The sequence below is a fragment of the Pelodiscus sinensis genome, chromosome 4 (genome assembly GCF_052426305.1).
Source record: "Pelodiscus sinensis isolate ZL-2025 chromosome 4, ASM5242630v1, whole genome shotgun sequence".
NCBI lineage: Eukaryota > Metazoa > Chordata > Testudines > Trionychidae > Pelodiscus > Pelodiscus sinensis.
This window is the reverse complement of record NC_143055.1, coordinates 10,602,661-10,674,749: the sequence shown is the minus strand read 5'-3', so window position 1 is coordinate 10,674,749 and position 72,089 is coordinate 10,602,661.

The window sequence follows — 72,089 nt, the reverse complement described above, 5'->3', positions numbered from 1 at the left end:
TTTGACCACCCTGACAGTTAGGAATTTTTTCCTAATGTCCAGTCTAAACCTCCCCTGCTGCACTTTAAGCCCATTACTCCTTGTCCTGTCCTCAGAAACCAAGAGGAACAAATTTTCGCCTTCCTCCTTGTGACACCCTTTTAGATATTTGAAAACCGCTCTCATGTCCCCCCTTAATCTTCTTTTTTCCAAACTAAACAAGCCCAGTTCATGAAGCCTGGCTTCATAGGTCATGTTCTCTAAACCTTTAATCATTCTTGTCGCTCTTCTCTGTACCCTTTCCAATTTCTCCACATCTTTCTTGAAATGTGGTGCCCAGAACTGGACACAGTACTCCAGCTGAGGCCTAACTAGTGCAGAGTAGAGCGGCAGAATGACTTCACGAGTTTTGCTTACAACACACCTGTTGATACAACCTAGAATCATATTTGCTTTTTTTGCAACAGCATCACACTGTTGACTCATATTCAACTTGTGGTCCACTATGACCCCTAGATCCCTTTCCGCCATGCTCCTTCCTAGACAGTATGCCTTGAGGAGGTTTTCCACCAACAACCTATAGTTGTCTGCCTTGTTGTTTCTGAGAAAATTTATTGCCACTAACTGGAAGGCTCTCCATGCCGTCTTTTCCTTGCCACGCAGTGCATGGTCAAATGCTTCATCTCGAAGAAGTTCACGAATCTGAGGACCAACAAAGACACCTTCCTTTATCTTAGCTTCACTTAACCTTGGAAATTTTCCACGGAGGAACTTGAAAGCTGCTTGTGTTTTGTCCATGGCCTTGACAAAGTTCTTCATCAGACCCAGCTTGATGTGTAAGGGTGGTAACAAAATCTTCCTTGATTCAACAAGTGGTGGATGCTGAACACTTTTCCTCCCAGGCTCCAATGACTGTCGGAGTGGCCAATCTATCTTGATGTAGTGGGAATCTCTTGCACAACTATCCCAGTCACAGAGAAAACAGCAGTACTTTGTGTATCCAGTCTGCAGACCAAGCAAGAGAGCAACAACCTTCAAATCGCCACAAAGCTGCCACTGATGTTGGTCATAATTTATGCACCTCAAAAGTTGTTTCATGTTGTCATAGATTTCCTTCATATGGACTGCATGACCAACTGGATTGATGGCAAAACATTGCCATTATGCAGCAAAACATCCATGACTTCTAGGAATAACATGATGCAATTCATATCATGTATGGCGCAATACCAGCTTCAGATTGCATCATTCATTGTTTTGCCTAAAAAGCAAGTACTGTCCAAACCCAGTCATAGATTTATTTATAGATCCAGTCAAAGATATATTTTAGTCATTTCTGGTTTAAATTGAGATCCCTTCCGTTTATGAGGGTATGTCTACACTACCCCCCTAGTTCGAACTAGGGGGGTAATGTATGCATACCGAACTTGCTAATGAAGCCCGGGATTTGAATTTCCCGTGCTTCATTAGCATAAAGCCGGCGCCGCCATTTTTAAAAGCCGGCTAGTGCGAACCCCGTGCCGCGCGGCTACACGCGGCACGGACTAGATAGTTCGGATTAGGAAGCCTAATCCAAACTATCTAGTCCGTGCCGCGTGTAGCCGCGCGGCACGGGGTTCGCACTAGCCGGCTTTTAAAAATGGCGGTGCCGGCTTTATGCTAATGAAGCCCGGGAAATTCAAATCCCGGGCTTCATTAGCAAGTTCGGTATGCATACATTACCCCCCTAGTTCGAACTAGGGGGGTAGTGTAGACATACCCTAACTCACTTATCCTCCACCATTCGCAAGTCACGGGTCGTATATACTGACCCAATAGCATAGTGACCCAATAGGGGGACGGATAGCTCAGTGGTTTGAGCATTGGCTAGCTAAAACCAGGCTTGTGAGTTCAATCCTTGTGGAGGCCATTTAAGGATTTTGGGCAAAAATTTGTCAGGGATGGTACTTGATCCTGCTGTGAAGGCAGGCGACTGGACTCAATGACCTTTCAAGGTCCCTTCCAGTTCTAGGAGATAGGCAATCTCCATTAATTTATTTTAAGTTAATTTATATCTTGAAAACTAGAGCCAATCAACAATTTTAAGCATCCTTTTCATTCTCAGTGACCCAGAATTAGTAAGGTTTGACTACATTTATTTCAGAAGCATTTTGGCTGTAGAGCAGTGATATTTAAAAGAGGCGGATAAGAACCATTACTTTGCACTAGGAAAGAAAGAGTACCAACACCAGATTCTACACAGACATCAAGAACCATTGGTACCTTCATTGGCACTCCCTCTGCAATGTATATTGGTCAAACTAGACAGTCTATATGACAAAAAAATAAATGGACACAAATCAGACCAGAAATAGTAACATACATAAACCTGTAGGGGAACATTTTAACCAGTCTGGCCACTTAATCATGGATTTAAAAGTAATCATCCTTCTACAAAGGAATTTCACTAACCAATTACAGAGAGAGATTCTGCTGAACTAGAATTTATCTATAGATTTGACACCCTTGCCCTGGGCTTAATCAAAAACATTAACTGGTCGGTGCATTATAAACCTTATTTCTTCTGCTATTAACATATGTATTGCCACATCAAAAGCTATGCATGAGATGCCTCCAGCCGACTTAATGAGCTTCATTAACACTGGTCCTACAATTGACAGGTATTTCTTCTGCAGTAATGTATATCAGGACTGCTCTTTTTTTAAAGATTAAAAAAAAGAAAAAATACAGAACAAAGCCAGGGCCAAGAAAGGTGTCAGAATATTGGAAAAACTGGGAGAAGGTGGGAATAATGTGAACAAGACAAGGAGGGTTTTAAGAAAAAGACCTGAAGGAAGAAAGAGATGGGAATTGATGGAGAAGAGTGGGGAGACTGTTCCAAGAATCAAAGGATGGCTGAGTTTGAAATATCTGACCTGGAGTTTGCTCCCTGTTTTCTGCAGTCTGACTCCCTATGTCATTTGCGTTGATGTTTTGGAGTGAAGGCTTATTGACTACCACTGCCAGTCTGTTCCATTGTCCCCATTGCTTTCCCTTCTCAACATTTTCTTCTAGTATGCAGCCTATATGTTTCCCTTCTTAGCTTCAGACCATTGCTTCCTGTCCTGCCATAACTGAATATTTCCCTTTGTCCATATGTATTTGTTCCTTGGTGATACTTATAGAATATAATCATGTCCACACGGAATATTTGCCTCTCTAGACATGTTCAGTGTAGCTTTCTTATTCTCTTCCTAGGGTACATCTACACTGCAAGCTTATTTCGGAAAAAGCTATTCCAGAAGATATCTTCCAGAATATCTTATTTCAAAATAGAGCGTCCACACTACAGGGAACCCTCCAAATTGGCCTGAGGCCAGCTTCCCAAATGTGGACACGCTATCTCGACTTAGAGTCCCAGGAGGCACTGGGGAGGAATAACTTTGGAATGGCCCTGCTGAGGAGTTATTTCAACATAACAGCAGCGAAATGTCCACACAACCTCTTCTGAAAGAGCTTTCTTGGAAGAGGCGTTATTTCTCGTGGAATGAGGTTTACTAACGTTGGAAAAAGCCCACCATTATTTTGATTTTCTTTCAAAATAACACAATTGCTGTGTGGATGCTAGTGGTGGTTTTTCAGGAATAACAGCTGTTATTCCAGAATAACAGTGCAGTGTAGATGTACCTTTACATGTTATGCTGTTCCACTTTCTATATCATATTTGTTTATTTAATTATTTCCTTACATTTCTTGTATCCTCCCTCAAACAGTAGAAAGCTAACTTTACAAACTATTGGTATTGCCACTAGTACCACCTTGGTTTTACATATGTTCCTTCCATATTATAATGATAGATTATGAATTATTATTAATGCTATTTCTAAAGTTTCCCTTGCCGTGTTCAAGTTGCTTAAAGTACTCTATAGTCATACAAGAACTTAAGGCAGTGCAAGAAAGAATTTAGATTAAGTTTGGGCCAGAACCCCATTTTCAAATAAATGTCCTCCATCCACTGCAATTAGCCTCAGACTTTGTAAAAAAAAAAAGGTTGGATTTTCTACGTTGTAACATTTTCTGGTTAAGCCAGATGCTTTTCTCTATAGATATGCTTTAGCCAAACACAAGGAATGCTCTCAATACTATACTATATACAATTCTTCTACTTCTGTTACAAGGTGGCCAATTGATCTATTTGGTATAGTTGATCAAGTAGTCCCTTGAGGCCTTAAAATCTATGAATGGTCCTAACTTCCATTTGTAAACATTCCCAAAGCACCTGAAGTTTGTAGCATTGGCTCATCTCTGATAATATTCAGAAGGCTTTGATCTTCCAAGTCTAACCCACAAGATTTTCTTCCACTGTGTGGCTGTGTCTAAATTACATTAGATATGTTGTCTGATGTAGGAATTTTGTCTTGCAGCCTTCCCCAAATATAAACGGTTTGTTTATTTGGAAACTAAGTGTCTCACAATCTGGTATGTAAATCTACAGCCCTCTAGCCTATCATGCACTAAGTAGCTATGTGGACCCTAGCACTGAAGCAGCAGTACATCAACATTTTGTGGTAACTCCCTTGTGTTTTCCCTTCCATATGCATGAATACCCAGCCCAGACATTAATGGGAACAATATGACCCAAGCATAAAGGAGTATGAAGCCTTAATAGTCTGGTTTGATAAGTACAGTGGCAACAGGATTAAACCAGTCAATTATTTACAGGATTTCGTTTTATTTATAAGGTAAATAGTGACAAATGGCCTGTCAGTTTTATAAAGTTACTCCAATAACTTTTTTATTGCCCATAAGCTAATTCTGCAGTTTGGAATATGATTGAAAACTTCTGTGATTTACATGAATACGGGAATAGCTCCCTGTGACGGGGGCCTATCTACCCCTCACTGAAGGACAGAGGGTTGCCCTGGCCTAGTTGGCTGAAAAGGCCTCACCCCTACAGCCCTGCTGGGCATGCTCCCAGGAGAGGCAGGGTATAAAAGCTCAGGGAGCCGCTCAGTTGGGGCTGACCGCCAGAGGGGAAGGAGCTAGGGCCAAAGCTCCTGAGTTAGCCCACCAGCAGCCGCAGCCGCCACCGCAACAACCCCAAAGACAGCCCCGACTAAGGGGGCTGCCTAAAGGAGTCCAATGGACTGAACAACCCACAGAGAGTGGTAGGAAGTAGCCCCGGGCAGAGGATTAGCCTGCGGGGAGGTTGGCGTGTATCAGCAGGAATCCCCACCGAGCAGGCAGCAACACTTGCCTCTGCCTACAGGGCCCTGGGCTGGGACCCAGTGCAGGAGGAGGGCCTGGGTCCTTCAACCCTTCCCCCACTCTCCCCAACCATGCAGCTGCCTAGCCTTTGGAGGACTTACCCTGGTGACTAAGCCTCAAAGCTGTAAATACCCTGATAGATGGACCTGTAGTTATGACTGGGACATAAATACCCTCATAGAGGGACCTGTGCTTTTGACTGGGCCGTAATTACCCTGATAGAGGGACACATACTCTTGGCTAGGCCTTAGAGAAGCATATACCCTGTGAGAGGGGCACCAGTTAAAACTGAAGCTGCAGGTTGTGTTGGCCCTAGGGAAAGGGAACTTACAACAGATGTTGGGGACTTTCCGTACCATCGGGTTGTGTACCCCTTGACACTCCCCTTCACACAGCTAAACATCTGCAAGAGAGGGACGTGAAAAAGTACATAACAGAAAGTGGAGAAATGCTTTGTGGACTGGAACTCCACAGAGTGGTGGCTATCCTGTTTATTGCACCCAATGTAGCATGTATGATTACCTACCCCATGGGTTGGTGGTATATGTGTGCATTTGGTGAAAGGAGCTCCTGGCCCTCAGAGACCACATACAGGCTTTGGAGGCCAGGGTGGCTAAATTGGAGAAGCTAAGGGAGGCCAAGAGGTATGTAGATGAGGCTTTCCAGTACACTGTAGCCCCTGTGCTGTTAAGGAGGATGAAAGGCTTGGGGAAGGAGAACAGCCAAATGGAGCAGAGGGAAATGATCCCATAGTCGGGACCCTCCTTCCAGAGGATGCTGTGGTATCCTCTCACGCTGAGGACATTTCAGAACTTGTAACTGTGGTTTGTAACCTACCATTTAAATCAGCTTCTATAATGACTGGAAGATAGCTAATGTGATGCCAATATTCAAAAAAGGCTCTAAAGGTGATCCTGGCAATTATAGACTAGTAAGTCTGTCAGTATCGGGCAAATTTGTTGAAATTATAGTAAAGAATAAAATTATCAGATGCATGGCTAAACATAATTGGTTGGGGGAAAGTCAGCATGGTTTCTGTAAAGGGAAATCATGCCTTACTAATCTGCTAGAGTTCTTTGAGGGGATCAACAAACATGTGGACAAGGGGGATATAGATATACTTAGATTTCCAGAAAGCCTTTGACAAGGTCCCCCACCAAAGGCTCTTAAGTAAAGTAAGTTATCATGGGATAAGAGGGAAGGTCCTTTCATGAATTGATAACTGGTTCAAAGGTGGGAAACAAAGGGTAGGAATAAATGGTAAATTTTCCAAGTGGAGAGAGGTAACTAGTGGGGTCCCCAAGGGCCTGTCCTGCGATCAATCCTATTCAACTTATTTATAAATGATTTAGAGAAAGGGGTAAACAGTGGGGTGGCAAAATTTGCCGATGATACCAAACTGCTCAATATAGTTGAAGCCAAAACTGACTGTGAAAGGCTTCAAAAAGATCTCACCAAACTAAATGATTGGGCAACAAAATGGCTTGGGGAAAAGCCGGAAAAAAGCGTCTAGACTAGCGCGATCCTCCGGAATAAAGCCCTTTTCCGGAGGATCTCTTATTCCTACTTATTCCAAGCCGGAAAAAAAGCGGCGGACATGTTTATTTAAATCCCGCGGGGGATATTTAAATCCCCCGCGGATTTCCCTATTCTGACTTACCTGCTTTGCATGACTATTCTGGAGAAGGGGCCAGTCTAGACGTAGCCCCTAGGATGTGTAGGAATGGTGTCTCTATCCTCTGTTTCTCTAGAAGTAGGTGACAGGGGAGGGATCACGTGAGGATTACCTGTTGTGTTCCCTCCCTCTGAGGCATCTGGTATTGTCCACTGTCAGCCGACAGGATACTGGTCTGGATGGACCATTGGTCTGACCAGTATGGCCGTTCTTATGTTCTAACTCAGAAGATATAGTTTCAGTTTCCAGCCCTGACACAAACTTCTTGTGTGACCTTTGCCAAGTTGATTAATCTCTCTGTGCGTCAGTTCCCCATTTGTGAAGTGTGGGTAGTAATAATAATTCCTCCCAGTTCTACTTTCTTGCCCATGTAGGGGTATGTCTATACTAGCTCGTTAATTCAAGCTAGGTAGGCAAATCAGGGAACCGAGGTTGCAAATGAAGCCTGGGATTTAAATATTCCGGGCTTTATTTGCATGTTCCTGTCTGGCCGCCATTTTTAAATTCCCCTTAGTCTGAACGAACTGCCCGCGGTTACACTGTGTGTAGCCACGGGCAGTTCGTTTGGACTAAGGGGGATTTAAAAATGGTGGCCACATGGGACCATGCAAAGAAAGCCCAGGATATTTAAATCCCGGGCTTCATTTGCAACCCCGGTTCCCTGATGTGCCTACCTAACTCGAATTAACGAGCTAGTGTAGACATACCCTTGATGATCAAGTCTTCATGGCATGAAGATTCTCTTAAATATGTTTGTACAGCACTCAGTAAAACAAGCCATTTATCTTGGCTGAGTCCTGTAAGTACTATCATGCTATGAACAAGAACTAGTAATAATGAACTCACTACCTCTGTCTGCCGGAGATTATAGTGATGGTATTTTTCCAGCAAATTTGCTGCTTTAATAAGAGTAAGAAGTATAATCAAGTACATTAACAGGAAAGGAGAGAGAAAATACAAAGACAATTTAATACAAGACATTCCAAATGATAAGTACTGTTACGTTATAAAAAATAACTGTATTTAGCTTCTTTAAAAACATATTTTTCTTTTTTTCAGGAAGAGAATTTTAATGTTACTTTGTTTTTCTCCTCTTATTTGATAGTGCTTAATCTTGGGAATTTATTTGCCATGTTGATTACAAGGAAGGAATTTTTGTTCATCAGTGGTATTTGTAAGTGTCGTCCCCACCCCACTCGCAACATCTGAATGAAAGCTGGTCTCTGTGGCTATGTCTACAATATTTTGAAATTAGTAAATTCAACTTAACAAATACAAAGTAGCATGTCCACACCATAGGGAAGCCTTGAAATTAATCTGAGACAGGCTCCGTTAATGTGGACATGCTACCTTGTACTTAGAGCCCCAGGAAGCTCTGGGGAGTAATTAGTTTGAGTTACTCTGGAAAGTAGTTTTTTCAAAATAGCAGCACCAGAGGGTCTGCGCTACTGTTATTTTGAAATAAGTATTTTGGAATTAGTGTTACTCCTGATGAAAAGCAGAAATACAGATTTTGAATTTTATGGCCCGTTATTTCAAAATAATGGGCTTGGTAGAGTGAATGTTCTGCTTATAAATCTCACCTTGGGGGAGTTATTTCGAAATAAATTCCCAGTGTAAACCAGGGCTCAGATGTCTGTTCTGCTATGAATTGAAATAACCAAGAGAGAGGGAGTGCCTAGAAATGAACAAATTAACAACCTCCTGGTATAAATGCAATGCATTACAACATCATTTCAATATCAATTCTGTTATTACCCAAATGGTGCTCATTTTTCATCCCATGCCTGCTAAGTTGGTAATAACACTGGTTTACTATTTCTTTCAGGTCCTCTTTTGAGGATATCCTTATTGCTATGTCGTTTACGTATAGCAGTAACTTTTTCCAATTGGGATACTCCAGCTGACCCAATCCATCAATATGATAAAAAGTTAGTGGTCGTAGGGAAAACCACTGGTGCAATCCAAATGCCACTTAATACATTCCAACTTTCACTTTCACATTTCAAAACATGTTTAGATCATTGGTTTAGGTGATCTGTGTAGAGAGCATTCACCATGTTTAATAAATCCATAGACACTTCATATTTCCTCAGAACAAGCATGAGCATTCTTTTTCCATTTCTTCATATCATATACCTAGACTTTAGTAAGGCATTTGATACGGTCTCGCATGATATTCTTATTGATAAACTAGGAAAATATAACTTAGGGCCACGATAAGGTGGGTGCATAATTGGCTGGATAACCATAGAGAGTTGTTGTTAACGGTTCTAAATCCTGCTGGAAAGGGATAACAAGTGGAGTTCCTCAAGGGTCTGTTTTGGGACCCGTACTGTTTAATATCTTCATCAATGATGTAGATATTGGGATAGAGAGTACGCTTATTAAGTTTGCAGATGATACCAAACTGGGTGGGGTTGCAACTTCTTTGGAGGATAGGGACATAATTCAAAATGACCTTAGAAAGTTAGAGAAATGGTCAGAGGTAAACAGGATGAGGTTTAATAAAGAGAAATGCAAAGTGCTCCACTTAGAAAGGAACAATCAGTTCCATACATACAAGATGGGAAGCGACTGTCTAGGAAGGAGCATGGCGGAAAGGGATCTAGGGGTCATAGTGGACCACAAGTTGAATATGAGTCAACAGTGTGATGCTGTTGCAAAAAAAGCAAATATGATTCTAGGTTGTATCAACAGGTGCGTTGTAAGCAAAACTCATGAAGTCATTCTGCCGCTCTACTCTGCACTAGTTAGGCCTCAGCTGGAGTACTGTGTCCAGTTCTGGGCGCCACATTTCAAGAAAGATGTGGAGAAATTGGAAAGGGTACAGAGAAGAGCGACAAGAATGATTAAAGGTTTAGAGAACATGACCTATGAAGCCAGGCTTCATGAACTGGGCTTGTTTAGTTTGGAAAAAAGAAGATTAAGGGGGGACATGAGAGCGGTTTTCAAATATCTAAAAGGGTGTCACAAGGAGGAAGGCGAAAATTTGTTCCTCTTGGTTTCTGAGGACAGGACAAGGAGTAATGGGCTTAAAGTGCAGCAGGGGAGGTTTAGATTGGACATTAGGAAAAAACTTCCTAACTGTCAGGGTGGTCAAATATTGGAATAAATTGCCAAGGGAGGTGGTGGAATCTCCCTCTCTGGAGAAATTCTAGCTCCCTGCGAGGAACAATCAGTCATAGAATAAAGACATTTGGCAATAGGTTTTGAGTTCACTCTCCTTGTGCCTCCTCCTGATCATGCTGGGGATTAGGTCCAGAGATCAGTGCCACCTTCTGTGGCTTGCACGCTGTCGTTCTGTATCTCTCAAAGTTTGGCAGTTCTTCTCTTTTCTCAGTAACCACAGCATCTTCTTCATGACAGACTACATCCACACTGCAGCTACTGGAGGTATCCCAGAAAAGCTATGCTGCGTCCAAGGAATGCTTCTGCTTTTCCGGAAAAAAAAATTGGAAAAGCGGATGCGTTCTTTCGCCATTTCTGTAAACCTCATTGTACGAGGAAGAAGGGATGTGCCGAAAGAGGAGGTTTTTCCAAAATTTGACACCCTGTAGATGAGCCAAATTTCGGAAAAGCATCTTCTGAAAGAAAAGCGGAAAAAGATGCGTAAATTACAGTTCACAATTTGCATATCTTTTTCTGACTTTTCTTTGTAGTGTAGACATCGCCTCAGTGTCTCCTTCTGAGATAGCAATGTCCCTTCTCTCTCATGGTCCTAGGCAGTCTTCCCTCTCAGTGCCCCGTGGTTCTACTCCCTCAGTGGCTGGTAGGGGAAACCAGGCCCAATGTCTAGTTGGGGTTCCATCCAGGGATCCTCACCTTAGCACTTCTGGGTCTTCCTCTCTCTGCTCTCGCTGCTCCTTCCCTACCCTGCTTCTTACCACGCCTGGTTCCCTTCTATCACTGGGTGTACTCACTCCAAAACCTCCCGCTTCTCAGAACATGACTGCTGCCTGCCTTCCTGCAGTCTGTGAAGTTAATTGGCCTGCAGGACCATCTTAGCCCTTTTCAGTGACCCCATCACAGAGGGATAAAGTGATTCTTTTTAAATCAAATAGTGCAAAAGTTAGTGTGAGTGACACTGAATAATTCTAATTAATTTATAGCCACATCACCAGTGACACGCACTGCTGTTTTCTCACCTAGGGCTTAGAAAAATAATTGCAATTACACAAGTTCCTTCTCGCCTTCAAATCAGATTGAACAAATCCTGTAAATTAGCAGCAAGCAGTGAGATGAGTTGATTCTTAGGAGCAAAAAAGACACCTCATGTTAGGCTTTTTCTTATTGGTACATGAAGGTACTATCCTGCAGGGAGTGGCAGCTGTGTTCACTGCCTTGCTAAGGGCCCCATTAGAGCACTTAGGGCTTCTCTTCACTATGGGGAAGATCCACACTGCTGCAATCAATCTTCCTGAGTTTGATTTAGTGGGTCTAATAAAGACCCACTAAATCTAACTCAGAGGGTGCCTGCATTGGCAGCCAGTACTTCTGCTCCTGCAAGGAGTAAGGAAAGCAGATGAGTGTTTGTTCCCATTGACTTCTCACTGTGGGGAGGGTGGGGAAACTCAAAGTAAGGTATGTCAACTACAGCTAGGTAATTAACATGGCTGGACTTGTGTATATTAATTCAACCTTCCCCTGTAGTGTAGATCTGGGCTTAGACCTTATTGCCACTCAGTAAAACCTAATCACCAGCAGGAGTACAGAGAGCTGGAGTGCTGCGGATGGAAACCTGAAGATAGAATTCTTTGTTTTGTTTTATACTAAAACTAAAATAAAAAAGTGCCCATCCCAGGCATTGGATAGTGTGAATATAATAATAGAACCATCGAACACTAGAACTGGAAGGGACCTCAAGAGGCCATCCGGTCGAGTCCCCTGGCCTTGCAGCAGTACAAAGCACCATCTAGATCATTCCTGACAGATGTCTATCCAACCTGCTCTTAAATAGCTCCAGTAATGGAGATTCCACAAACTCCCTAGGCAATTTATTCCAGTTTTTAACCTCCCTGACAGTTAGGAAGTTTTTCCTAATGTCCAACTTTGCTGCAATTTAAACCCATGTCATCTTGTCCCATCATCAGAGGCCAAGGAAAACAATTCTCTCCCTCCTCCTTGTAACACCCTTTAGGTACTTAAAAACTGCTATCATGTCTCCTCTTAGTCTCCCCTTTTCCAAACTAAACAAACCCAGTTCCTTCAGTCTTCCCACATAGGTCACGTTTTCTAGACCTTTAATCATTTTTGTTTCTCTTCCCGAGACCTTCTCCAATTTCTCCACATCTTTCTTGAAATGTGGTGCCCAGGCCTGGACACAATATTCTAATTGAGGCCCTAATTAGTGCAGAGTAGAGCAGAAGAAAGACTTCTCATGTCTTGCTCACAACACTCCTGTTAATGAATCCCTGAATCATGTTTGCTTTTTTTTGCAACAGCATCACACTTACTCATATTTAGCTTGTGGTCCACTCTGACCCCCCGATCCCTTTCTGCCGTACTCCTTCCTAGACAGTTGCTTCCTATTCTGTGTGTGTGAAACTGATTGTTCTTCCTAAGTGGAGCACTTTGCATTTGTCCTTATTAAACTTCATCCTATTTACCTCAGATCATTTATTCAGTTTGTCCAGATCATTTTGAATTATGACCCTATCCTCCAAAACAGTTGCAACCCTCCTCAGCTTGGTATCATTTGCAAACTTAAAAAGCATATTTTTTATGCCAATATCTAAATTGTTGATGAAGATATTGAACAGAACTGGCCCCAAAACAGACCCCTGTGGAACCCCACTTGTTATGCCCTTCCAGCATGATTGTGAACCATTAATAACTATTCTCTGAGAATGGTTATCCATCCAGTTATGCACTGATCTTATAGTAGTCCCATCTAAGTTGTATTTGCCTAGTTTATTGATAAGAATCTCATGCAAGACCATATCAAATACTTTACCAAACTCTAGGTATACTCTGTAGAAATGTCACAGAAATGAACCAACTCTTCAGTCTATAGGTAGGGTACTGGCATGGTACTCAGACCTGGGATTCTATTCCTGGATCTGATAGTGATATGTTGTTGGTCTGGGACAATCATTTCGTCTCTCTGTTGCCTGTGTAAAACATGGCTAATAGTGATTCTTTTCTCCCACCCTTTGTTTTGTCCATTTGATTTGTAAACTTTTTAGGGAAGGGACAATTTCTTACTCTGCCTTTATATGGCATCTAGCACAATGGGTGCTGATCTAGCTTGTAGGTAACTGAGGAACACTTGGATTGTAACCAACACTTAAAACCTCCAAACATAAATCTCCAATAGTGCTGTCCACTTCCCAGCCTCGCCAGCCAGTCTCCTAACAAACTAAAGTTGCAGAGCTAAAGAGAGAGAAATCACTGAGGTGTATAGGCCATTATGGAAAAAACCTTGACTGATCAAAAGCAGAAATTGCATTTTTCTTACTATTTTATTACTACAGGTTGAATTTCTCTGGTGATGTCTAGACTGCAGGCTTCTTTCGGAAGAAACTTTTTTCGGAAGAGATCTTCCAAAAAACTTCTTCTGAAAAAGTGTCCACACTGCAAAAGTGCATCGAAAAAGTGATTTGCTTTTACGAAAGATAGCATCGACGCTGAATGGACTCTGTCTTGCATGTAAGCTGTGATTGCTATGGATGGAATGGCCACCAGGGCACCCGTGCTTTTTCCTTTTCTGAAAGAACTCCCTCTTCCCTGTCGACACACACAGAGCTCTTCACAGCTTTCTCATGGAGAACCATGAATAGGGTGGCTACATAAGGTCTTCTAAAACTTGGTTCCCAATTAAACCCACAGAATGGGGGCATAAGTAGGACATGTGTTACAGTCCTTTTGTAGGAGCTCTATACCCTGTACATTTCAGCACAGTCTCTGGGTAACTACTGTAATTCCTGTCATCTATGCAGAGTCCCCATGAGGTTACCTTCAGAAAAGGAATGTTGGACTGAATGGATAATTATTCTGTTCTCCTCTGGCATTTTCCATGAGAGTTCTACTGACTGCAGAAAGTGCATGAGATGGAAATGTGTATTGAGGCAGCTTGTTATTGAGTTAACTTGGTTGTTAATTCAGTTGTGGGAGCACTGTAGATTGCTGTGCTGTGCAATAATCAAATGAAATATGCTTGGAATTATGGCTTGACATCTTTCATGCAGCCTCAACCCTGATGATGTTTTTATTTACCTGTAGTTAAGTGGAGGTGTGACTTTGCAGTCAATGTAGCTTGTGATATCACAGTGAACTGCAAAATTAAATCAATGCTTAACGTGCCTTGTCATAACTCTTTTAGAAACCTCTAACCGCTTGTTTTCTACCTTACCACGTGCTTTTTCTGAGCTTTTCTTATGGTCTGTTGCTGTGCTGCTCATAATGGTCTTGTGTATCCAGTTCATAAACTGGGATAAGTTGGCAAAGCTCTATTGACTTCTGTTACACCAATAGTCCATTTGGAGTAGTAATAATACCTAGTGGTTACTTGGTCTTTACAAACTGGGCCATTGCTATTATCCCTATTTTACTAATGGAGAGACTGAGGGTCATAAAGGAGAAGTGAATTGCCCAAGGTCACCCAGTGGACAACTGGCCAAAGCCAGGAACAGATGCCATATCAGCTGAATCTTGTTCCCATTCTCTGTCCTCTAGGTCATATTGCCTCTATTACCGTATTAAAATCACTATTATCCCATGGTATGTACTGTGACAGGGTCAGGCCAGAAGGATACAAGAGTGATGGACGGGAGGTATATATTTGCCTCAGATTGAGTAAATCTCTGTTCCCAAAATAAACTGGTAGGGGCTAGTCCAGAACCAGCAAGAACTTGCCAGAGTCAATCATGGAGTCTTTGGAGCTAATTAAGTGAGCTTGAGGAGTCAGGTGAACCAAGGCTAGTTGGAACACTTGGAGACAATTAAAGAATCGATTGAAAATAGTTAAAAAGGAGCTTCTCTGAAGTTAGCACATGGGGACCTGAGAGGACAGAGGGAGTGCTGCAGAAGGTCTAGGAGGAGCAAGCACCAACAGATACGAGGAGGCAGAGCCCGAGAGAAGGAAGGTGCTGAAGAAGGTATGGGGAAGTAGCTCAAAACGCTCAGTATATATGTGCCATTGCTCTACAGTCTCCTCAAAAGGTCCCAGTGGCCCTGTAACCGTAGCCATGGCTGCTGCACTTCCCTTCCTTCCCTTCTCTCTCTCTCTCTCTCTTTTTCTCCCAGCCTCTGGGCTTCATTCTGTCAGAACAAAGCAGACCCTGGTTTTAGTTTCACTTTGCACTGTCAGTGTAACAGTCAGTTCTCACCCCCACCTTCCAGAACAGCAAAAAGGTTTGTTTTCTTACATTGATGTCTACTTCTGTTGCTGGAGGCAGCACAGGTATTCCATCCTCCGTGCCACTTTGTTGCATCATTTGAAGCTACAGAAGCTTCTTCTTTAGGAAGAAATAGCGTGAAACACAGAGAGCTGTAGGTGCTTCACGTTGCCATTTTATTCCATGGGGCTGGGCTGATCCCTAATGACCTAACTCAATTACTATAACAACCAGATCTATATCTACAACAACCCAATTCACAACACTACTGTGAGCCTCTGAGGCAAGCAATCTACCTAAAAGCACAGGACCCACTAGTTTGAGTAGGAGCTTTGTCACAATACATTTTCCATTCTGTACTCAGACATTCTATGTAGTAGAGTATTCTACTATGCTCACAGGAGTCATTTCTAATCTATCACTCCCTTACTTGTGTATGTTAACTGTATACCCATATACCGGGAAACTATACTGCTGGAAGACCATTATGAACAATTTTCAGACTGTAATGATTCAGTGGCTTCCTTTCCCATTACAATCTTTAGCCAAAATATTGGACGAATGTTTCCCATGCCCTTCCCAGTCCAATCTTTGTAATGGCATGATTACTTAAGAGAAATACTTTAGCTTCTACTCTGACAATATAGCACACTTCATTCAGCTTTATATGTAGAGTGTGTTTTAGATTGTCAGTTCCATACAGTTCTTCCCATGAGTAAAAGTTTGCTGGATTTCAACTTTAGAAACTTCCAGGGGAAACAATATTCGAAACACCATTGAAGCATATGCCCTAAGCAGTGGGACCTGTGCACCAGTAGTCTTAAAGCGCTTTTGGCAATCTCTCCTGCAGTCAGGATCATCAAGGTAGCTAAACTTAATCTAACCTCAACTTCTTTTCCTTCTCTAGACAAAACCATCCATGAAACAGGAATACACATCTCACCATGATTTGAAGGACCTAACTTCTGTCTCTAAATCATCCTATGGCAGGGATAAATCATACATCATGTAAACATGCATTTCCTTACACTTGGTTGGAATTTGTTACCTACCAGATTAATGGAATGTATCTTCTCTTCTGCCTTGTGAATATTCATTTTCTCTCTCTCTCTCTCTTATCTTGGACTCTCTTTTGTTTCCAAAGGGTTTGTTGTTGTTGTTGTTGTTGTTGTTTTTGCTCAACAAGTTTGGTCACTTTTTTTTTTTTTCTTCTCAACCAATTTTTTTCCCTGCCATGTTCAGGATATTTTGTGAAAGTATCTGGCAACCCTACATATTGAGAAGACAATTGAAATAATTTCACTCTTCTGGTGAATGATGTATGTTGTTATGAAGGTCATTTGAACTCCTTCATATCCAGGGCATCTCTTTTGTTCACCTATTGTCTGTAGCATCACTTACTATGTAGGGTTGTTCATCCCCACAAAATGTGTCTATTTCATTACAGTTAGTGGATCTGTTTCTATCTTCTTAGCATGACTAACAGAAATGACTCTTGACATATTCTCTGGGGGTATGTCTACACAGCAACATTATTTCAAAATAACTAGCGTTATTTTGAAATAATTTAGTCCATGTAAATAACCCATTTTGAAATAAGATATGCAAGGGTATGTCTACACTACAAAGTTAATTCGAACTAACGGACGTTAGTTCGAATTAACTTTGATAGGCGCTACACTAGCGCTCCGCTAGTTCGAACTTAATTCGAACTAGCGGAGCGCTTAGTTCGAACTAGGTAAACCTCATTCCACGAGGAATAAGCCTAGTTCGAACTTACTAGTTCAAATTAAAGGGTGTTTAGCCCCTTAATTCGAACTAGTGGGAGGCTAGCCCTCCCCAGCTTTCCCTGGTGTCCACTCTGGCCAACACCAGGGAAACTCTATTGCCCCCCTCCCGGCCCCGGACCCCTTAAAGGGGCACGGGCTGGCTACGATGCCCATGCCAGGTGCAAACCTGCCAGCACCCAGCCAGCAGACCCTGCACCTGCACAGTTCGAGCCAGCCATCCCATACCCCCCAGCCTTCCCCCTCTTCCCAGGACCAGGCTGGCAGCTCCCGGGAGCTTGCCCAGGACCGCAAGAGGTGGGCATCCGCCTGGTCCAGTGCAGACATCGTGGACCTCGTCCACCACCTCCGCACTAGGCACAGGAAAGCGGCCGTCTAGGGCAGGAGAGCTGCAAGCCTGGCCACCCAGGAGCAGGTTTGCATGAAAATCAAGGTGGTACACTGAGTCACTGCTAGGACACAAGGTCCCTCTACAGCAGGCAGCCTAGAGAAGGCTGACGGATGCCCCAAGGGTCTGTCCCGTGGAGGTGGCAGAGCCCAAATGCCCAGCTCTCACTGCGTCTGCCCCTATGACCGGCTGGAGTTCTTTTGATTCTGTCTGGTTCTGTTACAGCAACAAGAGGAGTCAGATTAAAGCTTAAACAGTTACAGATTTATTAAAGAGGTTTCTAAAGCATGTGGTTACAATGGCTATTGTTGTACTTAACTGCTAGCAAATACAGATCTTAAAATGGTTGCAAAGGAAAAGGAAGATAGAAAATAATGGTACCAAGTGACAGCTTAATCTTTAAAGAGCTCTATTCTATGCATGCACTAAAACAAAAGGACACATACAGGTAAAATGTTTACCCCCTTCTGCGTCTCTCGATTCCAGCGTGTCAGGCCAGGATCGGTCCCTCAATTCCCCAGGACAGATGAATACGAGTCTGGGTGTCCCCATGTGGACCTTGGGAGGCAATCACCTAACCCGACCAGCAGGTAGATGGTAGATTGACGCTCAAATAAGCATGCTGCTGGACCCATCTTTATACCTGTGGGGTCACGTATTCTCTTATCTGTGGTGCCAAATTGTGCTGGTTTGTCTTTGTGACACCAGCTCTCACAAGGGAGTTGTGAACTTAATTTACACTTGTAAGAGAGATAACTAAATTGGGAGTACTGAGCATTCTTTTCTCAGAGGGTAATTCCCCCCTTCCCCTCCCCGAGGACGGTCGTGTGATCGTATCAATATAGGTGCCAGCCAAGGGCAATTCTCGCAGCCTCTTGCAGGTCAACAATTGGCGTATCTCTGTTTACAGCCATTCAGGGTCACAGCAGCCAGCATATCTGGGCCTTCTGTCAAGGCTTCAAAGACTATGCTGATTTTATTGCTCTCTGTGCCCTGTGCGCTCCGAGGCACCTAAAAGGGGGCAAGCAAGATGGATGTTGCAGGGGCGGGGTTCCTTTCTGGCTACAGGAGTACAGCTGCTACTGCTCCAGATGGAGAGGAGCTGGTTGAGGTAGTTCAAGCACCTGATAAAGATGTCCCCTGGGAGGCTGCCTTTGGAACTGTACCAGACACGTCCCACTGAGAAGAGGCCAACCCGGGACATGCTGCAGAGATTATATCTACCAGCTGGCCTGGGAGTGCTGGGGAATGCCCCAGAAGGAGCTGCAGCCTGTTGTGAAGGAAAAGGAAGCCTGTTCCTCCCTACTTGCCATGCTGCTGCCACAACCCTAGCAAGGAAAAATGGCATAAAGGAAAAAGAAAAGGATGTGGGCAGGTTTAAGGTTCCTGAACAGAACAGTGCTGCTTTCCCAGGGGTATTCTTTACAGACTGGGTGGCAGCTGTAGTATATGGAAGGGTCTTCATAACACCCCCACGAGCAGCCCTGTTCACACCTTCTCTCCATCCAACAACTCTTTATTTTGGGGGCAGTGCTAACCCTATCCATTCTCCTTTCCCTGCACTGGAACAATCAAGGTTGCAGCTGATTTCCTTTTCATAAGACTTTCTGGTTTGGGACCCTCTACCAGCAACCAAAGTGACAGATCGTAACAGGGTTGACCTCCTGCCACAGCACCTCCTGCTGCCCACACTGGAAATTAGCTCTGTCTGCTGGAGTGCCTCACCTTCTGGCCATCTATCATCTCACCCATCATCACTCTCTTCCACTGTCTCCACCTCTTCTCTGCAGACCCACGTCACCCCCTGGACTACAGTGTCCTCTTCCAGAGACTGCTCTCCAGCAGTGCCACCACTCCGTTCTCATCCCCTTCTGGGAGTATCAGCAGTCCTCAATTGATGCATCTGCCTCCATGGCCAACTGAAGCCATAACTCTAACCCCTTTCACCAGGGGCCACCAGCAGTCTCTAAAGGCCAAAGTCCTTGGGGGAGAAGGAGGGACCCAGACCTGCCCAATACTCTAGGTTCTGGCCTAGGGACCCCTTAGCAGCATCCTTTTCCTGCTCTCCTTCATTCCCCCTTAACTACCCCTCACTGCTTCACCCAAAGCACTTCTTCCTGGGAACTGGTCCTTCACCCTCACTGGTCAGGACCCAACTACCCTCTGCTCTGCTGAGTAGCTCCTTATGTCAGGGCTATCCCAGCAAACCACCCTTTGATTGGCTCCCTATAACCCTCACTATGATTGGAAGGATTTGCTCAGTCTCCCACCAGCCTGCTTTTAACAAATCCGTGGCCAAAGTGGGGCAGCCGCCCCGCCACACAGCTGTATTAGAAATGCATGTAGAGATGAGTAAATGGGAAGCAAAGAGGGAGTTCCTCTTGTCCTTCATAGAGAGAATGCCAGCAATAATCAAGTACTACACTGTTGTACTTTCAATATAACATTATTGAGTAGGGATCAAAGAAGCTAATGATCCATCATTGTATCTTCCATTTAATTTCTCTTGTCACATTGCTAATGACAGAAATAGCCATTTTGGGATGCCAACTTGTTCATGTGGTGACAAAGTTCAGGAGAATACACTCTAGCACAATGCTAATCAACCAGCTGGTCACAGCAAAGTGATGGGCCATCGGCAAAGCTCAGGTGTGCCATGGAATCCCATTTCAGTAAGTGAAATATGCTAAATAACTGTACCTTATCCAAGGCTGCATGATCCCAGAGCTTCACCCTAGACTGAAGCAGTACACTGGACAAAGTCCTACCTGTGAAATTCTCCCTCCCCAAGCTATAACTTAACTTCGGACGTATGGTAGGATGAATATTAAATAGTTCACAGAGAATACTTGTTTGTAGCTGTAATTCTTTTTAATCACCTGCATTTTTTTGTTTTTATTTTATTTTATTTTTTTAAGTCTTTGTCTGCAGAAGAGAAAGAGTGAGGGGGGATTTGATAGCAGCCTTCAACTTCCTGAAGGGAGGTTCCAAAGAGGATGGAGAGAGGCTGTTCTCAGTAGTGACGGATGGCAGAACAAGGAGCAATGGTCTCAAGTTACAGTGGGGAAGAACTAGCTTGGATATTAGGGAAAACTCTTTCACTAGCAGGGTGGTGAAGCACTGGAATGGGTTACCTGGGAGATGGTGGAATCTCCATTCTTAGAGGTTTTTAAGTCTCAGATTGACAAAGCCCTGGCTGGGATGATTGAGTTGAGGTTGGTCCTGCTTTGGGCAGGGGGCTGGACTCAATGACCTCCTGAAGTTTCTTTCAGCCCTATGATTCTATAATTAAGACTCTGGAGAGGGTTTTCTATCTTGTTAAATTCTCTTCAGGCCAGCAACTGTTTCTTATTATGTTACAAAATCAGAATCGAGTCTTGATCTTACTTGGAGCCCACAGTGCAAATGATAACCACTTAGAAAGTCTTGCCTTGTCTATGAAAAACGGCTGTTTTTCAAAGAAAACTTTGTGTGTCATATTTGCAATCTGAAATTCAGCAATCTGAAATTTCTATTTCTGTTTTTGCTTTGCGAGTGACATCTCTTCCAGGACTATGTAAAGACTCGGAAAATGGCACATTTGTCCTTTTAGATCTACCTGGTTTACTGAGGTTTTTTAGTGTTTGATTACAGTGCAGACATGGATTCCCTTGTAGTGTATCTGTCTGGTTCATTCTACTGTGGAAAATATATTTTTCTCCTGATTCTTATTTGTTTGGCAGAAAAACAAAGGAATAAAACCAGAGACAGTGGAGGTTAGGGAGACTCAGGGCTGGAAACAGATAAGGCACCTGGACTAGGTAGGAGGGTTCGGCTCCGGGGCCCCCAGAAGAGGCTGACCCTAACCTTTTTGAACAGATTATTCTCAATAACATTGAATGGCCCAAGTTTTAAACAAGCAGCTGGAGGTTATGTCTACATGGCAGTGATATTTCGGAATAACATAGTTCGCATCTACACACAAGCAGTTATTTCAACATAATGTCAAAATAATGTCGAGCTGGAGGACTGCTTACTCCAACTCTTGTAACCCTCATTGTACGAGGAGTAAGGAAAGTTGGGAGAAGAGTGATCTATCTCAAAATAACTGCTGTGTAGACGGCACCGAAAGTCAAAATAAGCTACTTCAACTTAATCTACATAATTAGCATAGCTCAAGTTGCGTAGCTTATTTTGAGTTTAGCCCTGCTATGCAGACATGCCCTTAGATTTCTGTATTCAAACCTGTCCACTAAAATATAGAGTTATTAACTTAAGGGGAAATGCTGATTTGGAGCTATTAGGAGTCTATATATAGCTGAGACATTCAATGAATTCCATTCATTTATTGGACTGCTGGCAAAATTACTTTGGAAATCTGGACTTTCATATAAACCACCTCACAGGCTGCCACTAAATGCAAAATGTGATGAAAATTAAAAATAAAGTGATTTCCTACAAGACTGTAATATTAAACAATGCACATTACAATACGTAAATCTATATGACTCCAGCAGTGCCCACAACTCATTTTATGGATATTTTGACACTCCCTTGGTGGGAATCAGGCAATGAGATACATTAGTATTTCCAATTTAATTGATATCCAGGCACCAGAAAGACTTTGGGGGGATAGTCTCTGGAAGGCACAATCCATGTAGTTAAAACAAAACAATTCCAGAATCTTATTACTGTGTAGAATTGGAGAGTGGGGAGGATTAATGATAACATTATTAGAGTGGATGAATGAGGGAAAGTCTGTTCAGGCTTATTAACAGGAAAAGATGATACAGTATGTAAGCAGAACAACTTCTAATTTCTTAATGCAAGAGTTTATGATAACGGTATGATAGAGTCTATATATTGGAGTCTGGTCACTTCAGTCACAGTCATGAGATGTTTATGTAGCTAATGCTTAAACAGGAGAAAATGTGTTAATCTCAACAAAGTGTGCTCCTTTGATTGTGTTCTTTTGCAATTTACACCTTTTTTATATCCATGTAACTTTGTTGGTTCCAAAGCGTTGATTCCTGTTCTACCGTGGCATAAATTAGAGAACAGGAACTTTTGTCTCCTGCATAACAAGCTCTGCATGAATCCTGCTGTTTAAAGAATACCTTTTGATAGTGGAGAGGAAGAATATGTATACAGTTTTACTGTCTGTGTGTCTGTGTGTGTGTACGCACATGAGAAAAACGGAAGCAAAGATAATCTGTCGTTTGCATTGGCAGGTTTGCTCAGTTTCATCTATCATCAAAATGAAGGTTTTGCTAGTCGTGATAACTGCAGGTCATAGAATAGATTCCACTTGTCTGCAATATGGTTTAGTAAGTAAAATGGGGAGCTGAGAGTCAAGCTTCTAATAGGGAATGTCTATTCTCACCTACAATACAAACAAAATTCACTTACTATCACTATGTCACAGCTTATCTATCTACAACTTGAACACAAAGTAACCCAGCTCAGAGGGTTAGCTGCGTTAGTCTACACAGGGTATGTCTACACAGCAGCATTATTTTGGCATAACTGAAGGACTTCTTACTTACATGGTAACCCTTATTTCATGAAGAATGAGGGAAGTCAGAGGAAGAGTGTTCCTCCTTCAACTTCTTGCTGTGTAGATAGTGCCAAAAGTCGAATTGAGCTATTTTACTTGTTATGCAACTTCAGCTACATCAGTCGTGTAGCTTAATTCGACTTTAGCCCTGCTGTGTAGACGTACCCTAACTTTTAAAACAGTGAGCTGTCCCGTGGCACCATAGGGCATGTCTACACTAGGAAATTATTCTGAAATAACTTATTTCAAAATAATAACTCATGAAATAACTATTTCAAAATAAACTTATTCGCCCCCGCCTCCCTCCCCGCCCCCCCCCCCCCCCCCCCCGCTCCAGAATGTAGGGCTGTGTCCAGACTCAGGGGTTTTTTCGAAAAAAGTAGCCTTTTTTCGAAAAAACCTCACCTGCGTCTAGACTGCAGCCGCGTTCTTTTGAAATTAAATCGAAAGAACGCGGCTTTTCTTTCGATGGCGGTAAACCTCAATTTACGAGGAAGAACGCCTTCTTTCGAAAGTTCCTCTTTCGAAAGAAGGTGTTCTTGAATGTAAATAGGGCTTCTTCGAAAGAAAGCATCCAGACTCACTGGATGCTTTCTTTCGAAAAAGCAAGCCGCTTTTTTGAAAGTTCAACGTGCAGTCTAGACGCTCTCTTTCGAAAGAGGCTCTTTCGAAAGTATCTTTTGAAAGAGCCTCTTTCGAAAGAGGCTTGCAGTCTAGACATAGCCTAGGTGTACAGATTGTGAAATAACCAGCCTCTTATTTCGAAATAATTCCCTAATGTAGACCAGGGTTTAGAGACTAACCAAAATATATACAGTATCATGAGCTTTTGAGGCAAAACCCACTTCATCAGATGAATTGGAGTGGAAATAACAGAAAATAAGTCAGTCATATAGCTATAGATATAAACAGAAGAAGAAATATCTGTCAATTGTAGGACCTGTGTTAATGAGGCTAATTAAGTGGGCTGGATATGTCCCATTCATAGCTTTTGATGTGAAAATGTGGATGTTAAAGTCAGGAGAAATTGGCTTGTAATTCATCTACAAGTTAATGTCTTTAGCTAAGCTCAGGGTAATGGTGTCAAATCTGTAGATGAGTTCCAGTTCTGCAGACTTTCTCTGTAATTGGTTAGTGAAATTCTTTTGTAGAAGAAATGGCTACCTTTAAATTCATGACTGAGTTACCTGGCAGGTCAAAATATTCCCCTACAGGTTTATGTGTGTTACCATTTCTGATATCTGATTTGTGTCCATGTATCCTTTGTCATAGAGACTGGCCAGTTTGGCCAATCTACATGGCAAAGGGGTATTACTGGCACTTGATGACATAGATCACTTTGGACTAGAGGAGGTGCAGTTGTATGAGCCCTTGAAGTTGTGGCTTATTTGGTTGGGTCTTGTGATGGTATCACTTGTATAGATGTGTGGATAGAGTTGGCAATGGGGTTTGTTGCACAGGTAGGTTCCTGGGTGAGTGTATCTGAGGGGTGATGTGTGGCTGCTGGCAAGGATTTGCTTCAGGTTGGGGGGTTGTCTGTAGTCGAGGATTGGCCTGTCTCCCAATCCAATCCAATAGTGTAACCTGTATGCCTAACTTGAAGCTATTCCTTTAAGAGACCTAGTGATGAGAAGTGTGTGGGCAGTGGAGGGAGGAATGAGTTGTCTGTGGGTCATTGATGCTCTGCAGGCCCAATTAGCATTCCAATCCCCGACATTTCTGATCTTGGGAGTGATTTAGTATATGCTCAGCAGGCTCTCTGCAGCTGAATTAATGGATTCCATGGAAGTCAAGTGGTCACGACAGCTGCTTTATAAAAGTACTAGAAGATTTACCCAGCATTGCTTGGGTCCTTAACTTGATACATATTTGGCTTTGTTCTTTGAGTTTTTTTGTGTGTTTTATTTTATTTTCTTTTTGTTTGTTTGTTTTGGAAAATGAAATTAAAATGTTCACGCTCCATTAAAATCCCTGCTCTGGGGCTGGGGAGGAGGGGTTCAGTGTGCAGGCTGCCCTGGGGACAGAGGACTACCCCAGCCCTCTCTCACTGTAGCAGTTTGAGGCCATCTCTCCATGGCCACTGCATCTCTAGTGGACACAGCTGGAGGAGGGGTGCATGTCCCCCAGCTGGGGCAAGCCCAGGTTCATCTGCCCCCTGTGCTCTCCAGCCAGAATGAAGAATGCAGCAAACTGTGCAAATTCCCTTCTCTCCCTGATGAAGAGGAACAGCCAGCAATGTTCCTGTATGAATCGGGGAGAAGGGCTGTTGACTTTTTCTTCAAAGCCTGAACACAAGGGCACAATTTGAGAGGCTGTGGAGGTTAGTAGCCCCCCCCCCCCCCCCCCCCAAGTGTGAATCCCTGGATTTCATACATGAGATCTGCTTAAATCACATACCCTAGCTCCAGAGGCAGTTCTTAATTGCAACCTTCCAGCATTGCCTTTGGGGCCAGGCATTTCTATATAAACAGAGAGAGGCAGGGCAATTAAGATAACAAAAGGCTTGTCATTCAAGTAATTGAAGGATCCTTAAATTATCACGAAAACATTGTCTAGTCTTCCACTGAAAAGACAGAAGAAAAAAGTGTAGGAATAAAAGTGGTATGTGCCAGGGATCTGCATTTGGACCACTGCTGTTAAACTCAGAAATTTTCTTGAAAAGGGGGTAAACAGTGAGGTGGCAACAGTTACAGGTCATACAAAATTACTCAAAATAATTAAGTCCAAAGCTGACTGCAAACAGTTACAAAGGGCTGTCTCAAAACTGGGTGACTGAGAAACACAAGGGCACACAGAATTTAGTGCTGATAAATGCAAAGTAATGCATATGGAAAAATATAATCCAAACTATACATACAAAAATAATGGAATCTAAAATAACACTGAAGAAAGAGATGTTGGGTTCATTGTGGATAGTTCCCTAAAAATAACTGCTCAAGGTGCAATGGCAGTCTAAAAAGCTAACAGAATATTGAGAATTATTATCTATTCTTTTTCTAAGAAGACAGAAAATATAATATTACCTCTATATAAAGTCATGGTATGTCCTCATTTTTATTACAGATTTGGTCATCACATCTAAAAAAAGACATATTGGATTTGGAGAAGGTACAGAAATAGAAACAGACATGATTGGGGGTAAGGTACAGCTTCTATACGAGGAGATTAACGAGATTGGGACTTTTCAGAGTGGAAATGAAATGACTAAAGGGAGGGGAAATATGTTACAGGTCTAGAAAATCATGAATGAGGTGGAAAAATAGAATAAGAAAATGTTATTTACTCCTTCACTGACACAACACATGAAGCTCACCCAATGAAATTTATAGGCAGCAAATTTAAATTAATTCTTCACAGTCAACCTGTGGAATTCTTTGCCAGGAGATGGTGGAAAGGCCCAAACTATAACAGGGTTCCAATAAAAACAAAATAAGTTCAAGTAGCATAGGTCCATCAATGATTACTAGCCAGAATGGGCAGGGATGATGTCCCTTGCTTCTGTTTGCCAGAAGCTGGAAATGAGCAACAGGGAATGGATGGATCATTTGATGCCTTCTAAAGCACCCGGCATTGGCCACTGTTGGAAGACAGGATACTGGGTTAGACAGATTATTGGTCTGACCCAGCCTAGCCATTATAATGTTCCTATATAGTGCCCAACTGTATCTGCCCTCCGCTGTAATCCACTGGAAGTTACTCCCCTTCCAGAGCTGAGAGAGAACCTACTGGTATGTCTACACAGCAGCATTATTTTGGAATAACTGATGTTATTCTGAAATAACAAAATGCATGTCTACACCACAAGCCTTTATTTTGAAATAATGTTGAGCTGAAGGACTTCTTACTCTGACTCATGGTAATCCTCATTTCATGAGGAGTAAGGGAAGTCGAAGGAAGAGTGTTCTTCCTTCGATTTCCTTCTGTGTAGATAGCGTAATTAAGATTTTGGCGCTATTTCAACTTCAGCAATGCAATTGATGTAACAGAAGATGCGTATCTCAATTCAGCTTGTTCCCTGCAGTGTAGATACGCCCTAGGATTCCCGACAGTCATAGAATCATGGGGCTGGAAGAGACATCAGGAGGTCATCGAGTCCAATTCTCTGCTAAAAGCAGGACCAAAGCCAACTAAATCATCCCAGCCACGGCTTTGTCAAGCTAGGACATAAAAACCTCTAGGGATGGAGGTTCCACCACCTCCTTAGGTAAACCATTCCAGTGCTTCACCACCTTCCTAGCGAAATAATTTTTCCTAATATCCAACCTAGACCTCCCCGACTACAACTTGGATCCATTGTTCCTTGCTGCCATCCGTCACTACTGAGAACAGCCTCTCTCCATCCTCTCTGGAGCCCCCCTTCAGGTAGGTGAAGGCTACTATTAAATCCCCCCTTCCGCCCCCCCCCCCCCACATGCACACTCTTCCTTCCATAGGCTAAATAAGCCCAAATCTCTCAGCCTCTCCTCATAAATCATGTGCTCCAGTCTCCTAATCATTTTTGTTGCTCTCAGCTGGATTCTCTCCAATGCATACACATCCTTTCTGTAAATGATGGGGGTGGGGGAGAGGGCAGAAAAATGGATGCAATACTCCGGATCTATCTCTTTCTATCTCCTCCTCTTCAGAGTTAGTAACAAAGTAAGAATATACATTAAAATGTAAAGGCTGTCCAGTGTCCCTTGAGTGACTTGCCACAAGATGTCAGAATATGTTAGTATTTGAGCTTTTATATGGGAATTAGATGCAGTGCTCCTGTAAGCTAATTGCTAACTAATCTGCCCAAAACAAAATAAAAATAGTTTTCCAGTGCCTTCATAGCCCCTGGAAAGGCTGATTTCCGTTCCCCCCCCCCTCGTCCCACCCACCCACCCATTTGCTACTTGGCTTGTACTGAGCATGCTCCATAACAGTGCTGAAGCTTCTGTCCTCGGTCTGCCCCCCATGTTTTCTCTCTTCTCTCCCATCACAGTCTACACCGGTCAGCCTCCCAACCTCCCAAAATCTGAAATGGTGCCCCTGCCTGAAAAGTGAGGGTTTCATTAAGAAGCTTCTCATCATGGTTCCCTATAAGCCTGCCACATGTCCTGCTCTGTATCACTGTACGGAGTGTGAAATCCTATCAATACATGCTATGTGTTGTGACTGTAACAAATGTGCACTCAGCTCTCACTCAGATAACAGGTAAGTTTACTGGCTTCCAGGGCATCTGTGGTTGATTTGAACTGTCACCACATTTCAGCTGTGTTTATTTCCCAGAATACCTGTAAAAGGCTTTGGGACAGCCCGGCAAATGGCTAGTGATCGGTGCACACTCAGGTGAACCAACAGATGCACTGGGCCCCTGGGCAAGGTGGGAGGGCAGGCTTCACACTCCCACAAGGGGCAGGGTCTCAGGCAGAAGGGGCGGAGCCAAGGCAGCTGGCCTTTGGTACCACCTAGACCATGCCTTCTCCCCAGTGCTGAGTGGCACATGCCACCTGGAGCTCTGCAATGTGCCATCTGGGGCTTCAGCTGCGATTAAAAGAACCCAGGGCAATTGCCCCTTTCCCCTCTCATCTGTGGGCCTGCACAAACTACATATGATTTTCATTAATTAGAGGAACACTTCTGCCCAATAAAAAAAAAAGTTCTTTACTCAGTCTGCAGTTAAAAAAAAAAAGAAGTGTGTAGAATATGTAAAATCTGTAATATGCACCTTCATTGTGTCGGAGAAGCACCAGTGTGGTGTGCATTATATTTGAATCATGATTTGGGCCCGGCTCCTTGTCTGACAATGGCTCACAGTGCCACCATTTCATCTTCATCTGCGTCTACAGATGTGTAAAGCTCAACATTCAAGTGCTGAAGTCTCAGCACCCTGTCAAGGGCAGTATTTATTTTTCTTGCTCGTCCAATGTCATGTGAACGTGTGGCGCTATCGACCCACATTTAAACACATTTCTGCAATGGCAGACTGTCACATTAATCAGATGAATGTTCCATATTTATCGATCGATCAAGAAAATTTCTTAAGCAACAGCACAGAGCCCTGAAACTTGTGATACCGCCAGATGCATGAGGAGCTTGCAAACAGCTCAAGGGCCACACTGGATTTGCATCATATAGAATGTGTTGATTCCACAAACAATTGGACAGTGCTCTTTACCCGGGTCTTGACCCAAAACTGAATCAATTAAAAAAAAATTGGCCCTCCTGCAATAAAATCCTGAAGTTGCTTCAGCTTTGTTGGGACATGGCTGTTCTAGTGGTTAACGCACAGCATAGGGTACCAGCAGACCCACTGAAGTGGGGGAAAAGGAGCAACTGTTCCAGGGCCCAGTGATCCTAAAGAGCCCGGGGTTCCCGGATACAGTTGCTACTACTGCGGCAGTGCCTGAAGCCTGGCCCCTTTAAATTACTGCCAGAGCCCCGCATGGCATACTCCGGCCGGCTCTAGGGGCTGGCGAGGCTGGCGTAGCATGCTCCCAGAGGCAAGGTGGGCTGGCTGCTCCCAGCCCTGCCCCTTCTGCCTAAGGCACCGCCACTTCCGGGAGCATGGAGCTGCCTTCAAACCTTGCCCGGGTGCTATTGGATCCCCGGGTGCCAGAACACCTGGTTTGTAATCCATGGGTCCCACAAAGCACTCCTCTGCCTCCATTTCTTTGTGTGTAAAATGGGGATAAGAGCACTTCCTATATCAGACAGGCAGCTTTAGGTTTAATTCATCCATATCTGTAAAGTGCCGGGCTTCACCCAGAAACTTAGACAGCTAGAAAATCACTCGGATTCACACACAGCCTGATTGAACCCTGGAATCCTTATACAAGGAATGGAGAGAGATAGGTGCTTCCAAATGGGAGTCACAGATGCTAGCATGGTAGGTGTCTCCTTGTCTGAGGGAGCCATTCAGAGATGCCAAATTGAGGGAGGAGGCTAAGCCCTGTACCTCTCTCAGGGTATGTCTACACTAGCTTGGTAGTTCGAGCTAGCTAGGAAAATGAGCTAGAGTTGAGTATCTTAAGTCAACTTTCCCCTTTAATGTAGACCAGGCCATATGGATGTAATTAAGAAGTTGGCTACTTGACAGAAGTGGGTTAGACTGGAGTAAGTAATGAAATACTCAATCCCTCCTCCCTTCCTTGGGGCACTTGCTAGGAGATTTTTCCCAAGGATCAGACTACGTGTCTTTTCTGCAGCGCATTAGAAGACTTATTCATGTTACAGCCAAACATGCAATTCCCCCAGGGTCTTTCTGAACATGGGAATACTCCCAGGAAATGACATCTGCATTATTCATACTTGGGAAAATCACACAGAAACTAGGGAGACAAGGTGGTCTTTTGATAGGGAAATGGTGTCAGAGGCAGCACTAATGGAATATGATGAGAAGGCTACTGGAAGCAAGTAATGGAGGGGCAGTGGAAAAATCAGAATGGTTTTTTGTACAGGGGGGAGTGAAAACAAGGCTAGGACGATGCCAACCTGAATCGGCAAAGCACTGTAAAGTGGTAACAAGAGATACAGGGCTTTATTCTCTAAGTCCATTGGCTCTTCAATGGAATTGCATTGTCAACGTGGTGTAACAGAATGGAAAATTGCCCCCTCCCCCTCCCCCTCCGGATTTAAAATGAATCTGATATATGAAATCAGGCTGAATAAAACAGAGAGGGCTTCAAATTGTGAATTGATTGTCAGAGTTGTGGGGAAATGAGGCCCAGGGAAACTTAAGGTAAGTATGAGGCTAGTGAAGGGTTGTTAGAAAAAGAAACAATATTTTGGAGAGCTTTTGGCTGGCAGGCTAGATAAATGATAATACCTCTTTAATTTGATACAGCGTTATTTTTTTCTCTCCTGAAGTTTTGCACCTGTAAAAGGTCTCTGGAATTGCACATTGCTCTAGATCTGTAACCTGAATAAGCACAGACAAAGAGCGAGCTTGCTTTTCGCAATGAAATTTAGTATATTGAAGCTTGTAATCAGGTTCATTGAGGAAAAATGTTATTCAGAGGAAGCATTTTCATTCATCATAGCATTGCAGAGAATACTTAAGACTCTGACTTTGGAATGCAGTGCAGGCAGATATTCCCGTCCCCTTTATCTCTCTGTCGACAAAACGCAACCACGGCCTCAAAGTACTGCAGTCCTGGCTGTAGGAGAAAGAAAGAGCCTGAAGCATGGGCCTGGTGCTTGAAACAAAGTAAGTAAGGGTATGTCTACACTACCACCGTAGTTCGAACTAGGGTGGTTAATGTAGTCATACGAACTTGCAAGTGAAGCCCGGGATTTGAATGTCCCGGGCTTCATTTGCATGTTGCCGGGCACCGCCATTTTTAAATGTCCGCTAGTGCGGAATCCGTGCCCGCGGCTACACGCGGCACGAACTAGATTGTTCGGACTAGGCTTCCTATTCCGAACTATCTGTATACCTCGGACATTTAAAAATGGCGGCGCCTGGCAATATGCAAATGAAGCCCGGGAAATTCAAATCCCGGGCTTCATTTGCAAGGTTGTATGACTACATTAACCACCCTAGTTCGAACTAGAGTGGTAGTGTAGACATACCCTGAGAGTTATGCGATGAGTAATAGACAGGCCGTGTCAAAAGCAGATGTTTGCCTACAATTCACTACTTCTCGACACTAGAACTGCTAGCACTGATAAAAGCACGAGAAGTAGGTAAATACATTCCACCAGGACAATACAGGAACACTCAGCTGAGTACATAATAGAACAGTTTGAAACACCAAGAGTGAAATCATAACAATGGGTAGTGAATGCTTTGGAGGAAAGTACAAGACCAAACATGTCATTAATGTGTCAGATGATATGTCTGGTTTGTATTATAGACTGTTCAGTTCTGTCTACAAATATTGGGATACCTCAATTTAATTATTTGGCTGGCCTAGGGGCAATAGTGAAATCCATACTATCGACTGAGCCATGTCCACTGTCCCAGGTATAAATATGTAGGGGCTCAGAGGCCATACAACTATTAATGGACTTCATTCAACAATAAACCTGACTCAGGTGCCTTCATATCTTATCTAAGTCTGTGGTCTTCGGAGGCTCTCATGAAGTCTATTAGGCTAGCTACTTTTGCAGAGCGGGAATAATTAATTGAGGGAGCATACAGAAAAGCACACAGCTGAACATTCATCATCACTGACAGAGCAGGAGAACTGTCCAGATGCCACACCGGTGAATTCTAAATTTACTGTATCGCTATCCTGAGCTACTACACTGGTCAGTTATTAGAACAGAAGAGACTTACATCGCATATGCATTTGGGGGGCTGTGGAACACATGCCAATATTCTAAACCTAGATGGATGGCTAACTGTGGGCTAAATGTTCAACTGGTGGAAAGATCAGTGGATTTCCATGGCACTAGGGAGATACAAACCAGCTGAGGGGTGTAGCCCTAAGAAACCTTTTTATAAAACAGAGAATCCCCTCCAACACATAAGATGCAAAAACTTAAAATAAGGAATAAGGGATCTTTCGGAAAAGGCTTTATTTTCCGAAAGAGCTGTGTCTAGACTGGTGCTTTTTTCCGGCAAAGCTCCGAGCCAGAAAAAAGCAGCAGCCATTTTTATGCAAATGAAGCAGGGGGGGGATTTAAATCCCCACTTCATTTGCAATTGCGATGTGTCTAATTTGCATCCCTTTTACGGAAAAGGGATGCAGTCTAGACACAGCCAAGAAGTGTGTTGGTTACCACCAAAAATTGTGCAATCTAGGGGACACCAAGAATAATACTAGGAAGGAAGCAAATGCACTTTGCAACATTCTTTTCACATACAAATCTGTTTTAAAGCTGACGCTGCTAGGATAAAAAAAAAGACTATCTATTTTTAAAACTCCCTGTATTGTTATTAACACCCTACAGCATTGCAAGAGAAAAGAATTGATCAAACCCAATTTACTTTCCACCATTTCAGATTTTTGTGCTTCACTGGTCTTGGGCCACATAACTAGATTAATCAGTTTCACTTTCTAGTTCTCATGATCTGTCTAGTCTATCTAATCTAGATTCTAAGCATGCTCCTGTTGCCAACCTCGCTGATGGAGTGCGGGGGCAAAGTGGTCCCAGCAATTCAAAAAGGCCCAGAGCTCACTGTCCAGAGCCCCAATCCCTTTAAATGGCTGCCAGAGTGCCACATAGCGCATTCCGGGTGCTTCTGAGAGCTTCAGGTGAAGCACCACAGTCTGGGCGGAGCTGAGGGCTAGCTGCCTCTGGTACCGCCCCTTCTCCTCAAGGCCCCGACCCTTCCTGGAGCATATAGATGCCTCCCCCTCAACACGTACCTTGCCCAGTGGCCTGGCCAGGATGTCAGCTTCTCTTCCTGATGCTATAATATCCACAGGGATCATCCTGTTCTGTTTTGGTTTCCAAGGGATAATTTTAAGGGCCTCATGTCATAAGTGCATTGTGTATGGTTCTCTTGTTGACTTCAGCATGAGTTCTATGTGGCTTTCAAAGATAGTTCTGGATTTTCTGAAAAAACTTTTCTTTAGAAACAGTAGAACACAATTCCATAGAAAAATGTTGGGTTTTGTTCATTTTAATTTATAACAAACCACATTGGCAGGATCCTTCCATTGTTCTCAAAAGACAGGCTTGGAGATAAGGAAAAGGAACTAAATATAGCTACACATCTGTTTTCTCACTTCTTTTCTGTACCATGGAATCACAGAATCATACAATCATAGGGCTGGAAGAGACCTCAGGAGGTCATCAAGTCCAGCCCCCTGCCCAAAGCAGGACCAATCCCAACCTAATCAACCCAGCCAGGGCTTTGTCAAGCCGAGACTTAAAAACCTCTAGGGATGGAGATTCCATCCTCTCCGTAGGTAAACCATCCCAGTGCTTCACCACCATCCTAGGGAAATAATTTTTCCTAATATTCAACCTAAACCTCCCCCACTGTAACCTGACCTCCCCCGTACCTTTAAATATTTACATCCTAGTTTACATTTGGAATGAACCCCAATATAAGACGACTGATATCTGCACCAGAGAAATACTCATGGCTCAGAAAAATCATCTTTTGCCTCAGTGGGTTTACCTATTCACAAAAGAAACCCAAGGTCAGCTCCATCCATGCAAAATGAGTTTGGAAATGTTTCAGCAGCCATTTTGTCCTCTAAATTCTTGCAATTTATGGAAAGGAGAATTTTTTTGTCATATCAGCTGCTTTCTTCTCAAGGGGAAAAATTGTATCGGATGTTTTGGCAATATTTACTCTATATCTGCCATGCTTGTATGTATTCATTATTATTAAAAGCAGAATCAAACATCATACCTTGCATTTCAAAAAGCAAGGTATGAGGTAGGTCTTAAATTCTGTGACACTCCATTTATAGGTCTTTGACCAGCCGCCAAGAAAAGTCGTTTTTTTTCCCACCTGCACAAGCACTAACTTTTTGGTAGACAACTTCATTATAGTTGAAGAATGGAGTTATTGACCATAATCCACATCCTAGAAATATGGGCGCTTTTTCTTTTTTTTTTTAAGTTTTCCAGGAAGTGCCTCTTGGGTTGTTCCTTCCAATTTATACTATTATACTTTTTTATCGTTGCCTGCCTTAATCTAAAATAAAATAGTTTATGTTTTGCTTTTCATAGGTGGAAATACAGTGGCTTGGGCCACTTTCGGTGAAGCAAGTCTCAAACTGTAGGTCAGGACCTCAGAGTGGGTCACAACTCCATTTTAATGGGGTTGCCAAGGCTGTAATTAGACTTCCTGGGGACTGGGCCCATGCCCAAGCCCCAGTACATGAGGCTTCAGCCATGGGTGAAGTGATAGGACTCCCGTTACAGGCCTCTTGCCTAGATCTGAAGCCCTTGGGTTGTGGCTTTGGCCCTAACACTAGAGTGGTGCAGTTTAGACTCGGGCTTTGGCTTTGCCTCCTCCCCCACCCAGGGCCGGATTAAGACCTTTAGAGGCCCTAAGCACTGAAAAGATTATGTTGCCCCCCATATATAATTCAAAATAAAACAATGCTATACCATAAAATCTCTTTTTTTTTTGGTGCCCCTGCTTTGCTGGTGCCCTAAGCACGTGCTTAGTCTGCCTATTGGGTAATCCAGCCCTGCCCCCACCTCTGGTGCTGGGCTACAGGGAGGCAAGCTCAGGTTTTGGTCCCCACTCCTGAAGTCGCTTAGTAATTTTTGTTGTGAGAAGAGGGTGCCGGTGCAGTGAAGTTTGAGAACCACTGTGGGAATGCAAAAGCAAATTCCAGAAGCAAAGGCTTAAAAGGAGCACAACACAACCTGAAACAGAGTTCTAAATACCAGCATGGCATCCACTATATTCTTCATGGGCGCCCAGTTAGACAGGACCTGTGCATTGTAGATGGGAAATTTCTGCTCCAGCAGCAGAGATGACTTGCAGCTCACAGAATTTGGGATATGAATACAGCGAGCACTGATATGATGAAGACTAGCAACGACAATCAGTTGCATGCTTCAGAGCCATAAAGCACAATCAGTCTAACAATAGGATGCCATTGTTAACTTCAAATTTCTTATGAAAGCAGTTTCACAATGAAAGAGCCTTGTGAGAGTACTTCATCAACCCTTGAACTATATCTAGGTCTATTTTTCCCTCTACTAGCTGTGGTCTGCTCACCAGAGGGTAATTCATCAGAATGGTTAAAAAGTTGTACATACCTGCATGTTGGTTATATTTGGTTTTGCTTCAGTTCAGTAGACCAGGTCATAAAGATAACTCACCCCAAGGTCAGGCTGAAATCCCTTAGAGCAGGTGCGCCCCTGCTGCTTTACCTTACTTTTCAATAACATGAAGAAACATAAGATATCTTGTGTTAAAGCATCATAGCAGATAGCTCTGCACACAGTGGAGTGGAAGGAGCAAACAGGACTCTATTAGGTTTTGGTGTGTGTGTGCACAGATTAGAAATTGTGAAATTCACCAACAATTAATTTGAATTTTTTTTTCAGGAAGAACATTTTCCCCCACCTCTTTGGCAAAACTAATATTAGTACTGTGGCAGCCTGAGAGCAAGGGACTGCAGAAACCTAATGGAAGGCAGATACACAGGGGCTATGTCTACATTGGCAAGATTTTGCACAAAAGCAGTCGCTTTTGTGCAAAATCTTGCCACCTGTCTACACTGGCAGAGAGTACTTGCACAAGAACACTGACATTCTAATGTATAAAATCAGTGCTTCTTGTGCAAATACTTTGACTCTCCCACTCAGGGATAAGCCCTCTTGCTCAACTGTTTTTGCGCAAGAGGCCAGTGTAGATAGGCAACATCAATTTCTTGCTCAAGAAAGCCCGATGTTTAAAATGGCCATCGGAGCTTTCTTGTGCAAGAGAGCGTCTACACTGGCATGGATGCTCTTGCACAAAAGCACATCTTTTGCGCAAAGGCACATGCCAGTGTAGATGCTCTCTTACTCAAATACTCTAACGTAAAAACTCTTGCCTTAAAGAGTATCTGCATAAAATCTTGCCAATATAGACATAGCCAGGGAGCTGGGTATGCAGTTTTATGTTCCCGGTATAGGCTGACAGAGACTGCGACCCAGCCAGTTCAACACCTGAAGCCCCTATGTCATCAGCCTGAAGGGAAGGCTAATTAGAACACCTGCGGCCAATTAAGGGTAATGGGTGCACCATAAAAAACCCTCCCTCAAACAAGGCTGGGGGGAAGGAGTGGAGGAATGGACCAGAGAAGAAGTAAAGGAGAACAGAGCAGCCCAGCATAAAAGGCTGACCCTAGGCAGCCTGCAACGAAGCCTGGCCCAAGGCATCGAGAGGAGATATTCAGGAAGAGTTGCGGAAGTGGCCCAGAGAGGGACTGCTGTTCAGTGGAGCAAGGGCCCAGCCTCATTACCCACTTGGGTCTACTCCTCCTCTCCCCCATAGGACCATAGGCCGGAACCTGGAGCATATGGGTCATACCAGGTTCCCCCCAACCATCCTTCCGGCTGATGGGCTGCCAGCAAGAAACTGGGGAGGCCTTGTGGACTAACGGAGAGACTGACCTCCCATACCTTGGACTTGCCTATGATGAAAAGGGCTCTGATAGCGGTTTACCATTGCCTTCACAGAAGTGATAGGGACACCACGAGCCTCTGAGGCACACAAAGAAGACCCGCCAGGAAGTGCAGGACCCAGGGGTTTAGTCCCAACTGGCCACAGTATGCTTGAAGAGACGCTAGTCTTTTCACCAAAACTGACACTCCAGAAAAATAGAACGCGTTTTCTGAACATAACTGAGCTTTCCTCCCCTAAATATTCAACATGTGGCCCTGATTTAGAATGAGCTTCCTTTTTCTAAAAGGCCCGTCAGTTGGGGAATGATTCCTTTGAGCCCTACCCACTTCAACTTGTCTCCTTGCTTGTCAATGGGTACATCTGCTCAGTCTAGTTTGGTACAGAAAGATTTGGAGTGCAATCATTTGTATTTATAGAGCACTTAAAAGTGTGCCTGACATTTTACAGACCCTTCATTAAAGAGCTTACCATCCAATTTAAACAGCAATGACATGAAGAGGGAAGATCATGATAGGAAAAACCCAAAGATCACAAGGCAGGGAATAAGGGGACCAAGAGTTGCAAGTATAAGATCATAGTCCTGAATCTGTTACTTAAAATATGATCCTGCTCCCACTGAAATCCCTGTCAAAATGTTGTTATCTTTAACTGGAGCAGGATCAGGCTTGTATACATGTGGAAAGTGGACTCTGCCATTCAGATTTGGTATTCTTTTTATGTGCACTTTGCTTTGCACTCGTACACTTTGCATTTCATAGAGTTATTTACATCTGTGCAAAGCCAGGGAGAACTGGGCTCCATTAATGTAGTTGGTGGCTCTACGAGCAACTGGGAGAGCTGCATTTCTATGTCTACTTGTCTGCCTGTTATGATATTTTCTCTTGACACTACTCTACGCTGCAGGCTTTTTGCGCAAAAACTTGAGGAGCGTCTACACTGCACGTGTGTTTTGGAGCAAGTAAATTTACAATAAAGCATCCGAAAAGAAGGCTTCTTGCACAGGAGTTATTTCTTTCCCCATGAGGAATAAGCCCTCTTGTGCTAGAGCTCTTGTGCAAGAAGGCAGTATGGATGTGCAACAAGGGTTTCTTGCGGAAGAAACTCCTATGGCTAAAATGGACATCAGAGCTTTCTTGCACAAGAAAGCATCCACGCTCCATGGACGCTCTTGCACAAAAGCACATGGCAGCGTGGACGCGCTCTTGCGCAAGACCTTTTGCGCAAGAGCTCTTACATAAAACAGTTCTTGCGCAAGAAGCCTGCAGTGTAGACGTAACCTTTGTGTTTCACGATTTCATAGATTTTGAAAGGCCCCAGTGTATTTATCATGAAAACCACCATTTCATAAACAAATGAAGAAAACTGAGATGAAGCCCGCTTTGGATACGTTGTATTTGTTGTAAAACTCTAAAGTACAGTGTTGAAGTAATTTGCTGTCCATGCTGCTTTGTTATGTAAAAGCAGGCCACTTATTTTCTGACCTTAAGAATCAGGTTCCTTATGAAAAAGATTATAAAATGAGCAATGAAACAAACTTAGATATAAAAGGAGCTAGTTGCTTGCTGACATTTTGTAGGTCTTGGGCCGCACAGAGGTGGTGGAAGCAGTGCAGACCCAGAAGGAGGGGAGGATTAAAATGATAATATTAATAGCCATACTGCATTCATTGAGCTTGTTCATGCTAAACCTTCTGGCTATGAATGTCAGTTTGCAAAGCACCCAACCTGATTCCCGTATTTCCATCTCTGCTTATTCTACAGAGAACAGGACTCTGTCACTGCATGCAGTTCAAGTGGTAAAGGCGTCTGCTTTAGCTCCGGAGGTCAGGTTCAATTTTCATTGACAAGTGAGATGATAGTCATTTAAATGACTTTACTCACTGTAAGGAGACAGTACTATATTATAGATGTTTCCCGTGGGAAATGACTGTGGGTCAGAACATACCTCTATTATGGAAGAGCGTGAGAAGAATGCATTATGGAGGTACGTTACAGATAGACTGATCTATCTATCTAGGCATTTATGAATCTGCCTCTATTTAAATTAAACATATTTTTCTCTTTAAAAATTAACCTATTGAAAATTAAATTTGAAATTGTGACAGTTTATTTTAAGGCTTAGATTTACTATAAGCTATTAAAATATATTCCCAAGCAATATGTGTTTGTTGCCAAAGTTTTAAAGAAAGTCAGAGCCCTGAACTGGTAAAAGTCATTGCCTTCTAAGCACCTGGACCCAGAGTTTCTTACAGTGCTAAACCAGCTTTTGACAGTGGTAGCATCTTCTGCAGGTGTCAGGAAAAAATGTTTCTCATTTCATTACAGTTTATTCAAATTGTGAGTTCAATGACGAGTTCATTGCAAACTGTGAAACCGATGGGGAGTTGAAAAAGCCGGAAGCTTGTTTTCCTCCTCCAATCTATGAATAAAAAGGAGACGTGAGAAGATGAGACCTACTAGTGCTAAAATACTGGAGGTAACAAATCCATTCAATTCACTAGCTACAGATAATACTTCTTTTATAAAACGAGTCAGTTCATTTTAAATGCAATATATGTTTGTTAAACTTACTTACTTTCCCCTTATGAATCCATAAAATTTAAGGCAGCCATATTTAACTAATTAACAGCAACAAAAATTGGTGTTTTGTACATTTTAATTATATTTCAATTTCCGGCCAAATGCAGCTTGACAAAATTCACAAGTTAAAAATGAATCATCTAGTAAATAAGAAATGTGTCATTCACCATTTTCGAATGTCATAAAAATGTGGAAATTAAGAATGTGAGTATTTACATGTTAAGCTGCATAATTGCATCAGTAAATATGCATCTGTACAGTAGATCCTCCTTGTTAGCAAAAAAAAAACCAGTGAGAATCATCTTCCTTTAGGAAAATAACCCAAAAGTACAAATGCAATACACGATTAAAATTGATGATTTATATAAAGGTTTCTTGCGTGATGATGATTTAAATGGTAATTAAATTGGTCATTTAAGCCTCTTTGAATTAAATTAATTTAACCTGCCTGTCCACAATGAGTACATCTACACTGCACCTTTAGCTCAAAATAAGATATGCAATTTGCACTATGTAAATTGCATATCTTATTTCGATTCTTTTTCAAAATAGGCTATTTGAAATTTGGCACATGTACACAGCACCAAATTTCAAAATAAAGCACTATTTTGGGACATCCCTTATTGTAGACATATCCAATAGGACCAGGTTTCTGGAATTCATAGATACTGACCCTGAAGGGATTCCCTTTTTGTCCCAACTTTGTAGAGTATGGTATTTATATGCATATATTAGCACATTTGGTCCTTTATTTTGGAATTATACTTATTTGACTGAAACCCTTAATCCAGGGGTTCTCAAACTTTGTGATACCACAACTCCTCTCCCCAAGTTGCTCACGACCCCCGCTCTAAGTTGCTTGCGACTTCCCAGTTTGAGAAACGTGACCTTAATCCATTTGTTAATGCTTTTCTCCTTTTTTGTTCTGCAAGCATTGTTCTGATGTTTTCCCCTTACAATTACAGTGTTAAGCTGTCAGAGAAATCTTGGATCTCTTTTGTTTAGATAAATAGTGCTCAGTACAATCCCCCAATCCTTGATGTAAGTAGCATGTAATACCGGGTATGTCTACATTGGAGCTGGGAGGTGTGATTTAAAGCTCATCTAGACACACCAATGTGCCTCAAAGAAACAGCATGGTGACGGTTCTAGCAGCCCTGAGTTCCATCCTCCCTGTCTTCCCGGGGCACATACTTGGGCAGCTATCCTAAGCTTCCACCTTTGTATCTATGGAAACCGAGCTATTTTTAGGTGCTCGCTCAAGCAGAGCTAGCACAGAGATGTCTGCGCAAACTGGGAATTGTGCTTCCCAGCTCAAATTTAGTGAAAGGCATCTTGGTTGTATTATTTGTCCAACAGGGCAATTTGTATTGCTCTTTCAAGCAACACATGACTCAACCCATTTTGCGCAGAATGAATTAAAGCTACAAGTCCAAATACTTCACAAGACTTCACATTTTCTGGAAAATTATGCAACTGCATACATGAAAATATCCTTTTTTCTAAGCTATGATGAATTTAGTTTTAGAGGGTCAAAAGATTACATTTGATGGACTGAAACTGAACTATGTCGCCCTGTAGAATAATGGAGCAGCTAAATAATGTTTAGCATATTATTCCAGTTTTAAAACGTTTTCTCATTATAGTGTTGAGACAGCTAAGGGCTCTGAACCAAGTAGGTTCTTGTCACAACAGCTCTGAAGTGCAGTGTCCAAGTATTGAATTACTAGAACATTACACTATAGTATAGGCTAGTGAAAATCTGTCCCTAATCTTTGCCCTTTTTCTGTTCAAGAGAAACAAAATGGTCAAGAGAGATACACTGATTATTCTGATCTCACATCTACACAGAACAGGAAAAAATCCAATGAACCGGTTAGAATTAAAATTAGTTACAATAATTCTACAAAACAGAAGTCAAGCCATTTGAGCATCTATGTGACAATTGGTCTCACGCTGTCTATCTCCAGGTGCCTCCCTTTAAACCTACCACTCCCTCACCACGTCTATGTTGTAGCACTAAGGTGCGTCTAAACTACTTTTATTTTTGAAAGTCATTTTATTTTCCAAGTCATTTGGGTTATGAGACTGACTGCCTTGTCTAAAATAGTTGTTAGAATCTTTGACGTTTGGAACACGACTGGATCACTAGTGTCCAAATGAAGGACTGTAGCCTTGCAAGCATTTAGGCTATGTCTAGACTACGTTCTATTTTCGAAAGTGGATTTGCATGTCTTCTTCCGATCTCACTTTCTAAAGGGGATCTTTCAAAAGTGAAAGTAGTCTGGACGCAGTTTTTTGGGGGAAAAAAACCCTTTTTCAAAAAATAGCATAAACCTCATTTTTAAAGGAAGAGCATTTTTTTTTTCAAAAGGTTTTTTTCCGAAAAAAACTACGACCAGACTACTTTCACTTTTGAAAGATCCTCTTTCAAAAGTGAAATAAAAAATAGAACGCAGTCTAGACATAGCCTAAATGCTTGCCAGGCAACCGCCCTTCATTTGGACACTAGTGATCCAGTGGTGTTCCACATGTCAAAGATTCAAATGACTATTTTAGACAAGTCAGTCTCATAACCCAAATGACTTGGAAAATTACCATTTACTTCACTATTGATAAGATTTCCCATATGCAAACCAAAGGATGTTCCATCCAAGTTTTCATGTATGGGATATTGAATATATCATAGTTTATATTTCTCAAGATATTCATGTAAAATAACAGGTCAGAATTTCCTTCTGCTGTAAACATTGTTTTAGATACCAAAGCATTTTTTGGAAGAGGCTTCCTAGATTTTAATGTGACTGTTACTCTAGATGGATTCCTTATTTCTTTGGACTGATGGGACACCTGGGTGGATTTTGCTGATAAAACTAAATTCCATGTACACCAAAGATAAATATCCTAGCTATTTATAATTAAAATTTGTACAGATTAAGAGTTTCTCTTCATAAGAATATATGATAGATCTTACCAGATTGAAACAGTGGTATCCCTATTCCATTTCTAACAATGGACAGTATTGTATCTTTGAGAGGAAGGTGCAAGAAAACCTGAAAAAGACAATTATAGAATAGCCTGTGCACATAAAGAATACAAAGTCGTCTTATCTTCTGTCCAGTGATTGGGTTATGCCCTGAAGCATTAAGATTTATATGCAGAAAAAATGTATATCCTTTCTAAAGTAACTGTTGATGTTCTCATTATCAATATAAATGTCTAATCTCTTTTTGAATCTTGCTAAGCACTTGCTAAGACACATTGATTTTTATCTCTGGCTACCCTACAGGTATCACCCTCCTGCCTCTCTAAAGACCTGACAGCAGGAGAGTAGTAAGTTCTGCAAGAATATTTTCAGTGTCTTAATCATCTCTGAATCCAGATTTGGATTCTGTTATTTTTCAGTAGCTGTGAGAAAATCTCCCTCAAAAGTCTCTTTAATTCAGCTAATAGTTCTGCTACATTCTTCTCTAAAACTTGGATGCGTTACACTTACACACTTTCTTTACTACGATAGATTCAGAAAAAATCAATAGTTAAGCTTGAAAACATATGAAAACAAATTAGCTATCCTGGAGATAATGGTTCAGACTTTGTTTTCACTTTGATTGCTTAACTCTCTTCAGTTTTTCCTGTAAATAGAAAACTGGGGAATAATCTTTTGTGGTGTGATTCATCATGCATTTCTAGTATTGCAGATATTCATCCACATTTGTCATTGTTCACCATGATCCAAAGGGGCAAGAATCTAGCCCTTAATGTGGAATGTCATGGTACAAATCTCAAAAAGGACACTACTGCTATAATGCCATCCCTACGTCCGCTATGTCTTCTATGTGCGTTTTGAATCCATTGAATGGCATAGAAGGGTTGGTGATTTTTTTTGTCAGAAGATTTTATCAAGAATAAGAATAAGTTTCAGTGAAAATGTTCCGAGCAGTTTCTCTTCCTGTTTGGCCCAACCAGCTGGTTTAAAAAACCAAACATTTTCATTGCAAACTGTGTTTGATGGAAAGAATGGGAATTACAGAGCAGATTTAATATTCACATGTAATCAAACATTAAACAGGATGTTGGGTTGTTTGTTCTCTGGCATTTGGGATTTCAAGGTTTCATTTGATTGATTGGTTTCTAAATATAATCTTGGTGCATACTGTAATTTTCATGTGCCCATTTCAACCATTTTTTCTTGAAGAGAATGAACATACAATCACTTTCATTAGCAACATAATAGCTTGCTTACCACTCCAAAACCTTCATTTTCTTGCTGCTCCTTGTTTCTAAATGTACAGCTCCGACTGTGAAAGTTGCAAGGAGTCCATGCTGCAAGAATCAAATTTCTGTGAGGCAAAATCCTCCATTTCTAGTTCTGATCACTAAGGGCTAGGTTCTATACTGGAATATTAGGTCAACCCCCGCTATGTTGCTCAGGGGTGTAAACAAATTCCAAACCCTCAGAGACATAGGCTATGTCTAGATTGCAGGCTTCTTTTGGAAGCAGATTTTCCAGAAGAGATCTTCCGAAAAAACTTCTTCCGAAAGAGAGCGTCCAGACAGCAAAAGCACATCGAAAAAGTAATCTGATTTTTCGAAAGATAGCATCCACACTGAATGGATGCTATCTTGCATTTAAGCTGTGATTATTATGAACAGATAGAGGGACCATCAGAGCACCTGTGCTTTTTCCTCTTTCCTCTTCTTTCGAAAGAACTCCCTCTTCCCTGTCCACACACGCCTTTTTCCAGAAGAGCTCTTTCGGAAAAAGGTTTCTTCCTCATAGAAAGAGGTTTACCAATGTCAGAAAACCCCCTCTGTTCTTTCAATTTTTGTTGAAAGAACGTGATTACAGTGTGGACATAAGTGGACATGAGTCTCAGTTTAGAGAGAGAGAGATAGGCCAATTGAAGAATTCTTCTGTCAACCTATTTCTGTCTGTCAGAGAGATGGATTTCAAGCAGGGATGGAAGAATCTCTTCTGTTGTCATAGTAAGAGTCTATACTGAAGCACTGTAGCAGGGTCCCAGCGTGGACATAAACTGAGTGAAGGAACAGGCCCTAAATACTGTACTCCATGAGGTAAACTCTCTTGCCTTTGGCTGTGATTTTTTTTTATTATTTCTTCAAAAGAAAATACTGAGTATTCCTATAGCCTTTGACTTCCCTAGAACACCATGTGCCTGGACCAAGGTGAATGTTGTCATTTTCATTTTACTGAAGATGAAAATGAGACTAAGAGAAAGTGTATTCAGAGTTGTATAGTGAGGTAGTGGCCGAGTCATGGAGGGGCATCCATGTCACCTGGTGCCCAGTCCCATGCATTATCTTTTTAGACAGTGCTGCATCTAAATAAAACTTCTCCATCATGAGCTAACTAAATAAGAAACCAATTAAACCAAGAGCAGATGACAGCTCTGCCCTCAGATGAACCAGCTGATTTGCTGTGTGTTTGACAGCGAGACAATAATGAACAATTCTGAAGCATTTTGAATACGGTGTATTTTTATGAAACAACAAATGGATATAAAGATATTTATAGACATTGCTGTGGAGTAAAAAAAAAAGTCTTTCCCATTGCTGACTTGGTGCCAGCACACATGTCATGTTCTGTTATGAAGCCACAGGATGAACAGAAGTGGGATGTCCCTGCAAGACAATGAAATCTATTTGTAAAAGACACTGAAACTTATTTTTTCCCAAAAGCTGCAAAACCTTTCATGAAAATATTGCAGAATCCTAGATAAAATTTTTTAAAAATGTCTATTTTTAAGGAAGGAGAGAAATGATGTAGTATGTTACCTGTATGTACTTAGGAGTAACACAATGAAACTTTTAAAACGGAACAATGTTGGCTGAATATCTGTGAAATTTTTCTGACGGTGAGATGTATTTACAGTAGAATCATCTCTCAAGGGTAGTGTTATAAAACCTATCCTGGAAGAGATTAAAAATTAAAGGGCACAAAGCATTCAAAAATGAACAATGAACAATCCGGCTTTGGTGAAGAAATAGACGAGCAGTAATTCTGCTGGAAGTAGTTCTTTTACCACCCTATGACAATTTATGACATTGAAAATATGTCCCATTTTGAATTAGGATGAAAAATCACAATCTCAGAGGGATGATCTGAAATAAAAATGAATCTGACCAAACAAAATACTTCATGTTGATCATTGTGAAGTATTCCATTTTGCTACTGACCTTTTTTCTCTCCATTGGTGTTTTTAGTAGAAATTAACTAACTAAAATTGTTAAACAAGAAGTCATTTCAAACCAAATCCCTCAAACATATTTATTTCAACAATACCAACCCAGGACATTTCAACAACTTAAAACTCTTTGAACTTTTTTTCATAGCAGGACATATGTTGAAACAGACATTTTCCTGTGAAGAGTTTGGGGTTTGATGAATGGGCATTTTCAAACAACAGCAACAGCAACAACACTTTCACCAGAAAACTGACCAGCACTTGAAGTAACCCATTGACTTCCAATGAAACATAGGTGCTTAAGGGAATGTCTACATAATATTTTTGAGCAATCAGGGAACAGCCTCCTATGCAGAATCAACAAATTTAGGGTTGTGAGTGATAGAAATGTAGCCGTGTTAGTCTGGGGTAGTTGAAGCAAAATGCAGGACAATGTAGCACTTTAAAGACTAACAAGATGATTTATTAGGTGATGAGCTTTCATGGGCCAGACCCACTTCCTCAGATCAAATAGTGGAAGAAAGTAGTCACAACCATACATATCAAAGGATACAATTAAAAAAAATTTAACAAATATGAAAAGGACAAATCACATTGCAGAACAGGAGGGGGATGCAGGGGCGGGGAGGAAGGAAGGTAAGTGTCTGTGAATTGATGATATTAGGGTTGTGAGCTCATGCTAACATCCTAATATAGTTGTATGGACGGTACTTTGAAGTTGGTGCATGGACTGTATCTTTGTCCCTGAAGCCCACACCCTATTCTCGATTTCAGATCCCACTTTCCAGTCAAAGCTACAACTTCAAAGTGCTGTCTATAAACTATTCTCAGAGCACTACTGCACATTTGGAGGCTCATTCCAAAATGCCATGTAGACATACCCAAAGTCACCGTTGAAAATTTTATTCAGGTTCCTAAGTCATAGAATCACAGTACACTAGAACTGGAAAGGACTTTGAGAGATCAAGTCCAGTCTCCTGCCCTCATGGAAGAACCAAGAACCATCTAGATCATCCCTGATAGATGTCTATCCAACCTGTTCTTAAATATCTCCAGTGATGGAGATTCCACAAGCTCATGAGGCAATTTATTCCAGTGTTTAACTACCCTGACAGTTAGGAAGTTTGTCCTAATGCTCAAACTAAACCTCCCGTGTTGAAAGTTAAGCCCATTGCTTCTTGTGCTATCATCAGAAGCCAAGGTGAACAATTTTTCTCCCTCCTCCTTGTAACAGCCTTTTAGGTACCTGAAAACTGCTATCTTGTCTCCTATCAGTCTTCTCTTTTCTAAACTAAACAAGCCCAGTTCTTTAAGTCTTCCCTCATAGGTCATGTTCTCTAGACTTTTAATCATTCTTGTTACTCTTCTCTCGACCTCCTCCAATTTCTCCACATCTTTCTTGAAATGTGACGCCCAAACTGGACACAATACTCCAGCTGAGGCCTAACCAGCGCAGAGTAGAGTGGAAGAATGACTTTTAGCTGAAAGCGTTCCTAGCCCTCTTTCCCAGACGCTGGCACAGCTCAAAGCCTCTGTAAGAGCTAATGCTGCTGCTTCCTCCTCCTTCCACTTCTTCCCAACAGCTACAGCTTCTCAAATCCTCCAAGCAAAGAAGCCACAGCAGTGTGTTCTTCAGTATGGACTAGCCCTACCAGTACATTTCCCAGAGTTTTGGGGAGGTTTGTCTAGCAGATTTTCTGGTCCCCATTTCCTGAACATCCCCCCACTTACTGAAGGCACCTGATGACCTATGTAAGGAATTTCCTGATTCACATGGGATATATTCTGTGATCAGGGCTGGCTTAGTTCCAGGCTGTCCAACCAAAAGGCATGCCACCAGGTTAAAGTTTGCAAATACAGAGGATTAGGAAACCTTAGAACATTTTAAACTTTTTTTCCCCTTTCTGCTCTCCAACAGATAGCACCTAAGGCATCATTTATAGAGAAATCAGCCTGCTGAAAAACTTATTGCTTGATTTTAATATTATAACAGCAATATATTATAAAGTGGAATACACATTACTTTAGAGCTCAAAATATTATTCCCACAAGACATGTTAACTTGAGGCATTTTGAAATATGACTAAAATCAATTTGTTTGGTCTTCTTTTATTGCTTATATTTAAAATGCAATTTTAATATAATTTCCGTTTCAAATTGGCTGAATTCTAATACATGCTGAGGAAACTTTGCATGGGACTTTTAAATGAGTGTGGGTAGTTTAAAGGAGTCGCAAGTGTTTTTTCATTGTTCTGTTTATCTTCCCACTTGGTGTATTTTAAGCCGTGCATTAGTGATAATGCCTCTTTTCTTCTCTTCTTCAGAACCGGAGATAACAGGAAAACCTCACATGTTGTCAGAATCTTGATGAAAATAGAAGCATAAGCATATATTTATTGCAGAAAAACATTGTATTTCTGAATGTGGGTTATTAAAAGGTGCATAATGTTTAGTATTTTTTTAATGATCGATTTTTTTTCTACTGCTAAATGTTAATGATCTTGTTTTAGATGTGGAATCAGTTGCCGTCTTCTCTGCTCCCTTTCACTCAAGCAAGAACTATATATATATTAGAAAAATAATGAATGAATATAGATTTGATGACAGAAAATCAGCCAAAAGGAGTATGAAGAACGACCAAGAAAAAAAACCCAAACACCTTTTTAAGTGAATCCAACAGTAACTATGTATCTGCCCTTCAAGGATATGTTTTACTTGTGTTTTGATTTGTAGGTTTCCCAGACTGTCAGTCTCTGAATAGGTTGCTGGTATCAGGGATTGAAGCCTTTACAAAGTTCAAAGACACAGCTCTCTTAGCAAAGCCTGCAGTATGTTTAACCATCAGTATGTGGCCACCACTAGAAGTGGAGAAAGCTCCACTCTGAGTGGACGTGGTTTACTGTAGTTGCAGGCAGAGGTCGTGCGTGGCCTTTGTTCTGGTTTGGGCACAAGAATTAAATATCTCCTGTGACAAATGGGAGGGGTACTGCCTTTTTCTGGATATCCCCACCACTCAGCTAACTAACATTACATTTCATCTGACATTTTGTTGCCCAGTCACCTGATTTTGTGAAATCCTTTTGAATGTTTTCTGTCTGCATTGAATTTAACTCTCTTGAATCATAGATTCATAGAACCATAGAGCTGAAAGAGAACTCGGGAGGTCATCAAGTCCAGCCCGCTGCCCAAGGCAGGACCAATCCCAATTAAACCAACCCAGCCAGGGCTTTGTCAAGCCAAGACTTAAACACCTCTAGGGATGGAGATTCCACTGCTTCCCTAGGAAACCCATTCCAGTGCTTCACTATCCTCCTAGTGAAATAGTTTTTCCTAATATACAACCTGGACCTCTCCCACTGCAACTTGAGATCACTGTTCCTTGTTCTGCCATCTGTCACTACTGAGAACAGCCTTTCTCCAGCCTGTTTGGAACCTCCCTTAAAGAAGTTGAAGGCTGCTATCAAATCCTCCCTCATTCTTCTCTTCTGCAGACTAAATAGACCCAACTCCCTCAGCCTCTCCTCATAGGTCATATGCTCCAGACCCCTAATCATTTTGGTAGCCCTCCACTGGACCCTCTCCAATGCATCCACATCCTTCCTGTAACTGGGGGCTCAGAACTGGACACAATACTCCAGATGTGGCCTCACCAGAGCCAAATAAAGAGGAATCTCTGGATCTACTGGCAATGTTCCTCTTAATGCAACCTAGTATGTCACTAGCCCTCTCAGCTACAAGGGCACACTGTTGGCTCATATCCAGCTTCTCATCCACTGTAATCCCCAGGTCCTTTTCTGCAGAACTGATACTTAGCCAGTCAGTTCCCAGCCTGTAACAATGCTTGGGATTTCTTCTGTCCAACGTGCCGAACTCTACACTTGTCCTTGTTGAACTTCATCAGATTTCTTGAGGCCCTATCCTCCAATTTGTCTAAGTCACTCTGGACTGTATCTCTGCCCTCCAGAGTATCTACCTCTCCCCCCAGCTTAGTGTCATCCGCAAACTTGCTGAGGGTGCAATCCATCCCCTCATCCAGGTCATTAATAAAGATATTGAACAAAACCGGTCCTAGAACCGAACCTTGGGTCACTCCGCTAGAAACCGACTGCCATCCTGACATCGAGCCTTTGATCAGTACCCACTGGACCCGACCTTTCAGCCGGCTTTCTATCCATTTTACTATCTATTTATCCAATCCATACTCCCTTAACGTGCTGGCAAGAATATTGTAGGAGACCGTATCAAAAGCCTTGCTAAAGTCAAGGTATATCACATCACTGACTTTCCCATATCCACAGAGCTAGTTACCTCATCATAGAAGCTAATCAGATTGGTCAGGCATGACTTGCCCTTCCTGAATCCATGCTGACTATTCCTGATCACCTTCCCCTCTTCCAAGTGCTTCACAATGGATTCCTTGAGGATCCTCTTCATGATTTTTCCAGGGACTGAGGTAAGACTAAGCGGCCTATAGTTCCCTGCATCGTCCTTCTTCCCTTTCTTAAAGATGGGCACTACATTTGCCTTTTTCCAGTCATCCAAGATCTCTCCCGATCTCCACACTTTTTCAATGATAATGGCCAAAGGCTCCTCAGTGACATTTCCAACACGTTTAGCTTTTTTAAATAGTTCCTAACCTGTTCTTTCCCACCAAGGGCTGTCCACCTTTGCGTCACTTAGTGCATCTTGAGCGGTTTTGTATCATCAGCAAAATTTCCCATCTCACTGTTTATCCCTTTCTCCGGATCATTTATGAATATTTTGAATAAGATTGGACCCAGAACATACTTGTGGAGGACAACATCTCACCATTCTGAAAAGTAATCATTTATTCCTACCTTTTGTTTCCTGTCTGTTAATCACTTACCAAACTATGAAAAGAACTCCCCCATTATCCCATTTCAGCTTCCTTTGCTTAAGAAACTTTTGTGAGGGACCTTGTTAAGCGCTTTCTGGAAATTTAAGTACACTATATCTAGGATTCCCTTGTCCACATGCTTGTTAACCCCTTCAAATAATTCTAGTTGATTGATCAAACACAATTTCCCATAAGAGAAAACATATTGACTCTTCCACAACAAATTATGATCTTTTATGTGTCCAATCATTTTTGTTCTTTATTGTAGTTTCAACTAGTTTGCCCAATACTGAAGTTAGACTTGTAATTGCCAGGATCACCTCTAGAGCCCCTTTTAAAAACTGGCATCACATTAGCTATCCTTCAGTCATTTGGTACAGAAGATGATTTATAGGATTGGTTACAACCTGTTGCTAATATTTCTGCAATTTCACATTTGAGTTCTTTCAGAACTCTTGGGTAAAGGCCATCTGGTCCTGGTGATCAATTACTGTTATTTTATCATTTGTCCCAAAGCCTCCCCTGATGACACCTCAGTCTGGGACAGTTCCTCAGATTTGTCACCTAAAAATAATGGCTGAGGTTTGGGAATCTCCCTCATGTCCTCAGCCTTGAAGACTGATTCAAAGGACTCATTTAGTTTCTCCCCAATGAGTTTATCATCTTGATTGTCCAGTGGCCACACTGGTTGTTTAGAGGGCTTCCTGCTTCCTATATAATTAATTCATTTTTTGCTATTACTTATTAAGTCTTTGCCTAGCTGTTCTTCAAATTCTTTGTTGGCCTTCCTAATTGTATTTTTATACTTCATTTGACAGAATTTATGATTCTTTCTATTTTCCTCACTGGAATTTATCTTCCACTTTTTAAATGGTGCCTTTATATCTCTCGTCGCTTCTTTTACTTGGTAGCTGGGGGCTGAAGAAAGATTCCTTCAGGATAGGTTTCAGATGGGTAGCTATGTTAGTTCAGTTCAGCAAAAATAACAAGGACTCCTGTGGCTCCTAAAAGACAGAAAAATCAGTCAAGGGCCACACACAAAAAACCCTCATGGACATAGTGCCTCACTGAGAAGGAGAAAACACTTCAGAGGGGTAGCCGAGTTAGTCTTTAAGGTTCTTCTAGACTATTTGTTGTTGTTAAAGTTTTTCCAGTTACAGACATAACATGGAGATGGGATCATGACCTTTTGTGGGCACAACCCACTTCTTCAGATGAATGGAGTATTAAAAGTCCAGTTCCAAGAATATATCGGGAAGGGGGAGGAAGGAAGGGGTAAAATAGTGAATTAGAGTGTTCAAATTACAAGAAGCTGATAATAACAATTTGCACCTTCTCTAAGCGCCCATTATAGATTTGGTTAAGTCATTAGGATGTGGAAAGTAGTACGCAAGCCAGCCAACATCTTTATTCATACCTCTGTGATAGGAATCAAACTTGTAAATGAAGTTAAGCTCCAACGCTTCCCTGTGTATTTGGCTTGTGAAATTGGCCTAAAACAACAGGGTGACTTGGAGATCCATTAATGAGTGCCTGGGCAGGTTAAAGTGTTCTCCAACAGGTTTCTGTGTGTTACCATTTGGAATATCTGATTTGTGTCCATTAATACTTTCCTATAGAGACTGTCCGTAGAGACTGTCCAATATACATGGCAGAGGGGCACTGCAGGTATGTTATGGTATAGTTCACATTTGTGGATGTGCAGTTAAATGAGCCCCTGATGTAGTGGCTGATGTGGTTGGGTCCAGTGTTGAAATCGCTTGTGTAGATGTATGGATGGAACTGGCACCGGAGCTGATTGCAGGGGTGGGTTTCAGGATTATGATGGATGTGTGCTGCATGGTTACCGGAAAGAATTTGTTTGAGGTTAGGGGGTTGTCTGTGGGCAACAATCTACAACCTACCCTGGAAAATGACCCCTCATTCTCACAGGCTTTGGGGGAAAGACCAATTCACCTCCTAGATCAGGCTAGCAGCTGAAGCCTGGCTGGGGAGCCTGGGCAGCTGTGGGGTGCTGTGGACCCTCCACCTGCCCAGGATGAGAGGGCTGAACACAATCCCTGGCATGTATCCCTGCCCTGAGGGCCCCCTGCCTAGAACATAAAGGTCCACAGTTCCCCCAACCCCAGTCTCCCACATGGCTCTTACCATGGCCAAACTGTGTTGTCCCTCCATCCAAAGCCAGGTTGGGGTAAGAACCACACAATTAGCAGTGGAAAGCCATGAAGTTTCCTGCCTTGGGCTGAGGGCTTGTGGGATGGGAACATGGGCTGGATGCTGCCCTCAGCTCCTCCACCAAACCCCTGGGAGATGGACAGTCTGAAGCTCCAGCTTCCAGCTTGGCTGGGATGGGGCCTTAGGCAGAAGAGATGGGGCAGGGGTGGGGCCGTCAGCGAAAGAGTAGGGGGCAGGGCCAGGACAATAGAAGGGGTGAGGCCCTCTGCCTCCATCCAGTTTTGGGAAGGCTCTGCCATCCCTGATCTCTGGCCCTGGGACTGACAATTTGCAGCCCACCAATGGACTGTAACAATATGCCTGAATGTTCAGCCTCTGGATTGCAGAATGCCTACATTTGCTGAGCTCTGCAGCACCCCCGTTGCAGGGCTGAACCTTACAAGGCTCAGCTGAAACCAGGGTATTTGCTGGTTTCCACATGCCAGGCTGTACATTCTCAGGCCAAATGTTTTGTATGCAGAACATCGCTTGACAGGCTCTCTGTCATGTATTACAGCACCAGGATTGTTTGGAATTGAATCCCCACTTTGGTGTCTTTAATTTAGGGGTTTGCTATAGCGGGAGCTCATTTCAACAGTCTAATTAGACTTGGTCTGGAAAAATAAAATACTCCAGGGCTAATCGAGAGAGAGAGCTTGTTCTGCTGATGATTCTGCCATAATTCATCCACTCTGATGCTTGTAAAATGTTAACCTGTCTTGCTTGTTAATTTTTTTTATTTGAATGCACTATAAAAATTATAACTTCCTCAATATTTTATGTTTTTATTTGTAGTTGATGCTTGTAACGTGTTACGGAAAGCAGGTTTTTATTTACCTGTCAAGGATGCTTCCTGAAGCTATCCAACTGTGTTTTCAAGTACAGCAGTATAAAGTTTGTGAAGCTCAAAGTTAACGTTAGGTAACATCCAGGGCCTTTTCCATCATTGCTCTGGCTCCTTGTGCACTCACATGTCCTTGAGCAAAGCAGGGATAAAAATGTTATTGCAATTGTTCAATAACTAACCTGTAAGGCTACATCTACACTGCACAGTTATTTCGGAATAAGCTATCCCGGAAGAGTTATTCTGAGATAGCTTATTTCGAAATAGCACGTCTACACTGCTGGGAAACCTCAAAATTAGTGCAAGCCAGGCTTCCCTAATGTAGACGTGTTATCTCGATTTAAAGCCCCTGGGAGAATAATTTAAAATGGCCCCGCTGAGGGGCCATTTCAAAATAGCAGAAGTGGAGTGTCTACACACAGCTTATTTCGAAATAGCTGTTTCGGAATGAGCATGATTCTTTGTACAATGAGGTTAACAGAAGTAGAATAAGCCACTGTTATTTCAAAATCATTCCAAAATAACTTTGCTGTGTAGACACACCCTAAGAGCAAAGCATTTAGTTTTCATCAACCTCACGTAGGCACTTTGGTGACGGTCATGGTATAAGAACCTACATAGAACGGAGTTCAATTTTCCTCTTCTTTTGTTCATCACTCTCATTGGTGCTTCCTGTCTCAGGGTATATGTTCTGGGCAGGGATTGTTTCTGTGTAAATAAAGTGTCTTACCCAATGGGGTTCCAATCATTACAGCCTTGAGAGACCCAAACATTTGGGTTGACATCCATGGTAATGAACTGGCATCTGTATCCACCTGATACACTCATCTTGTATATGTCTCCAAATCCACGCCAGCGGATATCTGCAGATGTGCAGGTCTCTGCTGCTCATTAGAGTAGCCTGCGGGCATGACTGTAAAATAAGCACCTGTAGGAATTTCAAAGGGGGAAGTATTGAACAAGGCAACATGCTGGCTATGCACATGGAAATGCCTATGCAAAGCATAAGGTAGTGGTACTGGTGAATCCTCTGAGTGGTCAGTTCTAGTTGTTATGTTCCAAGTGTACATGAACCACAGCAGTAATATGGTGCTTGAAGGCTTGATCCCAACATGGTTTTATCATCTCACTCCTTCAGGCCTGCTGACAGGAGAGTGGAGGGGGAGGGGGCAAAAATGGCAGCTGCCCCAGGGCCCAGTGATTTAAAGACCAGAGGCTCCCAGCCAGTGCCAACACTACAGTGACAATGACAATGGTGCATGCCAGACAGTGCTGAAGGCTGGCTGGGGAATGCTAAGCCACCAGCCCCACCGCGTCCACCCAAGATTCTGCTCCTTAGGGCACAGCGAAGTCTGTCGGCTGCCCTCATCACTGAAGTATCTGAGGACCTCTGAAATTGGTGGAGAGACTGATCAGACCAGGCAACGAAGTGTTTTTAACAAACACTGGTGATCAGATCCAGCATGTACCCCCTGGACACTAATTCTGTGGTTGGAATGGAGGTCATATCATGCCAAGACAGCACACAATGACCACAGTTTGCAAAACAAGCCCATGGTTTGGGTCCAAGTCCCATGTTAGAGGGAGAGTGTGCATAAATGTTTTTTGACTTGGCCCATCCCTAGCTAAAATTATAGATTGTGAGACCGCATTCTAGATATTAATTTAAATATTTCTTGTATAGAAGGACTTCATGCAAGGGCCAAAACTCTTTAACCCCTTTAAACGTTCAGGAAATTATTAATCTGGGGGCAGCTGTAGTTGAATATCTGTCTGAAATGTCATGGTAAGAGAAAAGTTGATCCTTAAATGCTGTCAGATCAGCACAGTACTAGCCAAAACCGATAAGCTAATTCTGGCATATTACTTGAGGACACTGAAATTGCCATTGTAAGAGCTCAGTTAACTTTAGGAGCACAGCTGTTGCCATTAGCAACAGGCTAGCGATTTATAGAGGGGAATGACATTTATCACTCAGTGTTGCTCTGCATTTCTAATGCCTTGTTTTTTTCTAAGTAAGTGTGTCACGGTGTTTATTTTACATTTGTAAGCCCATCTCTGCTTTTTCATCAGCCTAGATCTAATTTTCTGTGCAGTACAAAGTCGAGGTTTGCAAAGGGCCTAGCATTTGTGTGGTTTTTCAATGTACTGGGGGGTGGAGGTTGCATTGGGATTTTGCTCTGCCTTTTCCCCCAAAATCTCAATTTTAATGGACCAGAATCTCTCTTATCTCTCTGTAGCTCCTCTAGTTCTCCTCCTGCCAACCTGATATCATATCCCTTGGCATGTCTTTTGGTGGGTTCACTTCTTCCAGTCTCCCATGGTGTGTTGGTGTTGACATGGGTCTGTCTTTGGTTCCCTCATCTCTCCCTTTACATCATCTCACTGGGTGATCTCAATTGTTGCCATGGTTTCAATTATGGTTTTTTGTTTCTGTCTATTTGCACATCTACCTTTCCTATCTTGACTACACCCATCCAATCTCATATCTCCATCTACCTGGGTGTTTTGCCGTCCATTTAGCAGCCAAAACTGACTTCTTCCTGGTCGTCCCTCTGATGCATGCTCCTTGGGCACTGCCAACACCATTAACAACCTCCCTTTGACTGTGGCCTGCAGTCTTGAGGTTATCATTGCTCCCTGTCTCTCCCTTGTCCCAACGCATGCATCCAAGTTGTGTCCCAAGTCTGCCATTTCTTTCTCCTTATCTCTAGAATCTGTTCTTTTCTCCCATACCCACTGTGAAAGTTCTGGTGATGCCCATCTTGAGTGGTGCAACATCCTCCTCTCAAGCCTGCTAAACACCAACCTCTACTCTCCCTCACTCCACACAAAACATTGCTGGTAAAATAACATACCTTGCTTCTCAATTATATCACCTTTCTTTCAGCTTCCATCCTTCCTACTGCCTCCCTTCCTCCACAAGAATACATGCAAACTTCTTATTGCTGCCTTTAAAAAGCTCCTTGCCTCTTTACCCCCAACTCAAGCTGCATCCATTCCTTCATGTCTCCAGCCAAGACTGTTCATTGGTTTGTTTCTCATATGACTGTCTCTGTGCCTTCTTCCACCGTGCTCCTGATGTAGCATTATCTTACCAAGCTCATGCACAAAGCCCCTTCCATTTCCATCTCCTCCCTGAAAACTTATCTCTGCCATAATACCTGGAAGAGATTGTTATGCTTTAGGAAAAAGCTGGATACAATTTTCTTTTCCTCTTTTTATTTGTTCATTAACACAGCCATTTATTTACTGTTCTCCATTTCCTTTCCTGGGTGTCTGTCTGACACTCAAAACCTGCTGAGACTTTGCACAATAGAGTGGCCCCACTGAAGTTGATGGAACTGCTTATGTGTATAAAGTTAAGCAAACCCATAGACGCCTTAGCAGAACTGGGACCAGAAACTATAGGCCTTTCGAAGCAGGCATCAAGTTATCTATGTCTGGAAAACATTAATCAAGCATGGGCATTGCTGGAACTTAATAAATAGAAATAACAATGTAGGTGACTGGAGGAGTCCAGGGTTTGAGCAGTGATGTCCCATAGGCGATGTCTACCCTATGTGGAAGACTGACATTGCCGCAGTCGATCTTCCAGGTTTCAAATTAGTGGGTCTAGTGAAGACCTGCTAATTCGAACTGAGAGGGTGCCTCCATCAGCACCAATAGTCCTTCTCCTCATGAGGAAGTTGATGGAAGCATTTGCTCCCATTGACCTCCTACTGCGTGGATGGCCCGAAACACAATTTGATATGTTGACTCCAGCTAATAATTAACATAGCTGGAATTGCGTATCTTAAGTCGACTTTCCTCTTAGTCTAGACCAGGCCTTAGGAATTAATTTATGAAAGAGGAAATTCTATATCTTAATAAATAGGATTTGAAGTAAGTTGAACAGTCAAATGTAAAAGAGTCCCAATGTAAATATAACCCATGAAGGCAAGCAACAGAATGTATTGATGAAGGGTATAGGTGCTTATATACAAATGCTGCAAGTCTAAAAACTCAGATGGGTGAACTAGAGAGCTTGGCATTAAATGAAGCTATTGATCTAATGGTAATTGTGAAAACTTCCTGGAAGGAGGATAATTAATGGGATACTGAGTACAAAATATATAGGAATGACAGTCTCAAAGAAGGCATAGAGTCAAATACAGTAAAAATCTTAAATGAATCAAATTGTACCTTAGAATTTCTCTGAATAGAAATCCCAATCTTGAACAATAAGAGTATTGCAGCAGTAATATACTATCAACTTATTGAATAGAATGGTGATTATGACTATAAAATACTCAAGCAGATTAGAGAGAGCCATAAAAAGGAGGGATTTCAATTATCCTCATATTGGCCGTGTATATGTCACCTTAGGAAGGATTATAGAGAAAATTTTATACATACCATTACTGATTGCTTCTTGGAGCAGCTTGTTCAGGAACCCAAAAGGGAAGAGGCAGTTCTTGATTTGGTCCTAAGTGGGCCACAGAATCTTCTCCAAGAGCTGAATGAACCATCCCATAAAAACAATCATAATGTAGTTACATATAACATCCTTGGAGCAGGGGAGAATGCCAAAGAAAGAATCCCATTACAGTAGCATTTACTTCAAAAGGAGAAACTATATAAAAAATGAGGAAACTAGTTACATGGGAAGTAAAAGGAGCAGTCGTGACGGATAAATGCTTTCAAACAACATGGAAATGCTTCCAAAAGACCCTTTCAAACAACATGGAAATGCTTCCAAACAACCCTAATAGAGGTGCTAACTAAATACGTGCTTAAAAAAAAATAAAACAGAAGATCAACAAGAAAAATGCCTAAAGAGACTGCCTAAAGATGGCCAAAACCAGATGAGTAAAAGAAGCGGTAAGAGATAAATATCTGACGTAAAATACTAGAGAGGAAAATAGGAGCATAAAACCTGTCAAGTCAAGAGTAAACGTATAAAGAAAGAATATGAAAAGCAATTAACTAAAGACACAAAACTAACACCAATTATGTTTTTCAAGTATGTCTCAGGCAGGAAGTCTGCGAAAAAGTCATTGGGGCCACTGGACAATGGAGGTGCTAAAGAAGCACTTAAAGACGACAAATGTGTGCAGAAAAACTAAATGAATTCTTCCCATCAGTCTTCATTGCTGAGAATGTGAGAGAGATTCCCCTCACCCGATCCATTCATTTTAGGTGACAAATTTGAAGGACTGTCCCAGAAAGAGGTGTCAGTTGAGGAAGTTCTGAAACAAACAAACACTGAACAGTAGTGAGGCACTAGAAGGAGGTGGTCCTGTCGTGATGGCAGGGGACCGGACTTGATGACCTCTCGAGGTCCCTTCCAGTTATAGAATTTGATGATTCCCTAGTATTCACTCCACAGTTCTGAAGGAACTCAAATGTGACATTGCAGGACTATTAAGTGGTACATGTCCACTCTGGGCTCCTTCTGTTGGTGAAGTGCATCCTTATTTGGTGCACTTCCACTTACTTAAGAGAGATAGTGAGGGGAGCAGGCGAGAGGTAAGGCTTTCAGCTCTGAACATAGATTCCTATCAGTAGCACATCTCCCTACTGAGAACTAGGCAGCCACACTCAGTTTCTCAGCTCTGTACCAGGATCGGGGCTGCCTATTCCACACAGCAACTGGATCCCTGTTGAGAATAGGGCAGTTGAGTGAACTTGGTGCATAGTGCTCCTACCTGGGCACGGCCATGTTTCCAATGAGGAGTGGGGAGACATGAGTCGGGGCAGCAGCCTAGCTAAGAGCAGGGAGTTGGGATTCCAGGCAGCATTTTGAGCAGGGAGTCTGTCTAGCAGACCAGCTTGGAGCAGAGACAGGGCATCAGCCCATCTAGGGAGCCAGCTTGCCTGTCAGTTACACAGCATCCCTACTACTAGTGATAGAGGAGTTATGTCAGTGTAGTACAGGAGTAGCCAACCTGCGGCTCGTGAGCCGCATGTGGCTCTTCACCCCTGAAAGTGCAGCTCACGAAGCCTCCCCCCAGCTCACGAAGCTCTCTGTGCTCATTGGGTGCAAGGGAGCTATCTGATGCGGCGATTCAAAATGGCGTCTCAGGTCAGGAGCCTGACGTGGCCAAAAAGTCTAACCCGTGAGTTGCTCAACAACTCTGGCTGGTGCAACTCTTGGCATTTTTTCTGCCGCTGTTTTGGCTCTCTTCATTTAATGGGTTGGCCACCCCTGGTGTAGTAGGACAATTACATCGGTGGGAGCAAGGCTGTAATTTGTACTCTGACTGTGTAAGCTGCCGTACGTCACCCTTATGCTGTTGTGTAGATGAGGCCTTAGAGACAATCTCTGAAGAACTTACAGTAGAAGTAGACAAGATAGGGCAAAGGGAGAGAACATAAAGTTTACACCCTGCAGAGAAGCACTGAGCACATTGTTGGTTCTTAGTTAATAAATGGTAATATACTGAATAAACACCTTTATCAGATACTTTTAATGCTGTTAGAGCTTAGCATATTGGATCAAACTGGCTATCTATGTAATATTTTGGCAGTGAGCAGCAGCAGCTGCTCCAAACAAGGCTAAAAAATATCTTATAATGAATGTTGTATATAATGGGTATTCTTCTAAACCCAGCTAGGTCCAAAGCCTCAAAGGGTATGCCTTGAAAGCTTGTCTCCCCCATTAAGAGAAATTGTTCCAATACAAAATAGTACTTCATTCGCATTCTTTCGCATCTGTTTTAAGTGTGAATAAACCACAAATACACATAAGGCTGAATATATTATTGGAAATATACAACATTCAGAATCTCCTTTTTCTCCCTACTGGTTTGTGTGGTGTACAAAATGGCCCATGTATATTTGCAATTTTTTTCTAAAGAACCCCGTCTAGACTGCAGAGCTTTTTTCAAAAAAACCCCTTTTTCGAAAAAGCACTTGGACGTGATTATGCAAATGAAGCACAAGATTTGTAAATCCACACTTCATTTGAATTTTTCAACCTGCTTCATTTGCATTCCTCTTTTGAGAGAGGAATGCAGTCTAGACGAGCCCAAAGACACAGCGATTGATTTGCATCTGTTTATATTTTTTAAGGCAAAAACTTTACATGGAAGAACGTAGAAGTCCCTCTAAGCTAATTTTTCAAGAGCTCAGCCACATATTGGGTGCTGAACATTCCAGACAGTCTGGACAGATATCACAATGGGCGTTACTCGGTTCTGACCACTTCTGCATGCTAGACCCTTATTGAAATGCCTAGACGGGAGTCTAGCTCTTGAAAATCTGGACCCTATTATGGGTGTTCAGCTCTCTGGCCTTGAGTTCTTTTGAAATGTGTTTACATTAAGAAGAAAAAATAAGATTTCCCTTCCTCCCTCCAAAAAATATGGCTTTTGTAGATGTCATAAATGCTGGCTCTGCCTACGGACTATTAATTGCTTTTGTTCCAAATACAGCATTGATTGCTTCCATTTACAGATCTAGATGAAATGGGGGGGAAAAAAACATGTGTAATTTAACAGCCTTTGTTTTTCTGAATGGAATAACTCCAGATATAAATTTTCCCCTAAATCTTTGCACAGTACCTTAATTAACTATACTCCACTTACAAAAATACAGCATAGAAAGTAGCAGCGCTAAGACTTAAAGTAAATAGTTTGGACAGTATCATTTCAGATTACTAATAAATATTGTTTGCCCATTCATTTATATGTGTGCACTCTGCTGGAGGAAGCTGCCATTTGGCACTGCGTTCAGATGCAACCTCCTACCAAGAAGGTACAAACATGGTGCTCTCTTGTGGACACTTTTCTTTTGTTCTTTCTTGTTTTGTCATTTTTCCTTCACTATGAAAATAAACATGTTGGGTTTTTTTTTTTAATTGGCCAAAGGGTGTAGATATTACTGTAGCTGGAGTCCCCTTGCTGCTAGTAAATTCCAATCTCCCACTCTACCTGTTGGGTAAGGAAACCTGTAGCTATATTAATAATAATTGGCTTCATCAGGAAATCACTTGCATGCACCAACACAGAGTTCACATGCCCCGCCAGCATCAGTCCCTCAGTCACCACTGTGTGGCCTCATTCCCTTTGTCCCTGGCCACACCTCGGATAGAATAGTCATACTTGTAGGGACGGTCTGGAGAGCCCTTGGCCTCTGTGGAAACCTGGAGCTCTGCTCCAGGCTGGTGATGCCCTAGCAGCATCAGCATATGCCTTCCCTACCAACTTATGCAGTTCCTTCTCTGATCCTAGGAGAGCTGGAAGAATGGAGAAGCCAGCTTCTCCTTTTTGTTCACGCCCCCAGAAATAAGGGTGTGAGGGCATGAAAACAACTAATACACCTGAACTCTTATCCATGACTAGGGCTTCTAGGTGCCACAGCAGTACAAATAATAAAAGATGCAAAAGGTTAGGTATTCAGCTTCCTAAGCGAGGACTCTTATAAAGCTTTATTATTACTTATTAGAGCGGATCAGACACAAATCATTTTAAATAGTCATTTTTACAACCAGCCCTGTTAATCACCCAGCACCCCAAATGTACATGGTGCTCAGCAAGAAACGGACGTGACACACCCCTGCTGTGGGGAGTCCATCTAATTCTTGTTGCTTAGCACTAGCTGCCCCCTTGACCCCAACAGCCATGATGCCAGCTACACGAAGCTGCTACTCCCCACAGACGTCAGCTCCACCCACGTTGCCTTCGGCGGAATAACTGATGCACAACAGAGGGAGCCTGCCCAGATGTGAAGAGGCTAGGCAGATGGATAGACATGTGCATAGCCTCGTATAGCGTAATTTATTTTGCCAAACATGGAGGAAAAGGCAGGCACTTTCCTGAAGACTGTGTAATCTTAAAACATTACAACAAAAACGATAAAGGTTATAAAGAAATTAGCAACACGGGCCTTCTTGTTAGTAATGGACCCTTCCTGAAAGATGTCTTCTCAATGTCTATGAAACCAGGTGGGCTGACTACACAATGCAACATCTGCTGTAATGCTGCTCGTACATCTCATACAAGCCCAGGGAAAAGCTCTCTGGTCTGAGCCTTCCACTCAGTGGGAAGTGATCAACTGCCAGCCTAGTGAAATTTAAAATATTTTCTCCAGTTACTTCATAGCACTCCTTTGGAAGTCAGAACACCTGTGAGGAGATAAATGATCTGCAAACCCCTCTTCAACACCCAGCATGAGAGAACAAAAACCAAGAAGAGAAAAATCTCTCTGCTACAGTTAGATACTATCTACAACACAACAGCTTCCTGCTGTGAAGGGATATCTCTACTCCCAGGACTGCAGGCTGGGAACTGTGTTTTAATTGCATTACAGCGGATTTGTGGAGAGGGAACTTCCAATAACTTACGCAGCATTAAAATAGGGTTGGTCCATAGTCATGTCCTGTAATGCTGTGACGTAACAGTACTAGGGATCTAATCCAATCACTAAAATACAAATCAAGAATCTACTCAAATGTATTTATCTGTAACAAAAAACAGGACTATGTAGCACTTTAAAGACTAACAAGATGGTTTATTAGGTGATGAGCTTTCGTGGGCCAGACCCACTTCCTCAGATCAAATAGTGTTGATCTATCAGTATTTATCTGTAGTATTCACACACACAGAGTTATCTGAATATGAAAATACAGAGTAAAATATATAGTATTTCAATACATAGTGAAGTGTACATGAGCACCATTGAAACTTAGCATGGCGGCATTAACAATTACACCATAGTTAAGGTTTGAATTGAGTTTTGCATTGAAAGCCAAGATTCAATTGTATTATGTATGAAGATTACATTGCATCTTCCCTCAGATTACAGCATTCTGTGAGGACAGAATGGATTTCCTAAGAATTTGCAAGCAATCTGTTCATTAGTTTAGGAATAAAAATTAATTAAAATGTATTCTTTGAGTTTAGCATCCAGTGATAGTCTTTGGAATAAAGGTGCTAAAGCCAAGAACTTGACCTTAAAGGGCTTAGTGCCTGGAGTATCTGTTAAAATAAAGATATACTCGAAAGGTCAATATGTTAATAATGTGGCCATATTCTTATCACTTAGCTAGTTACAGGGGTGTAAAAAACAAAGAATCAAAAGCATAACTCACCTGTGTATGGGATTTCTTTCGCAGTGACAGTCTGAGGCCTTGTTCTTTGGCTTAGCAGCAGAGATAGCCAAAAGCTATGAAGCAAAAGATCACATCCTCAAATTCCAAACCAGTCACACTGAAATAAGTTAATATTAGGCTATTAAGAAGGTGATCCAATCTAACACCCGTAGGGTAAAAAAGAGACCCTAGAATGTAGTTGAATAGCAATGAGTAATACTGTGGCACTTCAGCCCTGGTCTACCCTAGGGAGTTACTTCAAATATCTACCCTTATTTTGAAATAAGAAGCAGAGTTTCCACACTACCAAGTTAATGATTTCAAAATCAGGGGCTGGGTATTTTGAAATAACAGCTCCTGCTTTCTACGGCTATGGCCACCTTGCAGCACTACTTTGGGATGCCTCCAGTATCCTCAAACAACTATCCCACATCTTTTGAGCATGCTTGTTATTTTGAAATATGACAGGCTCACTATTCTGACATCCCTGTAAACCTCATTCCACAAGGAATAAGGAAAGTTTAGGAATAGTGATTTATTTCGAACAGGTACTTCCCCCCTGCATCTTCTTTTTCTGATATAAATCGAGAGGGCACTCCTCCCCCCACACACACACCTTTTTTCTCCACTCAAGCTCATCTGAGGAAGTGGGGGTTTGCCCACAAAAGCTCATGTTACTATATATATATATTTCTTTTAGTCTCTAAGGTGCCACAGGACTATTCTTTGTTTTTAAACTTAAAGAACTAGGCTCTCTCTAGTTCTTTAAGTACTCTAATTCTCTGCAGGCCTCTTTTGGAAGAAGTTTTTCTGGAAGAGATCTTCCAAAAAGACTTCTTCCGAAAAAGAGTGTCTACACAGCAAAAGTGCATCGAAAAAGCGATGTGCTTTTTTGAAAGAGAGCATCCACACTGAATGGACGCTATCTCGCATTTAAGCTGTGATTACTATGGACGGAGTGGACACCGGGGCATAGGTGCTTTTTCCTCTTTCCTCTTCTTTTTCCTCTTTCCTCTTTCCCTTTTCCCTCTTCCCCATCCACACACGCCTTTTTCTGAAAGAGCTCTTTCAGAAAAAGGCTTCTTCCTTGTAGAAATAGGTTTACCAATGTCGGAAAAACCCCTCTGTTCTTTCAATTTTCTTTCGAAAGAATGTGATTGCAGTGTGGACATAATTCAATTTTTTGCAGAAAAATGGCTGTTTTTCCAAAAAAAATCTTTGTAGTGTAGACATAGTCCTAGAGGTCACCAGATGAAATTAATAGGTAGCAGGTCTAAAACAAACAAAAGAAAGTTTTTTTTCACATAGTGCATGGTCAACCTGTCGAACTCCTTGCCAGAGGAGATTGTGAAGACCAGCACTTTAACCGGTTCAAGAAAGAACTACATAAACTCATGAAGGTTAGGTAAATCAATGGCTATTAACCAGGATGGGTAAGAATGGCATCCCTAGCCTCTGTCAGAGGCTGGGAATCGGTGAAAGGAGAGGGATTGCTTGATGATTCCCTGTTCTGTTCCCTCCCTCTGGGGCATCTGGCATTGACCACTGTTGGAAGACAGGATACTTGACTAGATGGACCTTTGGTCTGACCCAGTATGGCCATTCTTATGTACAGACTAACAGGGCTGCTCCTCTGAGACTTTTAGTTTAATAGCTTTCTTTCTGGCAAGAACTCACTTATCAATAGATATAGTGAGTGAGATATAGTTGTGAAATTTTATAGACGTAGTTGTGAAAAACCTCATTTCTTTATTGTTTTGACTTTATGGTGCCCACTATTCGATTGTTAATCTGTATGGTCTCTGTCTGGTTCTTTAATTCTTTCTGTCTGCTGTCTAATTAAATTTGTGGGATATACATCAATCAAGGTGGCAGGATATAATTTGTCAGAAAATTATGTTACAATACACTAGCATTGGTTTGTAGAATTGCAGTAAAATGACTGGGTATATTACCCAGCTGAGAATATTACTGTTTAAATTGGGGAGGGGGGCAAAAAGGAAGTAAGTGGGGAAAAAAGGAAAATTGGAATCATGCTTGCTGGAAGTTAACCCCAATCAATATTGAATTGTCTGCACTTTGGATTTCTGGTATATTGTTGCTCCCTTTCTGCGTGAGAAGAACCAGGGAAATGGGAGGGTGAAGGGAAAAGCCCTCCAACATCATCAGCGTTGCTTTTCCCCCTCCCCGCAGCATCTTCTATATCCAGCGCACTATTTAATATCCTGAAGATGCATACAACACAGCATACATAGCACCACCCTGCAGTATATTTTCTACTATCACCTTATCTATCAATGGCTATGTCTATACTACAAGCCTCTTTCGAAAGAGAGTGTCTACACTACAAGCAGATTTTTCAAAAACCAAGCTGCTTTTTCAAAAGACAGTCTAGATGCTCTCTTTAGAAAAGCACAGTTTGCATTCAATAGCACCTTTTTTTGAAGCCTAATCCCAACTCGCTAGTCCGTGCCGCGTGTAGCCGCGTGGCACGGGGTCCGACCTAGCCGGCATTTAAAAATGGCGCCGACCGGCTTTATGCAAATGAAGCCCGGGAAATTCAAATCCCGGGCTTCATTTGCAACACCGTATGACTACATTACCCGCCCTAGTTCAAACTACGGGGGTAGTGTAGACATACTTTTGACCTGAGTCACTCTGGGTATCCCCTAATTTCATGTCCCCAGTTTGAAATGACTAAAATCAGATTTTAAAGAGTACCTAGCATGATATAGAACTTTATACACCTAAAGCACAGCTCTCATTGACTTCCATTACAGCTGTGAGTCACATAACATCTGCAGATCAGTCCCCAGGTTCTCCAGTCAGGCATCCAGAAAATGAGAAACACACAGTGAGTGGCCACCTGAGAAAAGTTTGGTTTATGTGATTTGCCCAGACTCACACAGGAACCCTGTGACTGAGGCAGGAATAGAATCCAGTGGTCTAGGGCAGGGGTCTCCAAACTACGGCCCGGGGGCCGGATGCGGCCCGCGAGGCCCTCTCATCCGGCCCGTGGAGACCTTTTTGGATTCAAAGGCAGAAGAAGTGAGATTGTTTCAAAACCCATTTGAAGCAGATGTGGCCAGTTGCCCAGATGAACTGCAGCTGGAAGTCATTGAGTTGCAAGCAAATGACCTCCTTAGGGACAAGTTCAAAATAGGACTGGTGGGGTTTTACCAGTTTTTGCCCAAGGAAGACTTTCCTAATGTCAAAACTTTTGCATCAAGGTACCTTTCAATCTTTGGAACAACATACCTGTGTGAACAAACATTTTCAAGAATGAAATACGTGAAGAACAATTTGAGAACAAACTTGTCCGATGATAATCTCAGGTCACTGTTGATGTTAGGGACAACAAATCTAAAGCCAGAAATGTCTGCTATTTTGGCATCCAGGAAACAATTTCACCTTTCACACTAATACAGGTGATCATGTGTAGTGTATGAATGTGTTATTAAATAATAACTTAATAAAATAATATTAAATAAATAATTAACAACATCCATGTTTTGATTGTTTTTTATTTGGACCTCAAGTGTGTAGTCGGCCCCCGAACTGCTGTTTGATAGTTAATGCGGCCCTCGGGCTGAAAAGTTTGGAGACCCCTGGTCTAGGGCAATAGTCAGCTTTCTTAACCATGAGTGTCTTTTCTCTTCCTGCAGTATTATGGTGGTTCATTCACTACACGCCTTCCGCAACAAATGAAGCAGAGACTTACAGATGACAGTCTTCCTCACTACACAGCCCGGATTCATCATGAACGAGGAAGGGATCCTGTGAGGAAAAAAATCAGGATGTATTCATATAATTAAAGACGATCGTAACGCTTAGACACAAGAGGCCTAATTTCTGCACTCTATAAAAACACAAGTCCCATGACGTGGTAGCATTAACACACAGTGACCTGGGACATCAGCAGTGTTGAAACTTTTACAGCCATCCACACAGACCTGAGCCATCTGAGGTAATGGAGGAACAGATAGCAGTAGTAGGTTGTTGCCCTATCTGTGAGCCAGCTCTAGAAGGGGAGGGAACACTTTGCCACTGGGTTTCATAGATACTTGTCTTCAGCAAAGCAATGGCGAGATGTAGGAATCTTGGGATCTTCTATTCCGGACTTTGGAAGAAGAAGCAGTTTAGTGAGCACAGACTCTTCTGCTTGTTTTCCCCAAGCTTGATTCTTTTTGCCCTATCCCCTTTAACATGTCCTTATCCCCGTCTCATCCTTGAGTCCATGTCTTAATCCTATTCTCCTTGCCTACCCAAACCCAGTCTCTAGTCCTCAGACTTTTTGTCACCATCTTAGTATATAGTTGCTTTGTGGGGGACTTGCAGCCTAGTCCAGGGGTGGCCAAGATATGGCCCGTGTGCCAGACCCAGCCCACCAAGCCTTTTAATCAGGCCCACCTGCCCCTGAAGCATGGACCACTGCCACTCAAAGTGGTTACCTGCTCCCTGTGGCACTCTATGCTGCGGTGGTGGGGAGAGGTTTTGAGTACTGCCCCAATCCCCCAGCAAAATCTCTCAGCTCTGACCGGCCAACAGGGGCTGAGAGATTTTGCTGGGAGCAGGGGCAGTGCAGCACAATGTCTCAGCTCCCTTTGGCTGGTTTCCAGTCAGTAGGAGCTCAGAGATTTTCCTGGAGGTGGGGTCAGTGCATGAAGCCTCCTTCTCCACCTCCCCTGCAATGCAGACAACACCATGGAACAGCCAGCCTGGGGCTGCTGGTAAGCAGGGCAGCCTGTGAGCTGCTGTGGCATGTTTGGCTGAGCGTGGCCCCTGCAGAGATTTTAGCTGTTAAACCCTAGCAAGTCCCTACCAAACTTTTGTGATTTTGATTTTTTTCCCTCAAAGGCTTATAACTAGCCCAAATTTCAGTCCCTTTTGAGAGATCACAAAAGGCACATTCCAGACCCACAGATTATAGGCCTGCAAGGTTTGAAGTTCCTGGTTCAAAGCATGGAAGTCATGGTATTGCCAGAAAAGACTGCCAGAATTTTTCAACATGGGAAAAACAATGCAGCTTTCCCTAGCTTCCTCCTAAAAATGACTGGACTGTTGTTGTTGGGGTCTTTTTTGGAGGGAAGGAGGGAGAATTGGAACAATTCAGACTGAAGCTGATAATCAGCATGGAAGTTTTCAGATCAAACCCATAATTTTGGCAATGTTAAAGGAAATAAAAAATAGGGGCTTATACAAAGCTACCATTCTTGACAATAGCATAATACTCCTTAATTTTGGTGTTTTTAATACTGATAGGGTTATTTCATGATCAGTCCAGAAGTGCCTAAAATCCTAATATAAATAGCATAATAAATTATTCTATTCTAAATAGAACAGACAGACAATATAGTGCCGTTCACGGGAATTATTCAGACAAACTGGAAATAAAATTCTTGTGCTTGAACGAATAAGAGAAAATACTCCTGAATTGGCAGATTGGCCTCTACAGTCTTATCTGGCATTACACTATAATAAGGTTTTATGGCACAAATAAAGTTATATAGTTTTGCCTCTACATTTTGCTTAAATATCACATTCAGAATAATTCTGTATGGAAATTTATTCAAATCTTTGAGTCTCCACTGGTTTGTTTATAGCATTACTTCCTTCCTTGGGAAATTCCTTTCAGAGGCTCATGTAAAATGTGCACATTTTCTAATGACATTCAGAGTCTTCTCGATAGGAAACTTTAAAAAAAAATCCGCCGCCTTAGTTTCTGAAGTGAGTGGGCACACATTTTGGGCTGCGACAAGGGACAATAATATTTTTCTTGTGCAAGTTACATGACTGTTGCCACTTGTCTTGTTCACAGGCAGGAAAAGGCCAATGGGAAACATCTATTATGAACCTATGACAGGTACAGGAATGCAGCACCCCATGGACTGCTAAGTCTTATATATTAGAAAGATACAAATGTATTGTAGTAGTGCCACCAATTCCCAGTTATGTATCAGGGCCCCGCTGTTCTAGGTGCTATGCCAAAACCACTTGAGTGTTGTCCTGGCAGATATTTAGGACTGTAAAGAAAGCTGGGTCCAAGTGACACACCAGTGTTCCCTTGGTGACATTCTACACTGAAGTTCTTCCAAAGAGGAAATCCTTCTGCCTGTCTCCTCCCTTCAGGCTTCATACCACATAGTAGGCAAAAGGACAGCTGCTGTTCCATTATACTGAAGGTTAGAAGTCCTCAGTTCTATTCCTGTATTTACTACCAGCCTGCAGTGTGGCCTTTCTGTACCTCAGGTTCCTTCCTGTGATGATATTGACTTCCTTGTAAAGTGAGTTGGAACCTCTGGTTGGAAAGCACTCTAGCATAGCTAGGCAGCATTATTACTGAGTCTTAAACCAGCGCTCTAACCACTAGGCCAGAATGAGGAGACATGCAGTTGTTGCATGCTACGGCACTATTGCACAGAGCGGGCACTCACTTCTGAACCAGCATGATCGGTGGTAGGAGTAAGATCCGGTGGTTTGATTGGTTCTTTACATTCTATTTTGCATACTGAGTGTCTACGTCACACCAGTGTTTCTGCCTTTGCTGAGTAGGACCTATCAGGCTCTGTCTTTACTTTCTTAGAACCAACATGGAGGTGCAGACTATGCTTTGCAATGTGGAGGGCATTCAGAATCTCACTACACTCTGAACTTCCACCTCTATAGTTCTAACGGGATTTTCAGCTTGGAAGTGAATGGCTGATTTTCTGTTTTCCCTATACTCTCTCCAGCCACTGGATCATTTTGTGTTTCTCCTTTTATCTGGTCAACTTATATTTTGGAAAAGAGCAGACACTGCGTCATATTCAAGTTCTTGTTCTACAACTCCTAGTTTTCACTAGTTACATGTGAAGACAATTGCTTGTTGGATTTGTATTCCACATTTGTAATACTTTTGTGATTTTAGCTTCACCTTCTAAGGCCACGGCTAAGGTTGGGGTAGTTTTGAACCTCAGTGGTACTGAAAGCCAGGGCTGCTCAGAGGATTCAGGGGGCCTGGGGCAAAGCAATTTTGGGGGCCCCTTCCTGGCACTCCCTGTCTCAGACCTCAGACATTCTCATGGGGGCCTGTGAGGGGGTCACTCACCACCGTAGCGGGGGTCCGTCATCTGTCCCCGGAATCAGTCCATTCCGCCCGCACAGGCCTTCGCTCACGGGGCGTTTCCCCTCTGGAATCTTCTAGTCGCGTTGCTCTCTTCGCCACACTGCCCTCCGGCAGTGCCCAAGTCACTCGCTCTGAGCCCCCCTTCCAGGGGTTTGGTGTCTCTCCAGCAGGCCTGTCCGCAGGCCTGGCAGGCTGGCCGGTTGTCTGTCCGAGCGCCCTGGCCCAGCCTAACTCTCTAGCCCTGCCCTAGCTCCAGAGAGCATCCTGCTCCCTCAGCAGCCAGGCTCACACTCCCTTGGCTGAAGCAGCCCTGCCCTTTTATAGCCCCCAGCTGGGCCTTAATTGGCCAACGCCGCCCAGCTGGGCTGAACTCCCCGGGCCTGCTCCAGGCTGGGGTTTGGCTCTTAAGGGGCCAGTACAGGGCAGCTGCCCTGTTACAGGGCCCCTGCGGGGCTTGGGGCAAATTGCCTCCCCTCTGGGTGGCCCTGCTGAAAGCTTCCCATAAAGTACTGTATCCCCTGAACTCCGTTTGAAAAACTTGCAGGATTGGGCCCTGTAAGAGTCTTCCAGCTGTGAGAGTACCTAAAATGGAGTTACTATTAATCAATGGTTGCACATGCCAGTATAGATGGCAGAGAAAAAATAAATCCTCTAAATTCCTTCAGCTCTTTCATATTGCTACTAAACTGCAGTGTGATCACTATGGGTTGTTGCTTTTTTCTGTTTGCACTAAGATGTTCCTTTGCACTTTAGCATTTCATCAGAGGTGTCTGGGAGGAACGTGCATGATGATTTTTCCTAATGGGGAATCTGTTTTGTTTTGGCCTTTTGATGTCTGTTAGTTTAAAGGAATAAAAATACTTAAACCGGATGAATAATTCCTCTGAACCAATAGTGCTTTAATGCTGGATGCTGGGGGTGGAGTGGTAACGTACTATCTCACTTAATTAATCCCATTTTGCAGCCTTACATTTATTTACCTGTGGCAATCCAATCACATTTTAATTGGAGCATTGTTTAATTAAAAGTGAGGCATCTAAACAATTGCAGTCATTGTTTATCTGTAAAGCATAGCTTAGTTTTGTATTTATGTTTTTAGCAGCAAACCCAACTGGAGGAGGTTTGTGGCAAACATTCTCCTCACGAGGCTGTTTCTTCTGTGCATCTAAATGGAATAATTGAGAACTAGAATTTATTCATGTGTTTGAAATTGCATCTTATTTTTCACCTCAGGTGTCTGCATTTG